The sequence below is a fragment of the Ixodes scapularis genome, unplaced genomic scaffold (assembly GCF_016920785.2).
Source record: "Ixodes scapularis isolate PalLabHiFi unplaced genomic scaffold, ASM1692078v2 PGA_scaffold5__190_contigs__length_132052651, whole genome shotgun sequence".
Taxonomy (NCBI): Eukaryota; Metazoa; Arthropoda; class Arachnida; order Ixodida; family Ixodidae; genus Ixodes; species Ixodes scapularis.
Window position 1 is genome coordinate 112,958,211 of NW_024609880.1, and position 65,463 is coordinate 113,023,673.

Genomic DNA, 65,463 nt, shown 5'->3' on the forward strand with positions numbered 1-65,463 from the left:
CTGACAATATCACCCCGCAACCAAGATCGGAGCCTGCTGCAGCAACGCCCTCGACATCAGAGACAGCGTTCGCCCGCTTGATTGGTCTGCCACCGTATACACGTCATTGATTGTAAAGCTGCAAAAGCACGGACATTCACCTTCAACTTCCTGGCGCAACGTTGCTTGGCGACAGCGGGGATGGCGCGAGCATCTTCGTAATCGCTTGTGCATTCATAGCAGGTTGCTTGGTTTGTGGACGATCACGACTGTGAATACAGAAGACGGCAATGCTTGGGTTAGCTGAAAAGTGCTGACAATATCACCCTGCAACCAAGATTGGAGCCTGCTGCAGCAACGCTCTCGACATCAGAGACAGCGTTTGCCCGCCTGATTAGCCTGCCACCGTATACACGTCATTGATTGTAAAGCTACAAAAGCACGGACATTCACCTTCAACGTCTTACTTGGTTCAACGTTGCGTAACGACAGCGGTGATGGCGCGAGCATCGTCGTAATCGACCTGTGTATTCATAGCAGGTTCCTTGGTTTGTGGACGATGACGACTGTGAATACAAAACACGACAATACTTGGGTTAGCTGAAAAGTGCTGACAATATCACCCCGCAACCAAGATCGGAGCCTGCTGCAGCAACGCTCTGGACATCAGAGACAGCGTTCGCCCACCTGATTCGCCTGCCACCGTATACAGGTCATTGATTGTAAAGGTACAAAAGCACGGACATTCACCTTCAACGTCGTACTTGGCGCAACGTTGCTTGGCGACAGCGGTGATGGCGCGAGCATCTTCGTAATCGACTTATACATTCATAGCAGGTTTCTTGGTTTGTGGACGATCACCACTGTGAATACAGAAGACGACAATACTTGTGTTAGCTGAAAAGTGCTGACAATATCACCCCGCACCCAATATCGGAGCCTGCTGCAACAATAATGGACCTTTTGTAGAAATACGCGGTGCGCATGCGCGGAGTATTTGATGCGCCTGGGTTCGAGAGTATCTAGTTCTAAACAATCTGCCATCTTGCTTTTCTCGCCTTTGCGCGCCTTGGAGACCATCAAGACTCAAGTTTTGATGTTGCGAACAAGGTGAACACGAGTCATCGTACTGACGACGCCCGTTCTAGATTACGACGTGCACCGCAATCATGCCGGTAAACTGTGTAGCCTTCGGCTGTCGGAACTATTTCTGCCAGGGTTGTGGAACTAGCTTTTTTCGCTTCCCGTGTGCTAAGCTTCAACCCGTTAAGCGGGCAGCCTGGATTCGTGCCGTCAGGAGAGTCGACAAGTCCTACCCCTCGATGAACTGGAAGCCGAGTCAGCCGTCCAGACTATGTAGCGCTCATTTTATTACAGGTAAGTTGACTTGTAATTTTTGCAAGCGATAGAACTTTGCGAAGTGCGGCGACGATCACAGCCGGCGTTAGACAAGGCAGATCCGGACTATGTCCTTACACTGTTTAGCTACATGCGTCCACGGCCGTCAGCCCTCGGTTGGTTTCAACGCTGGTCCTCCAGATCATCAACTCAAGGTGAGAACCTTTTGTTGGCAATCAGGTCAGCTGAAGACGAAAAAACAAGGACACGAAGGAAAGAACTGGATAAAGACAACGACGACTATCAACTGATTTTTGTTTTGTCCTCTTCCCGGCCTAGGCCCTTTTTTTCTTTCTTTTTCTTCGTCTAACGGCAGAATAAACACTTATAAAAACCTTTTAGCCTAGTATTCAACGGGGTGTGGCAGACCGCAATCTTCTCCTTTTTCTTCGATGGCCAAGGCCTCCAGCACTTCACGCGCGAAGGAGTTCTTGTTCCTATGAAGGACGGTTATGCCGGTGAGCTCGGCATCGCATCCGTAGGTCCGGCAATAAGCTGACCAATATCCTGCTTATGTGCTTCTCACCGAGGCTGCGTGCTTCCTTGCTCTATCATTTATACATCGGCCAGTTTGGCCGGCGTATAAATGCGAGCAGCGAAAGAAAACTAAGAGCAGCAAAAAGAAAACGAACCGGTAGCACACAAGAAGCCTAACGTGGACGTTGTTTTCTCTACAAATACTCTCCAACCCTGTGCGCCTCAGGTTCGTCCATCGCCCCATAGGTGACAGCACATATTCGCCAAAAGGTCCACTGGGGTTGTGGGGATATTTGTACAGCGTGTAGTTGGTCTGCCATTAAAGTTGCGACGAGTCACACGCTGTAGAGGAGCAATTTAGCCAGTGCAGTACAACCGCTAGCCTGGGGTCTCTAACGTGCACCACGCAGTAGTGATACACGACCGCACACCGGTACGATGCTCATCCAGATAGAAACGGGCAGGGGTGGTGCTCGAACCCAGGATCCCTTGGTTCTGCAGCGCGAGCTTTCGCTCCACGCGCGTCGAGCTGGGTGTGCGCTTTAACCCACTCGGCCACCGATCCCTTTTTTTTATTATTTATTGCCGGTTTCGACATGTACAATACAAAAGGATCACACTGTTACATTCACTTCATGAAGATCACTTATGCGCGGTCGTAAAATTTAAAATTCTTTCAAGGTCTCCAGTACGTCTAGAATTGACACCCAATCAGGCGCGCAAACCAAAGTGATATATACAGATTTTAGTCTGCAGATGGATCCTATGAAGACATGCGTACGGGTCGGGCATCAACGTCGGCATGCCTCACTGCCATTCAAGTTCCAGTGCCCCTGGCTGTAGCCACAGCCAGAAACGCTCTCGAAAAGGAGAAAGACCTGAACCTAAGAACCTGCCTTAGCGTGGATGAAATATGCTGCCTCCTTGAATTCTGCCTTCACAGCACCTACTTCAGCTTCCAAGGAGAGTTCTTCAGCCAGACCAGCGGAACCGCAATGGGAGCTTCTATTTCGGTTACTACGGCAAACCTGACGATGGAAGCAATCGAACAAAGGGCGCTGCACTCATTTCCGGCTAGCCCCAAAGTGTTCCTACGGTACGTCGATGATTGCTTTTGTATCCTAAAAGCATCAGAGGTGCACAACTTTTTAGCACACCGCAACTCCATCGAGCCGGCCATCCAGTTTACATTAGAGCTTGAAAAAAACGGCACCTTGCCGTTTCCAGTGGCGAATCCAAGGGGGGGGGGACGGTGGGGGCGATCGCCCCCCCCCCCCCCCCCCAAACGCCTCGCCAGGCAACCCCCCCCCCCCCCCGGGGTTCTTCGTCAGCTCGAAGGAAAAAGGTAAGCAATCGACGCGAGGGACAAAAGATTAAAACAGCGGTGGGTGGACGCGCCTCCTGGGCGCTTCCAAAGTGGGGTTTATCTCCGCCAAGGTCACGGTACGTCTTCCCGACAGGGACGGCGCCAGGAGTTTCGAAGTGGAGAGACAGTGGAGAGGCGCACCAAATATCAGGGTCCTCGACTGCAGGCACACTTCCAAGCAAAGCCAGCACGTCGAGCACGGGGGGAAAATACCTTCAACATATCTAGTCCCCTTTCTCTCTCTTTCTTTCTCTGTCTTTTCTCTCTCTTTGGAGGTTGTCTGCGAAAAATTTGTGCCCTGAAAGCTCCCAAACGCAGACGCCAAGCTGCCTTCCTCAAGGGTAGGATCCTATACACTGCGGATTACCCTTCCTCTCTAGCGGCCGCCTTTTCATCACTTTTCATTTGATGGTTTCTTCGTGGTTCTGGGTTTGTCTTCTGGCATGTCTTTTTTGGCTTGCGTTGAGATGCTGTTGCCCACGGGCTCACTAAAGGTATCTTATTGGCACGGTGTGCTCATTGCCAAGGGAAGTGCGGAGGGGACGTACCAGGAGGAGTCGTTCCGGAGGGGGGGGGGGGGGGATGCAGCTTGTACATCCAGGTGACATTGCTTTTCTTCTCAACTGAGAGAGGAAGCAAATGCTCTGGGTACAGTGTGGTCTGTGTCTGAGCTTCTCCTTAAGACGCTCCGGACTTCCCCACGACCTTAGTTTAAACATAAGCCCGCTTTCGTCCTCGCCTCCATCCCTCACTGAGGATCAGCGCCGCAGCGCGGAATACAGAAAGAAGCCGACGAGCGCCAGAAGGGGTGATGTTTCCTCTAATGGGCTTCATACTGCCTGCGGTACGACTTCTCGTGGCGGGAAGCTAATAAAAGAAAGATAAACGGTACGAGCACTCTAAAGGCTGGAGGCTGCTTACACGGGGTCCTCAAGCCGGCGCCGTAGGCATTTATTAGTATACAATGCCGTTTCAATTTAGGGTGGCGGGACATATTTTAGGTAAGGCGCCCGCTACCCCTTGTCTCCCCTTGGCGCCGTCTTTGCTGTTCGAGTTAAACGTGGCTTCTGTGGATTGACGGCAAAGCTTTCGCGCGGCTTTGCAGGAGCGAATATGTGTGTGTCGAACGGAACAGATGCGGGGCTTCCTGGTTTGCAACTGCGGCTTCGAATTCCCTACGTAGGGACTTGGGGAAAACGAGCCCTTTCAAAGATGCGACTATACATAAATTAAATAGACAGTGCCTGTGCCCGTTCGAGTGAACACCGATCCCCAAACATCCATGCTGCACTCGTGATCGGCCTTTAGCCCAGTTGAAATTCGCCGACCGGACAACTGCTGTGCCCCATCATATCTCTGCTCCTGTCCTCTCGACCCTGACGAATGAGCTAACAACCCAGAAACAAGTAACTGTTCCTTTCATACAGAAAATATACAGACGAAGTGCAATTGAATATAACTTGGAAGGATCCATTGCTGGTTTAAGGTCTAGTCTAAGTTTAAAAGTTATAGTTGCCGAACTGCAACATGCTTTCAAAAATATTCAACAATTATTCGCTTTCGTTCTCTCGAGTTGCATCCAGAACACGTGAAAAAACGAGTTTGGGTTGGCAATGCCGCATGTGCTGCGCTCTGGACATTCCAAATATACGGCGAACAACAGACGAACTTGCCTGGCAGCGTTCCTTTCGCTCGCTGCGTCAACAGTGTTTTGACGCCGCAAGCAGCGTCGAAGCCGCCGGGCCATTTTTGTCGCTTGTTTGCAACGTACTCGCTCCATTGAAGCAACCGGCGACAATGAAAAGTATGTCTTAAAACCAGGTTTTGCATTTTGGCGCTGAATATAAGGTTTTAACTACTATGCCAAGCTTAATCTCAAAAGAACAGCCGAGTTTTAGATTGAAACGTTTTTCGCATTGTCATTAGCTGCATGAGCTTCCTCCGTATAGTTGGCAAAGCTTGGCTCTCAGTACATGCTCTGCGGGTGTAACGAGAATATATAAATATTCAAGCAAAAGGAGCTTAAAAGTTGTAGCCCCGCCGGGGATATCTGAGCCATCAAGTTACACTATCTGCCATTGTCACAGCCGCTATAGCACCAAACATTCATCCCCAGTAGATAAACTTCTTTTTCTATTTCTAGTGCGCTGCCACGCGAATAGAGTAATCCCGTTTCCTATGAACTACAAAATTCCTTGCGTTATGGTGTTCAGAAAGGATAGTGCCACCACAATTTTCTAGATACTTACCTCTAGCGGGGTCATCCGAAAGATTTTAATTCAAAGACTTCATGCCCGACAGGTAAACCGATACAAAAGCTCTCAAGGTCTATATTATGTTATCAGAGTGTAGTAAAAACGATAACTCCACAAAAAATATAAACACTCCCCCCCCCCCCCCCCCCCCCGCCGTTTTACACTGAGCAACCGCCCCCCCTAAAATGGAGGTCTTGATCCGCCCCTGGCCGTTTCTGGACGTGCTTGTCAAGCGAGTAGGTGAAGACATGGAGTTCACTGTACACAGGAAGCCGACCCACACTGGACGTTACCTTCGGTTTGACTCATACCACCCTTCGAGTCACAAGGCGTCGGTGGTTGCGACCCTGTTGTCCAGAGCTCGGAACATCTGCTCCTCAAAGAAAGATAAAGAAAGTGAAGATTGATTGAAGTCCTTTAATGACAAGGATGGCTCGAGGCCGCAGTGGGGAAGAAGGGGAAGGGGGGGGGGGAAGGGTAGTGGAGGGGGTTTGGTCATTTCAACATGTCGGGCAGGGTACTAGGGCAGTCTACTCGCGCTACACCGCTCGGTATAAGCCACTGATTTTTCCATGATCTGCGACCGCCTTTTGGGCATCATCGTCTGTTTGTATAATAACAGTAAGGGCTGCAAGAGAGGTCACTTGTAGGTCGTCGATGCGGTCTCGGCCCCGTGCGAAGGCAGGACAGTACCTTATAAGATGCCACAAATCTGCGCGGCACTGTTGGAGACAGTGGCTGCATCTTGGTGGTGCGGCTGACACAGGTGGCGGCTGCCACTTACTGATTATGTGTGGTGTGTAGGCCGCGTTCGCGATGACTTTGTTTATAAAAACTTCTTGCTGCCTTGAAAGTCCTTTGATGACAGGCGTCTGGGGTGTGGCCTCCATGATACGCTGTTTGCTAGCGGTCTTAATGGAGGTGCGAATGAAGTGCATGTACGCTATATGCCTGTTCAAGGGTGTTTCGGTCGGATCCAGGTGATAAGGTGTCTGGAGTGTGGGATTGTCGGGGTGCGGGGTGGCGTAAGTGTGGTCCGTCCCGCGTGCCTGTACGGCTGCTGCATGCGCCGCAGCATTACCCCCGTCATTCGCTGTATGTCCTGGGGTCCAGAGTATGGTTACCTTAATTCCAAATTCTTGAAGCATCTGCAGTCTTTTTCTAATTTGATTCGCTGTGGCGTCTTCCGTGGTGGAGGAGGATAGTTCCTGCACCGCTGCGAAGGAGTCGGTTAAGATGCGATATTGCTGTCGGAGGGTCGCGTCTCTGTCAGTGAAGGCTGTGTTCTGTACATCCTCCAGTGCTCCCCAAATGGCGAGGAGTTCCGCATGGAGTGCGGTGCCCTGTGGGAGAGCACATGAGTGCTGTCCTTGTATGCGAAAGTCGGTGTCGCAGATCCAGGCCATGCTGACTCTGTCGTTTCTTGCCGTTGCGTCCGTATAGACGTTGACAATGTCTGCACTGCTAGCGTGCCGGCAGCTTCGGCTGCGCGTAGCCTCTGCGGCCAATCTGAGCATAGGGCGGTTGGTGAAGTTTTTTGATGCGGGGCAGTTTCCCAGGGTGATCCCACTGACGTCCGGCATTGTATCGCACCGTCGCCTTTGGTCCCATAGGGTTGTCAGCTTTCCCTGGTAGGAGTTGTCCAAGCGGGACTGCATTCGGATACAGGCTTCGGTAATGATGGTCTGGATCGGAGGTATTGGTGCCAACTGATGGAGGAGGGTCATCCTAGTGTGCTTGGGCAGCCCCGTTACTGTACGCAGGGTGGCTCTGTGTAATTTTTCTAGGTCGCGTAGGTCTTTCGGAGAGAGTTCGTATACCGGCGCCCCATAGAGGACTCTGCCTACTGCAACCGCACGCGCAAGGGTTGCGGTTGAGCTTTGTCGCGCCCCGCCATACTTGTTGGATATGCGGCGGACAGCGTGAAGGAGGGGTGTCCAGTTCTTACGTAATGTTTGAATCCACTTGTGTGTGCTATTACAGCTAGCGATCTGGGCGCCAAGGATGCGAATATGTCCATTTGTTGAGGTGATTGGTGCCGAGCCGAGCACAAGGGTGATTTGCTTCCGCGGGTTGGTGACGCACTTTCCGTCTATGCTGATGAGTTCGGTCTTCTCGGGCGATAGTTGCAGCCCCAGTTCATCTAGGGTTTTCTCTAGACTTAGGACTGCTGCTTGTAGTTCAGTTTGCATTTGTTGTTCATCTAGGTGGTCGCTAGCTTCAGTCCATATTGTAATGTCATCTGCATAAATAGTAAATCGTGCCGTGGTGTCTCGTTCCAAGGCATCCGCTACCCTTGCCATGGCGAGATTGAAAAGCATTGGCCCGAGTATAGAGCCCTGGGGCACGCCTCTGTCAAGGTAGAATGTGCATGGCGTCCACCCCGGTGCGGCTCCGTGAAGGCGTATGGGTCTACTGTGAAGAAAAGAACGAATCCAGTTGTAGGCTCGTTGGCTGGGATATCTCTGAGCCAGTTCATGAAGGATGACTTCCTGCCGAACGTTGTCAAAGGCCTTTCGCATGTCAATGGCCAGGACATAGTCAGGCATGAGTTTCCGGGATTTCCTGTTGATCACTCGCCGCAGAAGCCAGAGGCAGTCGTGCGTACCCATGTTGGGACGAAAGCCTGCCTGCGCCGGGTGAAGGCCCGGTTGGACGTATTCGAGGTAGTGTTGCATCCGGGCGAGTATCATTCGTTCGATAAGTTTGCATATGGTTGGCGTAAGTGATATGGGGCGTAGGTTCTCGGGCTTGGTGGGGTCCTTGTTGCCTTTAGGTATCGGATATATGAGCGAAAGCTTGAGTGTATCAGGCACAGAGCCCTGTTCCCAGGTGTCATTAATGATGTCAAGTAGCTTTTGTTGTGCTGAAAGAGGAAGATTTCGAAGGTCTTGCCAATTGACGTTGTCGTGTCCTGGGGCTGAGCGGGCCTTACTTTTCAATAGTGCCGCGGTAAGCTCCCCCAAGGTGAAGGGAGCGTCAAGCCCTGGGTCAAGGTTTGTTATTGTTCGCTCCGGAAGATCGGGTGCTGGGCTGTCGCGAGCGTGCGGGAAGAAGGTCCGTATTACCTTCGTTTCCACTTCCACTGGGTTGCCTTGCAGTAGAAGGCCTTTCAGTGGGGGCTGTCCTTTCTTCTTCCCGAGCATGCTGCGGAGAATGCCCCATAGGCGCTGAAGCCCAGGAATTCCTCCGAGCTTCGCGCAAGTGGAGTGCCACGTCTCCGTCTCAAGTAGCTGCTGGTGGGCTTGTATGGTTTTATACTGATTTTTAAGCTGCATGAGATCGCGGTGGCGCTTACCGCCATAGCGGTACCAGTGCGTGAGTTCATGTACTCTTTTCCAGAGGTTTGCAAGGTGTGCGTCCATGCACGTTGTTGTCTCGTCGCATTCAATCATCTCTGACGCCGCGGGCTTAGCGCTGTATATGATGCTGGCGAGCTGCTCGAAGGAATCGAAAGGCTGTTGCTGCGTAAGCTGGCGGTAAATGTTCCAGTCGATACGCGCGTGCGCGCTTCGCTTTCGCATCTTCTTGCGGTTAAGGGTAATGAGGATCGGATAGTGATCACTGCCCCAGGTGATGGACATTGTGTCCCATTTACGGACAAATCTTGGAGTCGCAAAGGTAAGGTCCGGTGTGGTGTCGCGCTGTCGGGAGTGCAGCCCCACTCTTGTGGCCGTGTCAGGTGCATTAACCAAATCGAGAGCGGACATTTCCATGGCGTCGTGAAGGGCATTGCCTCTGGGGTCTGCTTTGCGGTAGCCCCATGCGGGGTGTTGGGCGTTAAAATCACCCCCAATTATGATGGGGTGGGAACCCGCCCGTTGTTGTATGTCTCGTACCCACTGAAAGTCATCCTGTCGTGCTCTCCCTGTGTTTGGCCTGTAGTAGACGCAAACAGCAACAAATGGTTGCTGGCCAGGGGGTTGAATTTTGGCGGCGACCACTTCGCGGTAGTCGTTGCTGATATTGGGAAGGGGGAGATCAATCGAAGTACAGTCCCGTCTGGTCAGTAGGGCCGCTTGACCCTGAGCTCTTGGTTGTTGTGTGACAGGATCTAAGTGTAAAATCGTATTGTGTTGGATCGTATTGTATCCTTGAATATGGCATGGGCCTCGTGTTTCTTGTAAAAAAATCGCAATCGGTTGTAGGTGGGTTACACGTCCCCTGAGTGTTGTTCCGGTCTGGATGTAACTTCTGCAGTCCCATTGAAGGCAGGTAAGCGACTTGCTCATTTTCCCTCAGTGGGAAGCTTGCGTCGTTTCACGTCGTCCCTCTGTGTGATTTGTCGGAGTTCTGTCATTACTGCCTCTAGCTGTTCATGGAAGGTAGTGGTTAATGTCGTGAGTTCCTCTCGGAAACTGTTTTCAAGTTTGCGTGATTCTGTGTGTCTCTCTTGCCGGAGGATGCCTAGAATTTGGACGATGGACATTTCGTTCGTTGGCATGGGTACCTTGGGCACGGGCCGTCTTTTTGGAGTGCTGCTACGTGCTCTCGGTGTGCGAGTTCTGCTTCGAGGTTTTCTCTGCGTTGTACTCGAAGTGTTTTCCGTCACAACTTCCCCACTCACAGAAGATTGGGTTGACAACTGCGTCGCCAGCTGCTCCAGTTTGATACGTAGCTGTTGGTTTTCGAGGCGCAGTTCATCGATTTGTCTTTGATATTCATTTACCTGCGACTTTGGCTTATCCGAAGTAGTTTTGGACTTAGCTACTGTTGCCCATGTCACCGTCTTAGAATTCTCGTTACGTGTCGTAGCTTCTGGGGGTGCCTGAATAAGTCTGCTCGGACAGGCCGAGTTCAGCGAGATGTGGCCGGGCTTTTGGCAGGCGACGCAGAAAAGGTCCCCTATGCAATCGGGATCCGGGGGATGCTGGGGACGACCACAGTCTCGGCAAACCGAGTCCTCGGGACAGTGCTTGGCAATGTGGTCCAGCCCGTGACAGTTGAAGCACACTATGTGCTTGGGGCGGTAGTCGTACACCCTTACTAGTTCGTAATCGAAGACGATCTTATAGGGAGGCTTTTCAGTGTCGAAGGTGATGAGCAGCATATCGGTTTTCCCGAGTCTTTTGGCGTCAAGAATGGTAGCGGTCTCACATCGGAGGTGGTCCATAATGTAGTCCAGCGACTGATCTGGTCTAACCTTGATGACCCCCTTGCTTCCCTTAGGCTGTCGATCTGGCATTCGTTCTATCTGTACCGCATAGGTTTGTTCCTTGCCTTGCGCTTTGCCTGTGAGCGTCGTTAGCTTCGAGAGTTTATCAGCATGTTGCTCGTCTCGTACTGTCACCTTTACGCAGTTCGCAATGGGATCGTAACGATAGAGAGCTAGATTTGCTATTTGCCAGTTCCGCGCCGTAAGTTCTAGGGCCGTCGTAATGGCCTGCTTTGGTATATTATGTACATGCGTCTTATTCAGTGGCCTGATCGAGAGGATGTAACGGGGCCGACTTATCCGTTCGGTGCGGAGCTGCGAGGGCTCTATCTTCCTCTGCGGTTTTCGTCTGGTGTAGGGCATCCAGCCTTCTTCCTCGTTGACTGCTGTTTCTTCGTCACTCAAGGTTCGGTCTGTGTCCATTCGGTTGCTCTCGGGTAAGGACGCGTCTTTTGGGGCGTTCCCTACGCGGGAAGACGTAGACTGCGCGCAAGGCAGAGCCCTGGTTTGGTTGCATGGGGTGGTGGTATCACTTGTGAGGTGGAGTGATGCCTCTATTGTTCCATTTCCTAACATGGCCGAGTTCATAGGGTCACCGTCCGTGGGTCCGGGAGTTGAAAAGAGGTCAAGAGACTGGGAACGGGGCCCAGCTGACGCCATAGTGGCTGAGACTCTGGCAGACTGGGACGCCGCACCCCTCGCTAGGCCATAGAGTAGATTAGGCCTAGCGAAGGGCGGCGACTCTTTGCTCCGTGAGAGTCGTAATTCCCTTGAAAGTCGAGGACGTGGAGCTTGCACGCTTACCGACGAAGTTCGCCGGGGCGTTGAGGCCTTTGTCGCAAGGTTTGGGCGAATTTTGCGATATTTCAAAGTAAGAAATATACGGAGCGGTCAGGACGTGCGTCTCTTCCAGTTCACTTCCTCTTCTTCTTCAGAGAGAGAGAAAGTGAAGAAGAACAGGCTGTCATCGCCGACCTCAAAAAAAATGGCTACACCAACAGCTTCATCAGCCGTGTTGCCCGTCGTCTTGGTCGCAGTTTTGAGCACCCACAGAATAGTACGCAGTCCCGCCCTAACATCCGCGTCTGTGTACCTTACATAAAGGGAACTAGCGAAACTCTGGCTCGTACGCTGGCCAAAGAAGGTATTCAGGTGGCTCACAAACATGTTTCGACACTTGGGCGCCTAATGATTCGTCCGAAAGACCGTCCAGCGAGAGAAAAAGCACAAGGTGTTCTGTACAAAATTCCCTGTGCTGAGTGTTCCACTTCATACGTCGGCGAAACAAAAAACCTCAAGGAAAGAGTCCGCCAACATAAGAATGACGTACGAAACTTTGATCGAGAGCGTAGCGCTGTTGCGGAACACTGCGAGGACAATGAGCACCGCATCGACTTTGAAAATACCCGAATCCTGGATGTAGAAACCAACTGGCGGCAACGGCTCTTTATTGAGTCATGGCGCATACAGACCACACCAGGAAATATTAATCGATCCTCCGGCACCTTGCCCTCAGCATACGTCAGTGCACTACGACACTTAGAGAAGACACCAAAGAAACAGGCCCCTACCATAGAGGAAAACGAAGATGCTGATCCTCGTTTGTAAATAACCAACTTCGAAGAAAACGAAGGTACCGCACCTGGTTTGAAAACTAACCACCGTAAAAAACGAAGATACTGCCCTACATTCACCTCAAAAGAAAAGAAAGAAGCTGCTTCTCTTTTAAATAGCCCCCTTGAAGAAGGTGCCGAGCCGGCACCGAAACGTTGGGACCCTACGATTTTTTAGGGATTGGTTGGCGTTTGCCCTTTATTCATTTATAACATTTAACCCAACCAGGTAGACGTCTGCCGAAATTTTCACCTTCAAGTCTATACGCCTTGCTCTTAAGGCTGTTTAACAAATGCGGGAGTGTGTAGCTTAGGATTTGAGAGCCATAATTTGTTCGCTGCGTGACCATCGTCCATTTCTCTGGGTTACGGGCAGGATACGGAGGAGAAGTTTCCCAGCTATCATAGAAGAATGGATAGCTGGGCGCGTTGGTGGGTATTCATCGTAAGAAACAGCGCAAAATTCAGACGAGGACGAAGAAACACACGGGACGAGCGCAGCACTCCTCACGTGCGTTTCGTCGTCCTCGTCTGTTTTGCGCACTGTTTCCTACGCTCTTATCAGTTTCGGTTTGACTCAGGATCGGTCGGCCGCGTGCCTTTACGGGGAAAGAAGACTGGGTGCGAAAGGAGCGGCAAAGTCCGCAGCAGCGCGAATGGGTCCGCAACCGACGCGAAGCAGCTGTTGCCTCGACTTCCACTGCGTCCACCACCTCAGACTCCCTTGTGAAAGAAGAGCACATCGCCGCCGAGAACAGAACCAGCGATGTAAACGGCGCCGGCGGGCCAACGCCATGGACGACGATCGTGCCAGGGAGGCCAACGCAATTGCGAGGCCCGGCGACGACAGCACTCCACGCCGGCTGAAAAGTTCCCGGGTGCGACGGCGAGGTTCCAGAGGGAGTGGTGTTGGGAGAGCCCGTTTGGCATCACGTGCGCCGTGTGCGACCGACTCTAGTTTGCCGGAGGCGTATCCATTAACGGCGGCGTATCGGGCGAGGAGCTGCGGGAAACGGGCGCGTGCGCGTTGCAGCAGTGTATCGAGTCGTCGGACGTCTACAAAGAACCGGCGTGCAGAACGTGCCTAGATTCCCTGCTCAAAAGCGCGGTCGGCGCGGTGCCCCGGTTCGCGACCGTGAACGGCTAGAAGTACCCACCCGTATCGGAGCACCTACCGAGCTTGAACGTGGTGGAGGAAAGGCTAGTGGCTCCTGGACTCCCGTTCATGAGCCTTCGGCGGGTGACGTGGTTGAACAAAGACAACCGGGGACAGTACGGTTGTCACATAACCAATACCCAATTACACCTTAATCCTTTCATTTATAAATACTTCATTTCCAGCCTTCGCTGGTCTTCCTTCTTCACGATCAAGGAGGATAGAAGGGTAGAAGATGACATGACGTCAGCCGCGTGGCCTTCACAAGCCATGCTCTCTTGACACCTCGCCTCTTTCTCATTTTCCTCCTTGCCCTCCTCACTTATCAGGCCAACGTGACCACATCACGTGACCATAGCTAGCATTCGTCTAGCCTTCGATCTGATAAAACCTACCGGACGGAGTGCGCGCAAGCCTGCAAGGAAATCCCTCTACATTCAACCATCTATCCATCTCACACGTGACACCGATTGCCAGAGAGATCTACAGTCACGTTGGCCACAACATCGTTTAAACCTTTTTTGACTAGGTTCCACCAATATGGCAAACGTGTCCCCTCCAAGTACTTAATAAAAGTATAATCCAAGTTTCACGGCATCGGCGTAGCAGTCATGTGTATTCAACACACGACATAAAAAAATCACCGATCTTCTCGTGCCATTGCGAATGTTGCAAGAATTGCCGTGAAACAATACCTAAATGTTTGTAGGTATTGTTCCACGACAAGTGAACTTTAGAATGTCATACAGGCCGGTGCTTGCAAGAAGCCATATATGTTCTCATAAGCTACCTGTGAATAGAGTCAGTAAATGCTTATTACTGGCGCCTCTTCAGATTTCACCAAACAAAAGTACCGCTTCAAGAGTGTCCGTCGAACTTTGTCAGACTAATTCGGGCGGAGCAGTACAGGTCCTGAGCAGCTTCCTCCTAAAAATGAGTAGGAAGCGCACTTCTTTTACGGCGCGAAAGTGACTGACCTTAATCTCTCAATATCTGAATAAATTTCTCAACCTGAAATAAATACATTTTTTCACAGCGGAACTCAGTTTCGGTTAGGTCGCCAGAAATATAGGCACGTGTATTGTTCTTTAGATACGCGTTACACACAATGTGTCCCTCCAGAAAATTAATTTATATTTAATAAAAAATAGACTTTAAACGTTTGTGTTTTTTCCATGCCTTGTATTTCAAAACCGCGAATAATCGCTGATGTTGCTTTTGTAGTAACTGTGTTCATTAGTTTGCAATTTAGGTTGATTTTCGCGTCTATGAAATCAACCTCAAAGACTGGATGGCCCTTTTTAGCAACTATATTAACATAGAACAAGCGGGCATAATATACTGTTACGGTTGCTAATATACATGACAATGGCACGGGCACAGGAAAGTAAACCCAAAATAAAGCCCTAAATATAGGTGAGAATGTTCAGACTAAAGGCCGAAGCAAGAAAATTAATACATTGTGGCGGCAAAACCTCTTCATGTTTTTTTAAATAATAAGCCCAGAGTCTTTAAAACTCCGTTTGTTAAAATATGTTTTCCTTTCCAGGGGTGTATAAATGGTTAAAGGCATGTTTCTGGGCACGAATAGGGCCGGTTTCGGTCAGACACATGCTGAACTCGCGTGTTTGAACCTTGGAGTCACAGAAGGAAAACCATAAAGATAACTTAGTGTAGAAATGCTCTTGACAAGACAATTGACAGAAGTATGGAGGGGGCGGGGGGGGGGGGGGGGGGTTTCACACTACCAGGAAGGGCTCGAGGCACGGGGAGGGCGGGGAGAAGGGGGGGAGGTTGTTGATGCATAAAAAAAACACAAAGGTGGCTAATAAGTCTTCATGTGTACTAGTTCAAATAGGGAAAGCAGAAAGCCAAACGAAAGGAGTGGTGGGGTCAGGCGTATTGTGAAAATCATCTCGAAATAACACGTAAAAATTAAGAAAGGAACATAACATTCGCAGAAAAAGTAAAGCATAAAAATATACACAATAATGACCTATCATGTGAACTTGTTCAAGTGGGGTGCGATTGGGGTGCACAGTTGAAATCAAATCTTGGAATCTGGGAGGAGCACGCGTGCAAAGACACAAAATAAATTCTGGAATGTAGCATTTTTTTCCAAAACGAACTGGCTTGAAATATTTACTGAGGTCAGATTCACAATACCCCTTGTGATTCGGATCGGTGATCGAGAGAAAATCTGAGTAGCTCTATTATCAACTCAATCTCACATTTTAGGATTTAAGACAGGTAAAATAATTGTTTGTTTAATTATAATACACTTTTAGTATAAAACCATATATTTGAATTTCACCATGCAAATGAGGGGCATAAACATATTTGAGGTTTTCTAGCACCACAAGTTTACTGAGGTGCATGTTGAAATCTTAAAACATACAAAATATAGATATTGCTATCTTCCGCGCCTTTTTTGCGAATATGGTTTTTCGCTTGTTATCCAAACAATAAAAATATAAAATGAACTTTTGCTGATGCGTATTCAACACCCTTCGCGTTCGTTGCGGGGACGCAACGAACGCGTTGTCGTTGCGTCCCCGCAATTGTCGTTTTAAAGCCGTGTTGTTTTAACTGCTAATTGGTAAGTATTGCGGCCGGATGCGTGCAGTCCGGACAATTATATACATGGAAACCACATTAAAGTGACGATGGGCGATGCTACACTTTCCGCGTGAGCAACCGCGACGACTGCATAACACATAACACATCACAAAAAACCGTGGCAAAGACAGCGGTAACATAAAATGTGATGTGTTAGTGTGGTGGAGCTGTGTACATATGGGGAGACTGGATCGCGCGAAGCAGCCTTCTGTCGTACAAGATGCGCGTGAACGCTTTGTGGATGTCATACTTGTGAATGTCGTCTTTCACGCTTGCCGTGTAAACGCAACTTCCTGCGGTAGTAGCGTAGATCCCTCTGACTGTGAGCCGCAGTAGAGGGAGTGTGTAGGAAACGGGACATTTGGAACGCGACAACGCCGAGCAGGGACCTTGCACCTGCTCACACCAAAGAAGAACCAAACACTGAAACTATACGTCCTCAGCTGGTTGCGGCAAAGTGAGCGTCCGCTTTCTTTTCTCTGAAATAAGCCTGGCAGAACTTGCAATCCTTTACGAGAATCTCAAGTTCTTGCGGGCTTTTTTCAGGGATAAAAAGCGGACATTTATTGCAAAAGGGTTTCACTGCAGAAAGGGAAGATCGCCTCCACTTTTATTGGAGTTTTATTTACTACATAATGGCGCACTGCACCAGTATGTTATTTTTTTCTGAATAGAAATTTGTTCATCGTTCGCAGTCTTTTATTGAATGTCTACGTTACTAAAGACTGCAACACACTACCTGACCAGTTGGTTTCCATAGATAACACTAATTTATTTGCAGTAGTAATTGCCCTCTTCATCTCTAATGGCCGATTTATATCCCCCAGTTTTAGTATTGGGTTCATTATGTGTTCATGGTTGTTTGCTTGCTCCTCAATATGTATTTACATTATACATAATTCATAAAAATACTTATATAACTAAATTTCGTGGGTCGGAAAAAGCTCGTCAACCAGATTTCTAAGTTTTCTTTCCTCACACTTCTTCATTAATTTGATGGGAACTAAGGAGGAGAGTCGGTATTAATGCATAGTGTATATTTTATGACCACTCTCTTTTGGATTTTAGAAAAAGAACGCTGTCAGTGATCATAAGGAACATCCTTGTAGTCTCTGTGTCGTCGCAGCCAATCTGTTTCTGAAGAACGTAGCTTCTTCAAGGAGGCAGCTCACTGTATTTCAGAAGAATATGCGTAATAGTAGAGTATACGTTACAAAGTATAGCAGAGTATATGTTACACTGTGATTAAAGAGAGTAAAATATTTGGCCCATGAAAGAGTTCTCAAATAAAGCATAATGGAACACGTGGTTGTGCCTGCCGTTTTCTTTGCAATGGCATACAATTCCAAACCGTCAGGGCTTTGCCATCCAGAACGTTCCTCGAGGAGCCCACCGAAGGTTTTCTTGGCTCTCTGACTGATTCGCTTGAACTCTCACCGATTCTCCAAGACTCGGGCCGCGGTTTTCGCGATAATCACAAGGGCATGTTGCACTCTCAAGAAAAGAGGGTGTAAAAGGGTGTATTCTTACACCCTTTGTCTCATATAATACATCCCAGAACTTCAATTCGACGTACAGCACCCTACAGTCGAACAGACGGCCCGAACTTTTTTCGAGGGGCTTGATAGCCGCGTGGTACAACTTATTAAAGTAGCTAATGTACGTTTTACTGACTACAAAAAAAAAATAATCGGGGTTTTCTTGGCTCTACTGTAAAAACTCGGTGTTTTCTTAATTTGTTCTTTCACACGTACTTTAGATATGTAAAATGTTATATCGCACAGTTATCAAGCCCCTCGTAAAATGTGGGGCCGTCTGTTAGACTATACGGCTCAGAACGTCGAAATGAAGTTTTGAGGCGTGATATATGGGACAAAGTGTGTAACGATACACCCTTTTTCTTGAAAATGCATGTCTCAGCTTGTATACCGTATGGTTCAATGAGGACATTCAAAAATAGCTAAAAATGGGCTGTGTGAGGAAGAAAAAAAAAAAGAAGCTCTGTCCGGAAACAAACTGCCACACACGGCGCAAGTCAGGTATCCCAAAAATATGATAATTATTTCATTAATTAATTCAACTTCACTATATTTTGGAGCAAGTTCTTTTGGCATTCCCGGCCACAAGAGCCCCTCAATCTTGGAGGGGGCACACACGCCCGTACCTTTGACTGCATTGTAACGAACAGTTTCCCACAAGTATAACTTACTTTTTATGTTATAAAAATACAGACATAGCGTCAACTACAAACTTGCCGAGCGTCATGTAAAAACCCCAAGCTAGTCAAATTTAGGATTACTGGAAGCACGTGGGAAGTGCGGCGGTACTCTAAAGTTATCACCCGTTCAACAGGCGCAAGGCCGGCAATGTGAAAACACGAAAATTCTAACAAGAAGCAGTATGTGTTCCATAAGCCCTATGGGCATGCATTTAGTAAATGTCTATAACAGCGACATTTTAAAACTTCCCCAGATGAAAATAACGTTTAAGAGTATCAATCGAACTCTCCCAAATTGATTCAGGCAAAATAGTCGACGTACTGAACTTCACGGCGCCAAAAACCACTGGTCTTGCCTTAACACTGCCTATTATAGCGATTGTGTGAGCTTAATAATAACGAATACTTGACGGCAGAGTTCTATTTAATGGCTAAATATAACCATGTATATTGGTCTTCAAAGAAGGGATGGGTATTTATATTGTACAGAGAGAGGCACATATAACAGGAACGTGTCACCACTGCTGTCAAGCGCGCTGATCAATAGCGTTTTTAATGATAGTATATGATCATCTAGGTCAAAAACGTATTCTTTAAAAGTTGGTGTTGCTCTATGCCCTGTTTTTGAAGAATGCGACAAATCGGTATTGTTGTGGTCGTGGTAACTTTCTTTCGTAGTGTACCACTCAGGTCGATTTCTACGCTAATAAAATCATCCTCAAAAATGGTATAGAAATTTGAGACTAGTTTATTCTCAAACGAGCAGGCGTGATATACTTTCATGGTAGCCGATATACAAAAAACAATAGCTGGGAAACTTAAAAGAGAAATAAAAGTTATATATACTGCGGAGAATGTTCAGCCCAGAGGTTGAAACAAGAAAACCAATACTATGTGGCTGCTGAACCTCTTCAAGCTTGCTATCTAAATAAACCTAGAGTATCTACATCTTATTTTGTTAAACTATATTCCACGTGTTCAAAGCGGTTGAAAGCATGTTTTTGTTCTTGACAAGGACCGGCTGGGGTCAAATACACGCTGAACTCAGGGGCTAAAATCTGGGAAATAGCAAAGATAAAACATGAAAACCATTTGTGGAAGAAATGCTCTTGACAAGACAATTGACTAAGGTATTGATGGAATGTGATACAGAATACCAGCAGATGTTCGGGTGTAGCTCGAAAAGAAGTATATACAGTTTAGGACGGTTTTAATTCGATATTTTCAAAGGTGCAAGTTGCTAAGGGGCGTATATTAAAAAATCTAAACTGGAAAGAAAAAAAAAGAAATATATCGAGTCTCTGAACAACTGCGCGTTTGTTAAGGTCATCTGGACTTACCAGATGACCTCAACACAATCGACACAATTATAACATTATTGTCCTCGTCTGCTTGTTAATATAAATTTTATTTAGGATTCTAACTGAATATAAAAAAGGAACAGAAGATGACTCTTCTGTGTGATGATCATGCTGTGAAAAAGTAAAAAGTGCCATATAATATTCTTCAAGCCGTTTTTTTTTTATAGATCTTCTGATCGAATACTTTTTTTCCCAGAAACGCGCCGTCAAAACAATTTTATAATTCAACCCACAAATAAACCGATGGCAGTGATGGAATTTTTTTCAACTGTGAAATTTCACGGCGTTGGAAGAACCTTTGGGTACAGTTACAAGTGTCTCCTCCCATTCCAGGACTCTTCATCTAGTGAAGTGGAAAAACGGTTAGAAAGTGCGACGATCAAGCATACTTCAAATAACCAAACTTTTAAGGCGAATGTTTTATAGTTTTTTTTACAGAATGCAAAACTGTTTAAAAAAGCGGGAGAATATAATAAAATACGTTTACTCCGGCTTAACATAATATGTTATGCAAAGCTGGAGTCAATGCTTTTAATAAATTTTCAAAAGATGAATTGTTTGAAAGAGCGTTGGCAATCAACGTTACCAACTTACAACTTACGAGCCCGAGTCTTTCTGAACCAGAGTATGTCGCCAAACTAAAAATAAACACAAAGTTAATTTAATGTAACTACGTACTACATACTATACGCTTCTACTCATTTGAGTACATTTTCGAGGATAAAGGCTCAGGTTATATACGCCAAAATAATTTTGCAGTGCAAAATATTTAGGGAATAATGTCACGTAATGTTTGACATGCGACTGTTATTCCGATATTTCAATGTTCTGGAGATAGCACAGTTTAAGTAAAAAAAAAAACACCACAAGATTGCATCTCTATGCATTATATACTGGTGAGTGCGCAGGATTTAGATTTACTTGAATGCAACGCAAAAACACAGGCGGATTGATAAAAAATAAGAACGTAGCAAAAGTGCGCGTCACATTTGAGGGGATATAAGAAAGCAAAGGCTCTGAACACGGCATGACTCACAGAATGACCAGGCAATGTACCAGGGTTTGTCAGTCTCATAGCTTATATGAGAGAATTTAAAGAAGGAATATTAATTTAACAGCCACTGACATAATTCACCAGCGCAGGGTGTGGCGTGTCCGAGTTTCTTATTATGCTTCCTGAGCCAATGAGTCTGGAGCATTAGCCGCTGACATCGAAGAAGAACGGAACACAACGCTATATCCACAAACATTATTAGCCATGCTCTGTGTTTCATAAGCTTGTGCTGATTATAAACGCAATTGAGAATGGGCAGGTAATAATGGAAATGTGATGGGTCTCGTTTCAGCAATATATTGTCATGAAAATTTCGTTAATTCTAAGCACTTTGACTATGCTGTTAAAATGTCAAAAACGAAATGTGCAGATGATGAAAATAAAGGTTATAAAAGAATACCGATAACTTTAGTAATAACCGATGGAAAATTACAAATTTAAAAGACCACGCATCGAACATTCCGTGCGCCGAAAAGTCAGTGTGTCGATCTGTATTACGCTGACAAAGCATACCGATCCGAGCACCGAAATGTCTTTGCACCGCAACACACGTCACCGAAGCGTCCTCAGGCGCATGGCGGGGAATAGGGCAAGGCGATATTAACACTCGGGGCAAGCAAGACGGGGATTTTGACACTCAGGGGAAATGGCAAGGGGCATTTGGGACGGGGGAATTGACATCGGGGGAATCATGCTACAACCGACCCAACCTATTCATTCCTTCGACCACTCGACCGCTTCGCCTAAGCGTACAAGCCCACATGAGAACACATCTTTCCGGTTTTTTTTTTTTTTTCAAATAAATTCCGTTTTTTTTTTTTTTGCGAATATGATACAAGACATATTTTTCTATATTGTTCCCACGCGTTCTTTCGAGAGTGTTAAATTTGGTTAACAGCAAGCCTGACTCTACCAACTCTTTTCTTGGTCCACTCGCTTTGCCTATAGTTCGTACACGAAAACGTGACTGCTTTTCTAATGCAATCATCTCTGGTTCTTTTTTTTTTATGAACATCATGCTAGAATTGTTTTCTTCGTATTCTTACCGCGTGTTCTTTCGAGATTATTAAACTTGACTTTATAGCAAGCCTGACCCCACCTGTTCTCTCCTTCGACCACACGTTTTTCCGAATAATTAGTACAAGCCTACATGAGAAGACGTATTTCAGTTGTTGTTTTTTTTACTCTATTCCTATCTGGTATATTTTCTGCGAATATTATGCCAGGTATAAATTTGTTCTGTATTGTTCCCTCGCGCGGTTTCGAGATTCTTAAATTTGGCTTTACATCAAGGCTCACACTACAGATTCTTTCCTTGAACCACTCGCATTGCCCATTCGTACAAACCCTCATGAAACAACATCTTTGTTTTTATTATGTATTTCTCTCTTTTTTGTTTCTGCGAATATAATGCAAGATGCGTTCTTTTCAGATTCTTAAATTTGGTATTACAGGAAACCTAACCTTAGGTTTCCTGTAATACCTGATGTTAACCAAGTACCTGTCATTTTCTGATTTTTTGCCTATGGACCCAGTGGCAGTTGACGCGATTGGTATTGCTGGCATTATTAATAATATGAAGCTTTCATCCTGCGCCGGAATAGACGGAATTAACAGCAAGTTCTTAAAAAATTGTAATATGTATTGTTCAATAATTCTTTCAAAACTTTATATGCAGTCTCTTGACCATGGCGTAGTCCCTAGCGATTGGGTGGTTGGGAAGGTGGTTCCTTTACATAAATCTGGCGAAAAACAAAACCCATTCAATTATCGACCAATTTCTTTAACAAGTGTGCCATATAAAATATTTGAAAACGTCATTTACTCACAGTTGATAAATTATCTTGAAACTAATGACTTCCTCACAAGTTCACAACATGGCTTTAGAAAACATTTTTTCATGTGAGACGCAACTACTATCCTTCACGCATGATCTCCATAATTATCTTGATAATCATAATGAAACCGATTGTGTTTTTTTTTAGATTTCTCAAAAGCCTTTGACAAAGCTTCCCAAAAACTCCTTTTTCATAAACTACAATCACTTAACATTGACTCCTGTATATTAAATTGGATTCATGCCTTTTTAACTAACCACCTACAATTCGTTACAGCTAATAATACAAATTCGTATACTGTTCCAGTAACCTCGGGCGTCCCACAGGGATCAGTGCTTGGTCCGCTCTTCTTTCTTATTTACATTAATGATTTGGTGCAGAACTTGTCGTCTTCTATTTGCCTCTTTGCTGACGATTGCGTAATCTACCGGAAAATAACTGACATATTTGACTCTATATTCTTCTACAATCTGACCTTAATCGTATATCACTGCGGTGTCACCAGTGGCTAATGGAACTTAACACTAACAAGTGCAAATCGATGAGAGTGTCACGTGCTCAATCGGTGTGTCAGACTTATCATCTAAACAATAATCCCCTCGCTTCAGTGTCTGTTTACAAATATCTTGGTGTTCATATAACTTGTAACCGTTCTTGGAAGATTCATACTGAATACATAATTAACAGTGCTAACCGTATGTTAGGATACTTAAAAAGAATTTTTTTCCTCGCTCCGTCTTCATTAAAACTAACAAACCCCTAATCCGTCCAAAATTAGAATACGCTGCTGCTGTGTGGCACCCCGCTCACTCGTCACTAATTGCTCATGTTGAATCCATCCAAAACCGCTCAGCTCGTTTTATATTGACAAAGTATCATCGCACTGCCACTGTTACTACCATGAAAAATACTTTAGGTCTACCGTTACTAACTCACCGCCAAAAAATCTCTCGTTTGTGTCTTTTTCATAAAATATTTCATCAAAATGTTACCCTTCGTCATAAACTAATTGCTCCACCATTCTACATATCTGCTCGCATTGATCATAGCCATAAGGTTGGTATTCTAAATTTTAAAACTTCATTATTTCAATATCCTTTTATGCCACAAACATATATAGACTGGAACCACCTTCCCGCCTCAAATGCTAACATACTGATATTGTTATGTTTAAAAATGCTATTACTAATATGTGCACTTTATAGTTAATATTTTACAGCTCTCTCCCCTCTTCAATGTACTTACCTTGAGGGTATTTGAAATAAATAAATAAATAAATAAATAAATAAATAAATAAATAAATAAATAAATATAGTTTCCTTTTACCACTCGCTTTGCCTAATTCTAAAAGCGCACATGAGAAGACATCTTTTTGTTGTTTTCTAATGTATCCCTCTCTGTGAAGAAATGGGCGTCATGTGACGTAAATACCGATTCAGTTTGTTGTTTAATTTAGCAAGAAAATGGATTTCACTTGACTTATTCACCATTTCGTATTCCCGGTCAATTTAGCGGAGACAATAATAAATATTGGGGTTTTCTTCACTTCCTGAATCGACTGTTTAATGTCGTCTAAGCAAATTTAAATGATCGCTTCTTAAATGCTTATTCCACCCATTCTGTAAATTAAGGTTGATGGCATCTTGCAAACTATTTTACTTGTCACTCTCGCGGAAAAGACTAAAATAGCAACTGAGTGCACATAAGTTTTCTTATGACCAGTTAAATATCGTGAGGTATCTAATAATGGGAAGTTGGAAACCAACTTGCTTATCTGCCTAGTCTTCAACATCCGTTAATTTTGCACAAGATGGGCAGTTAAGCCAACGCTGGTCCTGAGTGCAGTTCTTTTCCTTCCGTTTTTTTTTTTGCGTGCTTTGTTGCAGTTACTGGAGTTGTCATGTTACGTTGTAGATGCCAAAAAAGATTCCTTTCGTTATTTATGTTTTCTTGTTAGGTGCACATTGTTTTTCGTGCGGTGGTGAGCTTGGCGTGTTTGAAGTGTGGATTTTTAACATTGCGTTCAATGGGTATGTCAAACTGAAAGCCTGTCGTGATGACCGTGTATTGGTTTTAGCGCATTTTATTTTAGACTTAATCCTTTGTGATGCCCGTATTGTGCGAAGTTCTGACCCCATTTCATGTGATGTACGGACGACCCAGTGGCACGGGACGTTGAGCGGCAAGCTAAGAGATAGCGACTGTCAGTTAAATAAATGAGGATTGTTTTTAATTTTTTTTTTAACTTTACAAGAGCCACGTGTTTTACTTCCGAATGCACTACCATAGATTTATTTTGCTGCAACACAAACGTAATAAGGTACAGTCTGCATCAGCTTTCAAGTACACTTTGCTGCTCGTTTTAACATGTTGATTTGTACTCAATCTTTCTTCAAATCACGCGTATAAAACAAATGCAGCTGCAAAACAAAACAGTATCTTGCCTATTTAAACGCAAGGTTCAACGGGGACCTCAGCTTGGCAAATGAAAACATTGTACATTCCTACATCGAACACCTAGGACTGCGCTAATGGTTGAAAGTATTCGTTTTAATGACCTGTTTCTGCCAACGGGGAGTTCCTTTGTCTTCACCTAAAACTGTGGCAAAACGTCGAATTTAATTTTTATTTTAAACCGTCAAGGCTTAGGACAATAAATGTTGAAATCAATAGGTAAAAACGTAACTCTACGAGAAAATTTAAACGGCAGCTTCACTTCTACTCCACAACACACTGAGCTTCAATTCTTCCTCTAGACTTAGCCCGGATGATTATGTGGGAAGCTTAGCACAACCAGCATGTGTGACCTTTGTTGTTAGTACTGGTCCAATGATATACTCCTGAGCCTAGGTGTGATATTGAAATAGTTTTAAGAAAAGGTAACGAGTAGCAAGAGGTTTGCACATTTAAGAAATAAAAGTAGGTTTCATTAGATTTATTAGCAAAACTGAGCCCACTAGTACATTTAAAATGAAAAATAGTAATTGCGAGAAAAACTTGGTTTGGCTCTCGTCGTTCATTAGAACGCAATACAAAAAGAAGTCCCATTCTCATAAGCACGAGTGCCACTCGTTTCGCGTAAAAGTATTTTTAGCGGGCGGAAAGGACGCCATATTGAACACTGTTCGACCACTTTGAAACAATTATAGCACTTCCATTACGCGGCTAGTTTGTAGTTTTCGTTAACCACCGTTTTCAAAGGCAAGAGCATATTTTGTCAAACTTTGGGAGCTTAAAAGCGCTGTGAACAAACGAGAGGCGGACGAAAATTTTAAACTCTGTCTGTAAAACTTGCGGTATTCGCAACTGTGAGGAGAATGTTCTGTAGGAACAATGGTACTATTTGGGCTTCAGTAACAGTGAGAACATTTTGGAGCAATTACAAAACCGTGTATAAAAAAAAAACAAGCGTGCCGGTCTGTACGGCGCTGCGCAACGCATAATCGAATATGACATCTCATCAGCAAAAGGTTCAGTTTGTCTCGTTTGCCAAGCATGAATCTGCCATTACTGTGCCGCGTCTGCTTCGACAGACTTATGGAATTTATCACATTCACAAAAAGTCCATAAACTGCTGGTATGGCGATTCTTGGAGTTTCGGCCCAACCACGCCCACTCTTTGGACGACCGGCTTCACTCACCAGAACCCCTAGACAGAGAACAGATTTCGCGGAGATCCTCGTGGATTTCGACTATGAGGCCAAGCTAGACATCTTCATCTAGATCTGAACCATCGGACCCTCTCCTTCGCTTAGTGCCGAGTAAAGAATCACGATATTTACACAAAGAGACGACCACAAGTGTTTGTTATTGAAAGCAGAGTGAAAGGGGGTTTCTGGATATCTAGCTTTGGTGGCCTGAGTTGTGTGTTGGCGTGTTTTTGCGTATCCAGAAAAAAATTGTAAGGGTGCAGGCGAGCTGGTGAATATTAACCATGTTGAATTAACCTGAGACTAGGCTAGAGAAGAAACATAAAAAAACGTAGAAGAGACAGAAAATAGACAGGACGACGTCTCAAACTCAGCTAACTGGTTTATTTAGTCCACTTCCTTATATAGTCTCAAACTAAAGGTCATCTCCACCAACAGAAAACACGAAAGGACGAAGTCTATACAGTTCAAGCGCCACAGTCTTCACCACACAATGCAAGAACGTTGACAACCTTTACATGTCGACGCGATAAGGCAACATCTATTGACCTTCAAACTTGAACAAAAGGACAGTTCATACTTCTAAATTATAACTCGCCCTCTCCACATAAAAAAGTCTCCTTACATTAAAAAGAAACACGCACACACTGAAACGGTAATTGGGCCAATACACGTAAGAAACCACACACTGCAAAAAAAACCGAGACTGCGGGTAAACGACACAACACTAAAAAGTCTTTAGAGACTTTTTAGTGTTGTGTCGTTTATCCGCAGTCTCGGGGTTTTTTCAACCATGTAAAAAGGCTCATCGGGAAAAGTCGGTATGTTGCGAGACAGGTGTTGTGTATGAGATACCATTGGAGTGTGGATTTAAGTATGTAGGATAGACGTCACGCTACATAAATGATAGATTAAATGAACATAAAAGAAATGTAAAGAACAATGCATAAAACTCGGAGATAGCTAAACATATTCATGAATGTAACAACTGCACGGCGCCCTGGTCGGAGACGGAAATAATACACAAAGAGAGGAACGATGTAAAGAGAGTAGTAAGGGAGACAGTGGGGATAAAGTCTCTTCACTACAGTTCGGGAACAATTCAAAAGGCTTTGTAAAAGAGTAATGTTATATGCCCTCCGGAGTACAGCTCGGCCGGAAATTGCTATATGCACTACGTTTGTCTCGTATAAAATGAATGATCACAACGAGCTTTCCAACCGGTGGCATAGCGTAGGGGATAGCGTGTCCGCTTCGTACGCAAGTGGACGCAAGTTCAAATCGCGGTGATCCTACCTTTTTTTTTTTTTTCTTTTTCTTTTTTTCTTGAACGTTGTTTTGACGAGGCATTTGACGATATTTATATTTCTTTTTTGCGATGAACACAAAAAAAAAACACAGAATGTTATCGGCGAAACTTCGCAGACTTCGCAGATCGGGGACAGCGGGGCTTGGGTTGCCGGCTGGACGCCGCGAAGCGGCGTGTACTGGTTAACTTTTCTAATTAGCAGCCGCATACTGTCGCCGCGAAGCGGCGTGAACGCAGGCGGGGGGCTGGGTTAACGAGCTCCCCAGTGATACACGCGCAGTTCGAAAAAGGGTGGCCCGAGCGGCATGAGCTCTCAGCGTAGTGCATATAGCAATTTCCGTCCAAAGTGCACTACGTAGTGCATATAGCATCGCTCTTTGTAAAAATGTAATCTTTTTTTAATTTTTTTATTTAGGTTGTTGGAAGTGCGACCTGCTCGTGATTTTTTTTTCTTTTTTTTTTTTTTTTGCAGTGTGTGGTTTCTTACGTGTGTTGGCCCAACTACCGTTTCAGTGTGTGCGTGTTTTTTTTTAATGTAAGGACACTTTTTTATGTGGAGAGGGCGAGTTATGATATAGAAGTATGAACTGTCCTGTTGTTCAAGTTTGAAGGTCAATAGATGTTGCCTTATCGCGTCGACATGTAAAGGTTGTCAACGTTCTTGCATTGTTTGGTGAAGACTGTGCCGCTTGAACTGTATACACGTTTGCAAGTCCGGTCTCAGGGCGCTGCCATCATCCTCAGTGGGGTGCGCTCTCAGGCGCGGCCATAATCCAATTACGACGCCTTAGCAAGGCTTCGCAATCGAATTATGACTGGTCCAAGCGCACCCCAGCCAGTTGTGTTTTCTGTTGGTGGAGATGACCTTGAGTTTGAGGCTATATAAGGAAATGGACTAAATAAACCAGTTAGCTGAGTTTGAGACGTCGTCCTGTCAATTTTCTGCCTCTTCTACGTTTTGATGTTTCTTCTCTACCCCAGTCTCAGGTTAATTCCAACATGGTTTACGTAGCTACTTTAGGAGTTTGTGAGGTCACCGTACCAGGTACTTTCATTCAAGATCATTGGTCTGCGCCCGCTGTCCTTGTTCTCCCAGTTTTATCTATGCTACAGTCCTGTAAGGTGACCCCAGTGTGGAGGGTCCAATGTCGTTCGTTTCTGTCAAACGAGAGTGGTGTGAGTGGGAAAGGGCCTTTTCCTTTCTTTCAGTTTGTTCAACCCTAGTATAAAGTGTTCTGTCCGCAATAAAAGTTTAGCAGTGTTTGAGATGTTCTCCTTCTCTTCCTAGGTGTCAACTTTCGTATTTCCTCAGTCTCGGGTTGCATCAGAATGTTCAGTATACACCAGTTCACTTACGCCCTTACGTTCTGTTCAAACTCGCGTTTTAGGTTTTAGGAAAAAGTCGAAACAAAAGAGTTCAGGTTAGAATGAGTTTTTAGCATGAACGATATATATGAAGTGAAACATGCGAATGAGACGCATAAAATGTGAGTCTTCTAGCAGCGCCAATTTGCTGAGGTGCTTTGTGAAATCTTGAAACACAAAATAAACATGTTGCTATCCGCGCCTGTTTGCGAATATGTATTTTTGCTAATAACCTGAGGCAATTAAAGGGTTAGTGCAAAGATGTTAGTATTGAAAGAATTGGCAATTTGTATTTTGTATATTGTTTATCCAAGCACAGGTGACCAAAAACGTGTCACCTTGCCCCGAAAAACTGCTATTCCGGTGCGTGATCGCAAAGAAGAGAACGAAATATTTGCCGATCTGCAACCGCTTGGGGTGGTTAACGGAACTGATGTGTGACGTACTCAGGGAGACACGCGGAAGTGAAATAAAAACCTGTCCCCCTCCGCGGCTACACTCGCCGTCGCCCCCGTAGCGAACCGTCTTTTGTGTCGATCGCTCGCCGCGACCTTCGACGATGCTAATCCTTTAAAAGTCATTAATCGCGGAGGAAGCGGCTGGGGTCTCTGAAGAGAGAACCCAAGGGGAAACCACGTGAGCACCCAGAGTACGTCACCCGAAAGGCAACATCGAGAGATGAGAGCCACTTTGCCCTTCGATGTGTTAAATTTGTTTTACATAAAAACTAGTGCTCGCAAGAAAATGCGGTTTTCTGTTCTTCGTTCCTAGAGTAACACGGATTAATTTCCGCAGTTAATTTGCCAAGGTCTGAAAATCGTTGCACCGCCCCTTTAAAAGAATATCAGCGAATGAACGTTTCCTGATGCTTTCTAAGCATTCTTCGTGCTCTATGCACGGGCAAAAAATTATGATATTTTTGAAGCCCTATTCTATTCATAAATGCTAACTGTGAAAAATGATACTCAGATGGGCGCAGTCAGGAACATTATTTAATTAAATATACGTGTAATGTGGCGTCTGCGAAGCCGCTTTTTTCACAGGAGCTACTGCGACAGCTGAATGGAAGTGTTCGCTTTCGTACAAATAATCGGTTAAGGGGTTATTAGACGATTATTGCATTGATAAAATATTCGGCAAATAATTGAATAGTTTTACACATCTTCCACACTTATATGCGATTGAAGTACCCAAATATAAGAGGAATTGTGTCCGCCACACTAATACTGTGTGTAGCCTATGAGCCTTTCTCATTCAATTAATGTTGAAGCTTCTACCCATTTCACGGGGCCTTAGATCATCTAGATAAGAACAAATCTGTTAAAGAAGGCTGGTAGCAAAGCACAAAAACAAGAACGTTATTATTAGAGCGTTATATGGTTTGCAGACATGTCACAGCTTCCAATTTACATGAGGTAAAATCATCATTGGCTACTTAATACAAATCTAACGTTTCACGATTCTAAAGCTAAAGTAATTATAAAAAAAATATGTTTATCTTTTTTTTTGTTTGTTTTGGCAATCAGACACTTTTGCCAGAATTCTGACGTGTCCAGAACTCTACGTGGCCCATGCTTTTGTCGCTTAACTGAAAGTAAAATGCCAGCGTAGTACAGGTAAAGGTAACAGCTCCATCCAGGAGATGTTCTTTTCCATGCTAGAGAAGAGAGAAATAATGCTTGCCATTTAGGGACAATGGCAGATAGGGAGGCTGATGAAATCCCCGAGTCTATCAAATAAGGATGCTTTGCTGATGACGGATCCGAGAATGCTACGATAAAATCAGATTTATACGTAAAGCTAGTATGTTTATTGTGAAATAAATGTACTATCTTTAATACAAAAGCAGAACAGTTAAGTTTAACTGTAGTAATAGACATTATTAAACGCAATAGGGTCGGATGGTATTATTATGTGAGACATTATTTGTTTGTGGGGTATAGCACGTTGAGTTAGAAAAAGGATAGGCGATAATTTGGGGCAACTTTGTTTTATTCGAAATAACACTTTTGACATCGTTGAATATAGAACGCAATGTAGAATACGCTATGTGGTTATTAAACAGTCGAAGTTAGCGTACCTTATGGTACGTCCTTGTCGTATCGCTTAGATTAGCACTATTAAGCTACAGCCTTATTTTATCTCTCTGCCACTCTTGCCTTTAGAATAGCCAACCGAGGCTGCCCGCCTTGATTATTCTCTCGGGTTTTCTCCTCGTTCACTTGTCTTCATGCCGTAAGCATTGTGTGGAACTTGGATACTATTGGTTGTTTAAGTTGTAATAATAGCCTATCTTAGGTCATACTTCTTGCTGATTTCATCTTGAGTAGAGAGGGCATGGCATCGACAAGATGCAACGCTCATCGTTTCTGCTGTTCCAGCTAGGGGCTGCCCTTTCTTGGCTCTCTGTGCTACGACATCATGCTTGGACCATAGGAACACACCTCTATTTAGGCCCTCTTCTTAACCAACAGAATGGCAGTCCTACAACATGTTCTGGACGGGCGGTTGACTTTGTTCTTTATACAAAAAAGGGAAAAACTAAAAAGGTAATATAAAGTAATGTTATTAGATTTTAAAGTAATTTGTAATTTTAATTACTTACTTTTAATTCGTGGTAATTTGTTATGATCTTAATTACATTTTAGCCTTTCAGGCAAAGTCATTAATATAGTATTTAATTACAAATAAAAGCATTTTGCCCAGCTCAACAAACCACTTTTTCTCTTACAAATAAAAAAGCCGCAAATATAAAATCATATCTAACAGATTTAAGCAACCGTTTTATGGCGAAATAAGCTACCTGATTGTATACCACATTCGTTGTTCAAGAGCACAATGATCTATTGTAGGTGACCGGTTAAGGGTTCAAGGAGAGCTGCTCTCACCTCTTTATAGAGCTTCCTCTGAACTCTTAACATGTCATCGACTATAAGTCGTTATCCTGGTGACGTCAAACTTTGATTCCCTATAAATATGATACGGCGCGCAACAACTTACCAGTGGTACGCTTGAATCACTTAGGCATGGCACGTCAACTTTCGACTGCTTGCTGCGTTATGATTGGGGCCATCATTCTCCTTCCTGAGGCGCACTCAAGGGTCTATCAGACCACCTACGATGCTCAAAGGGTAAGTGCTAACGTTTATTTCCTGATAGCATTGCCGACTTCATTGTGAACCGCCTTATCCGGACTCTAAAACTTACAGAATGTAAACTCACTATTTCACCTACCTGAAGTCGTCGCAGTGAGTCAATATACCGGAATCGATTGATCTTGGAGGTCATTTTTAGCATGAGCAAGCCTGTTTAATATTTGTCTATTTCTTACGAGAGTGTGTGTATGCTGGTATTTAATATTAATAATACAATATTATTAATAATAACATTTATTTGCAAACAATCTTATTCAAGGTGCCGTGCAAGGCTGTGCAGAAATGTGAAAACCCGTGCGCTTGCCAGCCCACCACACAAAATATAGAGTAAAACAGAAACAGAATTATGCAGGCACACACACCATATAAAAAAACAGAAACGTGCGGTGATTCAACAGGGACTAGCAAATGTTACTTGGAACCCAACATTGATGGGACCTCGTGCGGCAAATTGATAATTTGTGCGGAGTATATCAAATGATGGACGAACTTATACAAAACTCGCGATAACCTATAACTCAGGGCAGCCTTGCCGAAAAAAAAGAAACTGGAAGGTAAAGAGCCTATTTTTACTGAAGATTTTCATCGCCTCGGTTTGTGTATTGTTGAGTCACTATAATATTTTATGTTTTCTACATTGTAATTTTTTCACCATCGCTGTAGTGGGCACGAGATTTTTCAGCGGGGTCGCTAAAAAATGGTCGTATTAACCATGTCTCTCCACTAACCCGGACACTTGCTCAGCATGGTAAGAAGCTGATCTCAAGAACGCAAGGCATACTCTTTGAGCCCTGGTGTGCATTTTGGGGGTAATTCGCCTGTTAAACAAATATACAAAATGTTTTTGTGGTGTTCTTTTTTTTTTTTCAGTAGCGAACGCCGTTACAATTTTCATTAAGCAGTTTGGTTTTTATTAGGTTTATATTTTGTCGCCGCAGCTTGTAGAAGAAAAGAACTGCGGGGATTACGTTTTGAGAACGGAACTGCAGAAAAGGCACGGTAGCGGGCACGTGACTTTGAAAGATGAGTTCTGTGCTTGAGTTCTTACAACCAACCTACTCTTTTGAACTAGGCAGACGTGCATGTGCCTTTATCTGCTAGTGGATTCAGATAAGACCAGACCAGCAGCGTAGCCAGGGGGGGGGGGGGGGGCTGTCTTATGCCCCCCTCAAAATTTAGCCGGCCCCTATAATATACAGACGCACTTTAACTCCCCCCAACCCCCCTACGCACACCAAATAATTTTACTCCCATTCCCCAGAAAATATTCCTGGCTACACCACTGGATCAGACTAAGTAAGCGTGGCTGATTCTTAAATGACTAGATATGTGGATGTGCCAAGCTATGTTTATATGCCGTTGCCTAATTTATTGAATAAATAAGCCTACAAATGGTTTGCCTAGAAAAATAATATAGACACAAAATGTCTTTGATCATAAAAAAAAAAAGCGGAAACTCGCATGTACACCCTCATTCGGTGTTCTCATGTTCGGTAGTAAATAACTAGAGCATTAGATACCAGAAAACCATTATTCTTTAGAAACAACATATGGGAAAAAATAAGTAGCTAGGAATAGTATTTGTCATTAATTGTTTTACATGTGGTTTATAAAAAAATAGCTCTCTACATGGAATATTTAATGATTTTGTGGGAAATTTGCAGGCCTATAACTTATACGATTTGTTTTTGTCATAGCGCGCTACTTTGAAGGATTATTTTTCTTACGCACACCTATAAAATAATTTCAAGATGATGTGATTGTATAAAACAGTTACCGTTATATTATCATGCAAACAGACTATTAAAGAGATAAGATAATCCGCCAACCAAAAATTGAAATAGTAGCGACCCTACGTTTCGAAACCGTTCGTTTCTTCTTCAGGGGGATGAATGAAGGACAGCAGCTTCTTCTTCTTCTAGATGTTCAGCGACTTCTTTTTCTTTTTCATTGGTCTTAGTAGGCTGGTCGTGCCGTGCGCAGTCTGTTATAACATCTTGGAGGCCGGTAATATATAAAGTTGGAAGTGCCCCTAAGGACCTATTGATGTTGTTAGAGGTTGTTTGTATGTACCATGACTCTACGAGGTGTCTTCTACGTAGATTTGATGCCGTGTCTAGGATGCTTGCGTTTTCAAAGGCAATGCGGTGGTCGAGGGTCTCGCAATGTTCAGCGAGAGCACTGCGTTCTCTGTCGAAGTTTCGCACGTCGTTTTTATGTTGGCGGAGTCGATCGTGGAAGTTCTTCGATTCGCCGATATAGGAGGCGGGGCATTGGGAGCATGGAACCTTATAAATGACGCCCTGGGCCCTGTCCTTTGGTGGCCTGTCCTTTGGGCGGGGTAGGAAGTGCCCAAGAGTTGACACCGGTTTGTGTGCAACCATAATATGTTCCTTTGCGAATAGTCTGGATAGTAGTTCGCTCGTTCCTTTCACGTAAGGGATGCTGACGCGTGCTAGCGGTTTGGAAGCTGTTCTATTGAACAGCTTCCAAACAACCTCTAACAACATCAAATACAAACAACCTCTAACAACATCAATAGGTCCTTAGGGGCACTTCCAACTTTATACATTACCGGCCTCCAAGATGTTATAACAGACTGCGCACGGCACGACCAGCCTACTAAGACCAATGAAAAAGAAAAAGAAGTTGCTGAACATCTAGAAGAAGAAGAAGCTGCTGTCCTTCATTCATCCCCCTGAAGAAGAAACGAACGGTTTCGAAACGTAGGGTCGCTACTATTTCAATTTTTGGTTGGCGGATTATCTTATCTCTTTATTATTTACCCAACCAGAGAGAATTCTCTCAAACATGTTTACCTTCAAGTCTCTTCACGATGACTTTGGACAAAAGACTACCCAGCTAGCGAAACGGTACGTGAACATCTACCGCAGCATCTCTTCATTCAAGACACACTTGAATTTCACGAAGGCTTGCCGTGATGCTGAAGTTATTCCTCGAAGCTTACGGTTGAAACGGATTGTCCCAACACCAGAGGGTCATAAAGTTTTGACGCAAGCGGAGCATCGTCTGGTAAATGCTCGCATTCACGAATGCAACGCTATCCTTAAACAGAAACAGCTAGATTTGTTTTATGTACGTCAACAGCTTGAACATCGAATTCCGCACATGTTTCCATCAGTACAAGCTTTTGCCGAAAAATGCGCCGCAACCGCAACTCAGAAACACCAAATCACTCAGGAAAAAAATCTGTTGACTCTGAGAAGACAGAAGGAGACGAGGCGGTACAAGAATAACTCCTCTTTTGTCACCAACTTGTCCTCGAGCTCACTCTCCCAACGTGAAATTGATGTCCTCGCCAGGGGTCATAACTACAACCTCACCACCACACGGCCTCCTTTGGCGCATATGGCTGCTGCCATCGAGGACGGCATCATGCACATGGTTCCTAGCGTACGGGAAGGAATCCGTCTAAAGGCAATCAGCGCACTGTCGAAACTCCCACGACGTCAACCATACAACATCTCTAAGGAGGAACACACAGCGCTCCGCAAGCTCAGAGAAGACAGCACCATCGTCATCTTACCAGCGGACAAAGGCAACACGACTGTCGTTCTTGACAGAGTAGCGTACGAAGAAAAGACCCAAAAACTTCTTGATTGCTCCGCCTACAAGAAGCTCAAACGGAATCCGACGCTCGTCATACAGAGAAACTTAAACAGCATGCTGGCAACAATTTTTAAAAACTACCCGGAGTCAAAGAACCTTTACCTTCGAATTATTTGCAGAAATGGATTCGCTCCAGGATTTTACGGACTTCCCAAGATCCATAAGCCCGACGTTCCACTGAGACCCATCGTTGACTTCACAACTTCACCACTTCGAGCTTTGTCAGACTACTTACACAGAGTAATATCCCCTCTCGCCGGGAATACGCCGACTAACGTACGGAATTCCAGCGATTTTGTAGAACGCATATCGCAAATAAGGGTCGACAATGACGAGTGTCTGGTATCATTCGATGTTGTATCCCTTTTTACAAACGTCCCGATTCCTCTGGCTGTCACCGCAACAAGAGAAGCTCTCGAGAAGGATGAAGACTTAGACACAAGAACTTGCCTCAGCATCGATGAGATATGTCGCCTCCTAGAATTCTGCTTGAACAATACTTACTTCTCCTTCAAACAACAATTCTACCAACAAACTAGTGGCACGGCAATGGGCGCATCCATCTCCGTTGCCATGGCCAACCTGACAATGGAAGTAATCGAACAGAAGGCTCTACAATCTTTTGCATCCAGACCCCAGATATTCCTACGGTATATTGACGACTGCTTCTGCATCATACAAGGATCAGAAGTGGACAACTTCCTCGGCCACCTCAACTCTATAGAACCGGCTATACAATTCACCGTGGAACGCGAACACAACAACACTTTGCCCTTTCTCGATGTGCTGGTCCGAAGACAAGGTGATGCCCTAAAATTTACCGTGCACAGGAAACCAACTCACTCTGGACGTTACCTCCGGTTCGATTCCAACCACCCGGTTAGCCACAAGGCGTCTGTCGTCTCCACACTGTTTACGAGAGCTAAGGCTGTGTGCTCTTCTGAAAACGACAAAAGAAAAGAGGAACAAACAATCATCAGCGACCTAAAAAAGAATGGCTATACCGGTAATTTCATTCGCCATGTGGTTCGACGTCAGAACCATAATAGGATAAACCAACCTGCAAGAACAGCTTCCAAACCGCTAGCACGCGTCAGCATCCCTTACGTGAAAGGAACGAGCGAACTACTATCCAGACTATTCGCAAAGGAACATATTATGGTTGCACACAAACCGGTGTCAACTCTTGGGCACTTCCTACCCCGCCCAAAGGACAGGCCACCGAAGGACAGGGCCCAGGGCGTCATTTATAAGGTTCCATGCTCCCAATGCCCCGCCTCCTATATCGGCGAATCGAAGAACTTCCACGATCGACTCCGCCAACATAAAAACGACGTGCGAAACTTCGACAGAGAACGCAGTGCTCTCGCTGAACATTGCGAGACCCTCGACCACCGCATTGCCTTTGAAAACGCAAGCATCCTAGACACGGCATCAAATCTACGTAGAAGACACCTCGTAGAGTCATGGTACATACAAACAACCTCTAACAACATCAATAGGTCCTTAAGGGCACTTCCAACTTTATATATTACCGGCCTCCAAGATGTTATAACAGACTGCGCACGGCACGACCAGCCTACTAAGACCAATGAAAAAGAAAAAGAAGTCGCTGAACATCTAGAAGAAGAAGCTGCTGTCCTTCATTCATCCCCCTGAAGAAGAAACGAACGGTTTCGAAACGTAGGGTCGCTACTATTTCAATTTTTGGTTGGCGGATTATCTTATCTCTTTATTATTTACCCAACCAGAGAGAATTCTCTCAAACATGTTTACCTTCAAACAGATTATTAACACTGCAAAAAATATCTACAATAAAGAAAACCTTGTCTTTTTTTCTGAATTTGGTTATTTTTTTATATGGGCTTTCATGCTTGTAAAAAACATGTTCCAGTATGCCTGATGAAGAAGTTATAGACCTGCAACAGGCCGTTTACAGAGCCGCTTTTTTTAGGCATGGTAACCCTGGAGCGAGGGAAAAAAGAGGTACGGACAGACCCGAAGCTCCGAACGAGGGTTACAATGTCTAGCCTTAACCAGCTCGCCTGTCTACTTGCTTTGACTTTCCTTTTTCAGTCTGCACGGGGTAGTGGCCTGCACGAAACGCCATTTCGAGTTACAGTTTTATCAAGTTAATAGTGGTTTCAACTCAGAATGTGTTCTATGGTTGCCACTTAACCGTTTTCGGTAACGCAGTCGTGAAGTGGAAAACGAAGGACCGATGGAAAGCCGAACGCTGACGCACTGCTTGTTTCCTCACTGATTGAACACGAGCGCTAGCTGAACGTCTTGGTCGAGTTGATGGGAGTTACTCCAGCGTGTCTCCTAACGTGATCCGTTTTACCTTTCCAGGAGCTTGCGATACCAAAACGGTACTACCTGCAATATCGTTCCTACCGAGACGACCATGCGGTACCAGAGGCGGCTAAGTGTGTGTCGCTGCTTGTAGTGAGCAATGTATATGGTCAAAGAAACGCCATTCTTTATTACAAGCAGACTCTTCAGGGTCCACTGTAAGTACTTATTATGCATTACCAGCTGAATGTTTGCGAAATGTTTTCGTCCTTGATTTTGTACAGGCATCTTTAAGTGCAGTCCTTTATTTGGAAAACCGCCCTAAATATTCACTACAGTGATGTCTCGTTTATGGACAAATTTTACTGCCAAAAAGCGTTCATAACTTAAGTTCCTAATAACGAGTCCAAAATGGGTTTATTTACTCAATTCTTCCCCCAAAATGTCGTCCATATAGTGGCGGGTCCCCATTAACGAGTACCGTATCAACGATGCGTCACTGTATTATAGGAGTAAAGTATTCTTAACATAATCTTTAAAAAAAAACTGCATGAACAAGCTCTGAGCCACGGTATATGACCTTTATTCGTTTTATTATCATATTACACAACACTTAAATATATAAATTATAAATCTCATAATTAAGAACAGTTATTTTGATACTATAGTATAATATATATGCTTTTTATAATTTTAACGAGGCTTTATTTATTCTGGAGTGTACTTTTTTTCTTGTGTGTTTCTAGTGCGGACGCTAACGGAAAAGCGGGCCTTCTTTTTTGAACTTCAACTGAATATATGCAGTTGGGATTCAAAGTGAAATTCCAGCTGAGATTCGAAGTGCGAATATGCAGTTGAAATTCAAAGAGCAATTCCCGCGTTTCTCACCCGCGAATGAGTGCCCTTCTTAAATTTAGGTGTCAATGATTTGAAGCAGCGTTAATATACCTGCATCTTTATCACTTTCTGCTCAGATTGTGTCGATTTCACGAAATAGAGACGATCCCTTCTGGGCCCGCTTGCAATGCGAGCTAAATCCGGATTCTAAAAACGTAACGCTACATCTTCGGATGAGCGTTCAGCTTCCTTTATGCGTTCAGAGGTGGACAGGAGAGAAACACAAAGATCTCTAAGTGATCCTTGGGATTATTGAACCTTAAGCAAAATCGAGTTTGTGTTCGGCCCCCATACTGCATTTGGCATTCCGCAAATTCCAGTATCACAGAACTGATGTTAAAGCAGTAAAGTTAACCGCGAATTTTGAAGGTAAAGTTGTATCCCTTGCCTTCAACGGACTGGTTGCGGACGACGTTCCCACTCACGCGGCCTCATGATTGGTAGACCCGGTATTTCCCACCTGGATGATCCCAATTCCTGGCCCTCGCCTTTTAAAAATTAACCAATAGTGCAAACAGTAGTTTATGTCGTTAGACAAGTCCAAATGTAAACTAATCTCCTTCACTAGGAAAACATGTCTTATCATATCAATATCCCATCGTCTCTGACTAGATCGAGACCGCTTCAACATATAAATATCTTGGTGTAAACCTTACATCACACAACTCATGGAATAATCACATTGAAGCCAGTCATGCTGAACCATGAAGAACTCTAGGATTCACCTTCGCTCTGATCTTCCACTCGTCCACACAATGCAGCATGACGTGTTCGTCAAACCTAAATTAGAATATGCAGCTGACAGGGCACGACCTGTCCGTTGGTAGGATACCAACGGACAGGTCGTGCCCTGTCAACATCATCACTCTTCGAACGTAACCAATCGGCAGCCTTTTCAAATCGAGTCCTGTTGAGAAGGATAGTCAGCTGTCCTTTCTCGTCGCCAACTTTTGCAGTCTAATACTGGAACAGGATGACTTGGTCTCTTTTATTGATGCATGTTCCGCTGATGTCATTTCGGGAACTTAGATATGGCTCAGCTTAGACATAGCAAATTCAAAGGTGACATTTTCAGACCTATTTTAAGTCTAACAAAATGACCGGTCTTACTCCAGGGGAGGTGGGGTTATGATCGCCGTAAAAAAGTGGGGTTATGATCGCCGTCATTCCAGTTGATACAGCGCTTGAGATTCTGTGGGTCACAATCGGAATAGGCTTTCAAAGGTGCTTAATCGGAGTGTGTTACAGACCGCCGGACTCTGGGGCAAAGTTTATTGACCACTTAACCGAAATTGAAGACGATTTACAGTTAAAGTTCCCTAACACTCCTATTGTCCTTGCGGGTGATTTTAACTATCCTAGTATAGACTGGACAGCAAATGAAGTTTCTAGCTACTGTACAAACAAGAGCAAATGCCTAAAGATTCTTGAGATGGCGAGTAATTTCCAACTAGAGCAGATTCTCACAACCCCTACCCGTGGAGATGCTATGTTGGATGAAAGTTTTACAGCGCAGCCTGAGCACGCATCGGTTAATGTTTTTGACTTAATTTGTGATCACCGTGTCGTAAATTGTACTTCTCTTTATACGTTGCAAAGCGTGATATTTAAGGAAAACAAATGTTTGATTACAGGAGAGGAGATGAAGAATCTTTTATGTTAATCTATGTTTTCCAGCTCTTTCTTGGGTAGGCTTGATGAGCGTCCCGTAGATGAAAACTGGATCTTGTTTCGCAACAAACTGATAGAGTCTCAGGCTGCCTGCATTCCTGTTTTAAACACTATACCTTGTCTACGTTCCCTTGGTTTACATCTGAAATTAAACAAAGTATCCGAAGAAAAAAAAAGCGTTTATATAAGCGAGCGAAGGGCTTTGACTTGGACGACGATTGGATCTCCTATCATGCGTATGCCATATGTTGCAAGAAATTGATAAAACAGGCCAAGCAGGGCTTCTTTGACGTTTCAGACCCGAAAACATTGTGGAGGGTTGTAAACCCACACCCTGCAAGTGTGCTTCCGTGCTTGGGTTCTGGTGACACCTTACTTGGTGAATCTCAGTTGGCCGACCAGTGCAATGAGTTTTCAGCAGCGTTTTCAATGATGAGGATGTTCTTTTAGATTCGACTATATCAGAAATGTCAGTTGAAATCAATATGTAAGATATTGTAATTTCTACCTGTCGGGTTATATGTGCCACTGATCGATTGCCCACTAACTCTAGGCCTGGCTCTGATGAAATATTCACAAAGCTATTAGAGCTAGTCAAATCAATTTCTGGCCCTCTTCTGGGAAGATTGTTGCAACAATCCCTCTCCATGGGTGAATTACCGGACGATTATAAATATGCCCATGTTGTTCCTATGTTTAAGACGGGGGATAAAAATTCATTTGACAACTACAGACCCATCTCACTCACCTGTGTTTCATGTAAACTTCTAGAACACATTATACACCAACTCATGCTTACAAACAAACCGGAGCGCCCCTAGCGGACGCCACCGGCGCTGCGCATGCGCGGTGGACGGTGGGCATGAAGCTCGCCGTCGCCCATAAACAAACCATTGAATTGCGTTGTTGTCGACGTCGGTGTGAGTCACCGTGCTCTTTTTCGCGTTGGAATTGTTGATTTTATGTCCTCCTAACAATGTCTGACTACTTGAGCGGCTTCAGCAAAATTAACGAGGCTCGTTACACCGCAAAAATTCGCGTGAATAACGGGACGTGCGGCGATTAATTTCACGTGGACGCCGCAGAATAGGCGCTAAAGCCTGACCCCCACGATGAGATTCATTTCGATATTTTCAGTCGCGACGTCGCTCGGGCTGCAAACGCGTGAACCGTAGCTGAGATGGTGGACGTCGATACTGAAAACCGCAAGTAGAATGGGGCATTACTAGTCGGTAACGGCCACTGGTAACAATGATCAACATCTTCTTGTATCTACTGTTTACACTTAGCCTACTTACCCCAACCAACCTTCCAAAGTGTTTTGAGACCTGCACTTAGTTCTTACCTCAATTACCGGGTCAACGTTTGGTTTACGGGCCGCTGTCGTTTGAACGAGCTGACGACAAAAAGCAGACTATTTGAAAGAGCAGACGACAGTTGGAACGGATACGGAGTGGAGTGCGGGCAAGAAGCACCGCGTCCCGCGTCAACAAACCATTGGAATCTCACGTTGTCGGCCTCTGTGTGAGTCTGCATACCCTTTTTCGCGTTGGAATTGTCGATTCTACGTCCTCATAGCAATGTCTTACCACTTTAATCACCTGAGCGAAATTATCAAGGTTCGTTACGCCGCTAAACTTTGCGTAAATAATTTGACGTTCGGCAATTCATTCGCATGAACGCCGCAGATTGGACGTTAAAACCATGAAGATATTCTTCTAGCTATTTTCGGTCGCAACGTACGTCGGTTGTGCTACAAAAGTGTAGAAGGTATCAGCGATGATCGACGTCGATACTGTAAACCGGAAGCGAGAACAGACCAAGCGTAACAAATCTGTGATGGCCACTGGTACCAATGATCAACATCTTGTATCTACTGTTTGCACCGAGCCAACTTAAGTCTTTTGAGAACTGCATTTACTTCTTATTGCAATCACCGGGTCAAAGTTTGGTCTATGGGCCGCTTTTGTTTGAACGAGCAGACGACAAAAAGCAGACAAGTTCGAAAGAGCAGACGGCAGTTCGAACGATCAGGCGGCAGTGTGAATTTGAAGACGCACTGAACCCGCGGGTGGTCCGGACAACTTGGCGGTTTTCTCTCGTTCATGTTAGAACACAACAACTACATCTCGCTATCACAAAGTGAAAAGACGGTGAGTAAATGAATTAAAAACGATTTGACAAACGGACGCTAATCAGTTATGACTGGCAAACGCCACTCCTCCCCACTTTTCGTGACGTCAGGTGTGCCTCAGAAGTATGTACTGGGTCCTGTGCTTTTTCTTATTTACATCAATGATCGTCACGCTTGCATAAATTCTTGCGCTCGTTTATTCGCGGATGATTGCGCCATCTACCGTCCCGTTATGGACCCTCACGATAGTACAATTGTACAAGATGACTAAGGCACAGTTTGAAACTGGTGTGACACGTGGCTGATGAAAATAAATAAACACAAAACAAAAGCTATGACCTTCCCCTTGAAACGACATCTCACCCCTCACACGTACGTCATTAGTAGTGACGCCGTTGAAAATGTCTCATCTTTTAAATATCTGGGCGTTCATCTCTCGTCCGACGTAACGTGGAACCTTCACATTGAACACATTGCTAACAAGGCGTCGCAAACGCTTGGCTTTCTCAAACGAACATTGTTCCCAGCAAACTCAGATACAAAACTTCTTGCCTACACTGCCCTTGTCATATTTCAAGTTGAATATGCATCAATCATTTAACCCAATCATCAAACATATCTGGCAGATAAGATCGAATCTATTCAAAATAAAGCTGCTAGATTTATAGTTACGACTACTGCCGATTCACAAGTGTAAGCTGTTTAAAACTTCGACTTAACTTGTACCCTATTCATACAAGAAGGCACCTCGCACGCTTACAATTTATCCATAAACTTTATTACAGTCCCTCGGCTTTTGGGGACTCTTTCCTACTACCGGCTTATCATATATTGTCCCGCTTGGATCACCCTTTCAAAATGAACCCCTATTTGCACGAACCCACATGTTTAGAAACTCTCCACTCCTTTTCGCTATATCGGACTGGAACAGCCTCCCCAGAGAAATTGTCTCCATTAGTCACCATCAGTCCTTTGTCTCGGCACTAAACATGTTGAATTGAATTGAATTGAAGTTTATTTGACATATGCAATGTCGGGGAGGGAGGAGCAAAAGGTTAATCCTTAAATAGTCTTGTATCCCTGCAGTTGTTGTTGTAAGTGTCTTGTTTCTGATGTACATATTTTTATTGTACGCCATCTTTTTACATCTTATGTTTGAATACCAAAATTACGCCAAATGCTTTCTACCTTCAATTTATGCTTTGTGCGTTTACATTTTTTTATATTTCTCTTTTTGTTGCCACTTGATTCAGTTGTACCAATCTTTGTATCACGTTCCCCTTATGTAATGCCCGAAAGGGCCTTTAGGGTAAAAATTAAACAAAGAAGATGTATAATAAATAAAGCCTACCTTATCAATTATCTGGAGGCAGTACAAAAACCGGGCCGCTCGTTTCATCCTGTCTACATACGATTTTTTAGTCAGTGTATCCACCTTAAGAAACTTTCAGCCTTTCCACTCCGATGAAGATGGAAGAGCAGCGGAGCTGTAGCTTCTGTCCTCGGCGGTGACTTTCCAGGCCAGCGATCTGCTCTTTCGCAAGGGAATCAGAAGCGCCAGACGCAGTCGAACTTCAGGCGATAGCGGCCTCGCAACGGTTGCGAAACCATTCGCGCTGCTGAGCACATCGCCGCTCGTTTCGTTCCCGCTCTTCTCCCTCCGAAGAAATGCCGCGCTCTGTGAACGACGGCGGCAAGCCGACAACCGGCAAACACAACACTTAGGGAGGATCTAGTGAGGGTGGGCGCAACTAGAGCACTATATAGCTCCTTCGGAGCAGAGTAGCGCAATCTAGAACGCCGCCTCTCGGCGACTAGCGGCGAACGCCAGGAGGTTCCTATACTGCGGTCAGAAATGCATGGAGAACGTGAGAAAATCGTTGTTACTTCAGTGTTGTGGGAATGTACGGCATCGCAATCATTTTTGACATAATAATGGAACACTTTAGAATAAATTGCGCTAAGTTTTGTGCCCCGCAAGGACCTGACTTTTTTTTAAAAATTGCCTGAGCGGCATCATGCAGCAGACGACACGGCGACGTCACAGCATTCACGTGACCCGCTCCGGCCAACCCGAAAAGCCCATCTCCGCTGCGAGCAAAAATCGTCTGCTTCAAACGCCATTGCCTTGGAAATTGCCTTCTCAAAATTTGCACACGTATCCGATATTGTTAAAACTTTAATAAAGTGTTTAGTGCTTTACTAACTTCACGACAGACTAGTTTTGAAAAGTGTGAACTCGCCGTTCATTTTTTAATCAGCCGTGTTGTGTCGATCTTCATGTATTCTCCCATAGGGCGGGCCGCCTCCTGGAACCCTGAGTACCACGTGACTCGCGCCGAGCCGCTCTGTCGGCCATGTTGTCGGCAAAACACGGAGTTCAAAGGATTGCGCTACTCTGCTCCGTAGGAGCTATATAGTGCTCTAGGCGCAACTCAAAATCTGGAGAGCGTTTGCAATTTAACGGCGGCGCCTGAGGGAAAGGATTCGAGAAAGGATATGCGCCAATGTTGCCTGCACGAGAGCAGACGCCCGCTCTGTTGCAACTCTGTTGCCCCATGCGCCTTTCCTCCTCTCGCCTCCCATTGCAAGCAACGAAAGCCTTGGCGCAGCCTCTCTCGCTTCATTCTCGCTCTGAGAATTGCAAGCAAGGAGGTTATAAGTACGAGGAGAGGGCACGTTGCAATATTGGTGAAGCCTAGTCATAAAAAGTTTAAACGATTTTGTGCCCAGCGTGACCGCAGATCTTTCTGGCGATTGGTGCGCGTGACATGTCACGTGTGAGATGGATGGTTGATTGTAGAAGGGCTCCTTGCAGGCTTGCGCGCGCTCCGTCCGGTAGGTTTTATGAAATCGAAGGCTAGACTGCGGTGTATTCTAGTACCCTATAGCAAGACGAAGGCTAGCTACGGTCACGTGATGTGGTCACGTTGGCGTGGTGAGTGAGGAGAGTAAGGAGGAAAATGAGAAAGAGGCGAGGCGTCAAGGGAGCATGGCTGGTAGAGGCTACGCGGCTAACGTCATGCCCTCTCCTACCCTTCTATCCTCCTTAATTGCAAGCGTCGAGAGGAGAAAGCAGGGCTGCCAGACAAGCAGCAACGTCCAAGATGGCGGAATTTACCATTTTTAGCGTTAAAAAAATACTTAACCGATCGCAACAAAACTGGTGGCAATGAGAAAGTAATTATTTATACATTGTGTAAATTATTCAAGCACCTTAATGGGCTCTTATGACCTGAGTTGGAAAAGAAAACGACCTTTTGCCCCATAAACTCCCAGAAAAATTTAGCAATTAAATGGCGTCCATGTCCCGTGATCCCCGATCTAGCAGTTGCACCCACCCTCACTTGAGCCTCCCTAACAACACTCTGGTCAGCTACCGCCATCTAGGAGCGACGGCGGCAACCAGAGTGTTGTGTCGACGTTTCTTCTTCCTATAGTTTACAATCCCTATGCGTCTTCTCCCTATAGTTTACAATCATTGTCCGAATCTCAAGAACTCTTTTTTATCCACTCCTGACCGAACGTAGTCCCGCCTTAAAAACTGCTGCGCAATTAAACGTATATCCGGTTCTACAAACGCATATAATCAGTCATTCCTCCCTCAAGCCATCTGCGACTGGAACAGACTACCGTCTTACACCGTCACCATTGTAGACCCAGAAGGTTTTCTCTGAAGTTAGAGGGATCATTTTTTTCTTGTTATTAGTACCCTATTGGAAAAACCAGCATGAAAATCAAACTGGTCAAGCTGGTAATTAAGGTGGTCAAGCTGGTAATCAAGGTGGTCAAACTGGTCAATGTGGTAATTAAACTGGTTTAGCTGGCAATCAAGCTGGTTTAAGCTGGGCAAGCTGGAATTTAAGCTGGTCAGTCTGGTCTAAGTAAAAACCAGCATGGTCTCACTCGAATCTGGTTTTAGATTCAATCTGGTGTAGCTGGGAGCCAGTCTGGTCTTAACTGGTCAAACTGGTTTTCCATGGAGCCAATGTGGTCAAGCTGGGAGACGAGCTGGTCATGCTGGGAGACAAGCTGGTGAATCTGGTCGAAATAATAATCGTGGTGGTCAAGCTGGTCATGCTGGGAGCGCGCACGCCAAGGTCGGCTAGAGATAGCCGAACTGGCATTGCTGGGAGCGCGCGCGACAAGGTCGGCTGCTGGAACGAGGCCACGTCCTGTTCTTTGTCCTCTCGTTTTTGGTAGACCACCGGGCGCGTCAGGCGCGCTGCAAGCTACCTTTGTGTGCGAGAAAAGAGAGAGAGAGAGAGAGAGTGGTAGAAACGGAGAATCGAAGACGCGTTTGGATAGCTTGGGCAGAGGGCAGATCGAAGGGACGGCTGTGTGCGCGTTGTTTGGAGACTAGTTGAACGACGGTGCAAGCGAAGCGGGTTTTGAGAAGACAGCGAGCGGCAGTCCGTTCAGTGCGGGAAGATGTCAGACGTCCCGACTGCGGCGTCGCTTCGTGTCTTCGAACGTGTGTGTGCCCAAGAATGACGGCGGTGCCGAGGAGTATCGCCAATGCCATCCAAGCCACACGGATTTCCTCGCCTCTGCCGACCACGCAAGTTGCCGCTTCGCCCCCATCGCTGGCGGGACCCAGGTTCGCTTCTCTCGTCCGTGTAGTATTTTCGTCTGCTATTGCCTGTTTTTGGCCTGTGTCTAGTATTTTTTTCGTGTTGAGAGATAAGCAATCTGGTTTTATTAACATTGTAGACAATTTGCACCGAGAATCTGTGCGTCGGTTAGTACTGTGTCAGCGCCGAGGATGTGTAGCATTTGAGTTCATGTGAGGCTGCCGCAAGTACGAAAATAATAAATTGGATGCCGAGTTGGCTTTTCTGACGAGCTTGGCTTTTTTATTCTGTGTATTAATTTAAACAGGTTAAACTGGTTGGGAAGTTCACCAGCATGACCAGTTTAACAGCATGACCAGCATGCCAAACTGGGCATGCTGGGGCAATAACCCAGCTTGAAGCTGGGACCAGATCAACCATCATGACCAGTATGACCAGATCAACCAGCATGACCAGCATGCCAAGCTGGGCATGCTGGGGCAATAACCCAGCTTGAAGCTGGGACCAGCTTAAGCTGGTTTTTTCAATAGGGTAGTTCTTTCCATTTCATATCTAACGGAGTTTATTCTGAATGCATTAAATCAATCTGTGTTTTTGTGTGCATTTGCATAAATGTGTATCCCCCCCCCCCCCCCCCCCCCGCTTCCCTTTACGTAATGCTCTAACCGGGCCCTCAAGGCAAATTAAATTTAAAAAAAAATATATCTTTAGGATTTCTAGGGTGCCTGAATACAACACGTGCTGAAAAATGGATTATAGTTTTAAATATTTTGCTGTGTTGGGTAATATTAAAAGGTATTTAAATGGTGTTGTTAATGTTAGGAGGGCTGTTTAAGTAGGTTAAGAGGGCTATGGTATTCTGCGGATTTTCACTTTGATTCGGTAGGGTGCTCGTCAATAGTTGATTGCGGTCTAGTGTCCTGGCTCATTCAATTGCGCCGTCAATTACCGTTGGCGGAAAATTTCCGCTCACTTTTCATTGAAGTAACCCTCGTCAGAGCATAACTGTCGATCTTGTGCGCCTGACCGTACGGTATACTAGTTTCACAGTGGCGAGCGTGGCAGCTGTTATAATGTGAATATTTTAACGATCTGTAAACTTCCTATATAGAGCTCTTTTTTTAACTTATCTTTTTTTAACATGACATCAAGAAAGGTTTTACCACTAAAAAATACGTGTGTGTAAATATAGCGGTTTGGTGTGTCAAATACACTTAACAAGCTGGTCCTCAGTGTGCTTCCATATCAGAAATAAGTCGTCAATGTATCGTCTGTAAAATGAGGGTCGCAGAGGCCTGCTCAAAAGAAATGTTGTTGTTGTTTTTCTACTCTGTTCATAAAAATATTTGCATAGTCAGAAACCATATTACTGCCAACTGCTATTTTATTGACCTGCAGAGCCAAATTTTTTGTTATATTCAAAGATATTGAGTTCCAGCACTAGGCGGGCAAGAAATGCTGAAGTGCTGCAGAAGGGAAAGACATGGCGCCTAACGCTCTCGTACGCATAATTTAGTAAGGCGGTTCTGTTGTCGTGGCGTATATTTGTGTGGAGAGGTGAAACCTCGAATTTATCTTCTCCCTAAAGAACGACCCTGGAATAGTCGCCTTGAAATCTTTAAGAAAAAGTGGTTAGAATTTTTTGCAAAATAATAAAATTTAGGTGGAACTTCACTAGTAAGGCTGTCTATGGAGCTGGAGAAAAGCTCTGCCAGTGTCCCCTGTCACGTATACATTTGGATGGCCAGAATTTCTCGCTTTGTGTTTTTTTTTCGATTTTGTATAAAATGTTTATTTTAGCATATTTTGGTTTAAAGGAAAACAAATTGCAGTTGTTATTTTACCTATCTTCATAAAGTCAGTTACAGTGTTCAAAACTGTGGTGGAATGGGCTTAAGTTGGATCATTTTCTGGTAGCTTATAAAAAAAATGTTTCCCACAATTGGCAATGGACTTCTAGGTAATTGTTGCAGTTCACTATCGAAATGGCCAGTTTATTGTCGGCTGTCTTAATAGTTATGTTTATCTCTCGTAAACTGCTAAGAGATTTACATCTCGCTTGCAAAAGGTTTAGTTATAGGTGAGTCGCCGGTGTTTCTGGTATTTCGCTAATATATCTCTTTGGCCGTATTTTATGTAGAAATAAAAAAAAATCATAGCAAAGCGCGCTAAAAATTCAACTTCTCGCGGTATTTTTTTTTTTTTTTTTACTGATTGAGAAATTGTTAGATGCTTGAAGTTTTCGTAAAAGTACTCCCATAGACTAAGGTTTCGGCAAAGTTGATTAAAAAAGTTCGACTATAAAAGCCGCGCAAGTGTATTTAAATATGCATTATACGAATACCTAGCTGGGTACCACGACCTTGTTGAGACGAAGGATAGTTTTATACAAATTTATATTAATACTGCTAAATCCTAGACATCTACGTGTCAGTTTAAGCGGTATGAATCTTCGAGCTAAAATACTACTACCGGCTTGTTGCTTTCCAGTGTATGTTAAATAATGACTGCATGTTTCATTAGTTATTGCATTATATTTGAACTATACAACAAATTAATGTGTTTTTGCAGTAAAACCAAGCAAGTCAAGATAAGGACTCACAAAGCACGTGGCAGCCGCAGCGCCATGGACAATATGATGACGATCACCGATGATAGTACAGGAAGGCGTGCGTAAAATTTTATTTGCTTGGCATTATATTGAAAACATTTATATGTCGCCATCGGAAAATTGTGTTGCCTTTTGCTGAAATTTAATGCTTACAAAAGCGAGCTGCCACACAAAAGAGTGTTGTCTTGCCAAGTGATAAAACAACACCCGCTATCCGATGGCAAATTATGTATCCCGTGATATGAGTTTAATTTTCCAAACTATTATTTTTATTTTTATTTATAAATAAACATTAAAACTTAGTACAAATTTTTATTATTGTTTTATTATTAAAAGTAATATTATATTTAACCTGTTCAATATGCTAGGTCCATAAACTACTTATGTCTTTATTTTTGGTCGCAACCTTTCATGGAATAGTAACATGTTTTATACGTGTCAACGGCTGAGAACTGTCTCTTGTTTACTCTACAATATTAGAAGTCTTGTACAATTGTCAATTATAAAGAACATTATCCAGAATTAGACTGTAGTATACTTAGGTGTGGTATTACTCCTTTTTAGCTGTCTAACCTTCTGGCATTCACGAGTTGATTGCGTTTTAAAAGGTATATTGAAAGGTGTCACATATAATACAGATTTATTGGGTAATAACTTCTTTGCTTCTCTTGGATTGCCGGCTTTTTAATATTTGTTTCCTTCAAACTGTTTTTGGAGGCACTTCATAGATATTGTGTTCAAAGTAGTGTCAAGTGAACCTCGTAAATTTATATGTACTGAGCGTTTCCAAACTCCAAGACTTAAAACACACTGGGGCGAAAGTGTGCGTTCCTTTTATGTGCCAAATATTTTTAACGACATCCCAGACCCAATGTTTTCCCTAGACTCAAACAAAAAATTAAAGAAATGTCTGAGAATTATATTTTCTGGCGTGCTGAGGCAGGGATTAGATGTATTTCTTTCTTTCTTATTTTGGCATTCTTCCATTTCACATTTCTGTGCTTTCGTAAGTTTCTCCTCTCCCCCAAATATTTTTTTTTCTTTTTACGAGTTAGTAATGAAGAAACGGGGTCAGAAAATGTCCTTTCGTGACGTCTTTACCTCCGAAACCAATCCATTTTTGTTTATCTTTTGATTGCTTCGGTGTCTTTCCGTGTGTGAATTGTGTTTTCTGTATTTCTTTTTATAAATGTTTTATATACTACGAATATACCATGAGACTACAAATTTTCACCTGTGTGAAGTCTTTTTTTAGCACTTGAGGGTTTAAATGTTGGCTTGCGTCAAGCCTTCTTTTTCTTCGAATCTTCGCGCGAATTTTATTTTGTGTGAATTTTTTTATGCACGTTACATTCCAAATTTTGACCTGTTTTCGTTTTATTCTTGGGTCCCAGTAATCAACTTCGAGATACCGGCATTTGTAATTAAAGATTATTACTTAAATTATATTTTAATTTCAAGGTTATTATAAGGATATTAATTATTATACCAGGAAAGTTGATTCACCTCCTATTGAACGCGACTTTTTCTCACGAGAACAAGGAACAATCTTGCAAAAGCAATGTTGGCTCCGTTGTGCGGAAATGTTTGACTATCATATAAACTGCATTGAAAACAAAAAATTAGAGATGACACCCTATGATTGTCCTTGTCTGAAAATACCCCTATTCAGCCTTGGATATGAGCTCCAAACAATACTTTTTTTTTAAGCTGGGGAGAATTATTGCACATTCGCAAATAGAATATTTAAGCTTCATGAACATTCTAGACCAAAGCTAAAGTTCAATACTGTTTTCTTAAATGCAGAGCTCTACGATCAAACGCTTCAATACACCGACTACGGCACTTGTCGTGTGCTTGTTGAGCAGTTTTCTTTGAGCAGACGTAAGTAGTGCTCAATATCCCCCCCCCCCCCCCATACTTTTCACTTTTCCCTGATATTTAGTGGACCCTATTTTCGCAAGGTAATTGCATGTATGCCTGTGATTACTGAACCAACGGCTTCTTTGTGCTTTATGTTTTTGATTTATAATCTTGTATGCAATCTCTGACTGACACAGAGTTTTTTTAAGCAACAAATTGCGCCTTCAATAACATATATTATTCCTTATAAATAATGTTCTTGAAAAAAAAATAATCTTTCAGTGAACACTAAGGAAGTTCAGATTTGTTAACTTGTATATACAATTTTTTATCAAGCCAAAGCCACTAAAAAAGTATAAATATACAGGTTTGATCGTGCTGACCAAGGCCATAAAGCACCAGTATTAGCCCCGCACATACAACACTCCGTGTGTTGTTCGTGCTATATTTTTCATCCTCTAATTCTCTGTCTTTTTACGTTATATTTATTTCATTTTGCTTTATTGCCCTAATATTTTTTTTTATTTTTTGTTTGTTTTCATTTTATACTTATTTATTTTATTTTTTTTTATTTTACTATTTATGTATTTATTATTATTAATTTTCTTACATATCTTGAACGCAAACCTGCCAACATCGACGGCACTTCTGCATTCAAATAAACAAAAATATCGATCTATACCAGCTGACGTCTACGTTCCTAGGCCTGTTTTGCCGACAACTGGAAACTATTCTTGCATTGTTAGGATGCATTTTTGTTTGTCTCACAAAATACACTTAAGAGGTGTGTGCACTGATTACAACACCATCCGTTTTTGTTGTTTTTTTCTGTAGAGAAGGAGAGAATGTGCCATGCGACTTGATTATGGTCTTATAGATTCTACAGCCTATCAACATCATGCATGGCGGCACGACATCCTGAAGTCTGCACTAAGTCGTTACACCTATTTTTTGTAGAACTGGGACTCCAGTTCAAGAGCGCATATATATGCCCATCTAACACTCTAACGCCATCTCACTATAGTGAGGCTCGGCCTGTGTGGGCTGGCCTGTTAGATGGGATTATGGTGACGAGTTTTAAACGATATCAACGGCTCTATAACTAGGGCATGTGAGGTTTTCAGTCCCAATGCATGTTTTGTGCACAAAAAGGCTCTGATTATTCAAACGTTCAAACACCAACCAAGCCCTTATATGAAGACCAAGCCATTCTAGGGACCCTACGTTTCGAGGTCAATTCGGCCTCTTCTTCCTGGGGCGACTGCGGCTATGGCCGTTGAAAAGCAGTTTCCTTTTCTTTTTCTTCTATGGTGTATATATGGTCTTCTTCTTCTACGGCTGTACCTTTTCAATAAAGTGACGAATCCTGTTCACATATGCGGATGGCATAGCTCCGAGAGACCGATTGATGTTCTGTGGTGTTGTTTGAATTTGCCAGGATTCGAGAAACAGTCTCTTTCGAGGATTTGTCTCAACATCAATGATGCATGCGTTGTCAAAGTCACCGTAGAAGAAAAAGAAAAGGAAACTGCTCCTCAACGGTCATAGCCGCAGTCGCCCCTGAAGAAGAGGTCGAATTGGCCTCGAAACGTAGGGTTCCTTTAGTAGGGATTGGTCCTTAGAGGAGGGCTTGGTTGGTGTTTGAACTTTTTAATAAATAATTACTCCCAACCAGACAGATCTCTGTCAAATGGTTACTTTAAAAAGAAAAAGCTCTACTACCTCAGTAATTATAGCATCCGACTGCCACCGCACCGACCTAGGTTTGAGTCCCACTGCGGGTTCGAACTTTATAAACTCTATATATAACCTTGACGTCTGTAACGCTCCCAGTGTGTAACACGTTTATGACACTCACTATGACGTTCGTTTATGACAATTTTCTGATAGAAAACATTGCATAAATCCGACTCTCTATTAAAACAAACATTACAGCTACATACTATTTTCGCGTTGATAGTGTTCGGCGTCGATTCAAAATTTAAACGCGATTAATTACCACACTTTAATTGTTTAATCGATGTTGTGAATTTCCACGCATGATAACTTTTAGAGCGCAGCTCTTAGGGGCCTGTTTCCGGCTTGAGCGGTGTCGCCGTCGCCGTCGGCGTCAGCGTAACCGCGCGCGTTGCATTATGGGACTAATTCACGCGGGCGTGACCGTGCGTTGCATTATGGGAAAATTTCCCCTTTAAATGTAGCGGAAACATTTTCGCTAAAAATCTCGACTAAATTTGGCGGATAAATGTTCGCGCTAAATTTAGCAGAGAAATGTTCTGTTAAATTTAGCGGCAAAAATACCTCGCTACATTTAAGGAAACTTTTCCGCTAAATGGGAGGGGAGCAGGAGAAGAGGAGGGGAGGGGGAGGAGGGGGAGGGGCATACCCTCTTTTTCGTACCCTCCTCTCCTCCTCCATAAGAGCTGCACTCCAATTCGACATTACACAGAATTGTAAAAGTCTTTTTTATGTCAAAATTAGGATTATTTTTAGCCGTTGCTAAATATGTGATAAACGGCACAATATGCAATTTTGATTATAAATTAGCCTCAATGTGCAGTTAAAATAGTTCAAAGGCACTCACACTCATAGGGCATTACTTCTGCTGCAAGAAGCAAAGTGGTTCGTTGATATCTTCCTAAAAGAGCGACCTCCTGTGATTGTTCACAGTAGTCTCTATTGCGCTAAACGGACACTCGAACGCCGTTCAAATTGGGGGGGGGGGGGGGGGGGGGGGGGGGGGATACGTATAATTTTCTACACCCTTCTTTTCAGGAGTTACGAATCTTGCCCCTACACTTTACTTTAGGCTAAAATTTGACCTAAAGTTTGCCCGTCATACAGGTGCACTCGCTCACGTCTGCGTGGTGAATCTGTGTATTACAAATAAAAACGCGAAAGTCAAGTATACACTGACAAAATTGTGAACTGGACCTTCACGCTATTTACTTGTAATACGCATATCCAACTGGCCTATCTTAATATTGTAGTGAATGCGTGTAACTGATAATTTATTTTGGTTCGTCAAAAGTTTGCCGATTAACCGGTTAAAACATTATTAGCGATTAGAGCATCAATCGATTAATCGGTAGATTAATTTATCAATTTCCCAGCCTTAACTGTAATACGTAACAAGTTTACAAAAAATGTGGCTAATCAAACACTGTTCGTATTAAAAAACCTTGTAATCACGAGGTCTCAGTGATTCTCGATTAAAGATATTTTAAAGCATTCATTTCCAACGAAGAATTAATAAGGCCAGGGTTATATAATGTTTAATACATCGGCCTCAAGTTGCTTTTATTCAGCATAGAGGAAGAGAGAAATGTTCTGCTAGACTGTTTAGCCCTAATTGAATGACCTCCGGCCAAATAGTCACGTGACCGAGCCTTTTTTTCTTCGAAATATTTTGATTTTAGCAACCAGTAGTTCCGAGCATCGCCCGCCTTCGGCGAAAATACAGAGATTCAATAAACCCATCAATTACTATTTTGCTGTCTAGAAGAAGCGCGCATACCCTTTGCATTTTATTCCCGCTTGAAAGCGGTTTTTCTTTTCTTTTCTTTTTTTATCCTGCTTAGTTTTATACTGAAGGCAGTTTCCGGTCATTTTGTAATTTAAATTATCGGCGTCGTCTTCTTTTATCTCAAGAATACTTCGGTATATTTCAGAATGTGATTCTGGTTGTCCGTCTTCTTTCGTCCGCGTTTGATTGTTCCAAAGATCAGCTCCAACCATTATCCACGCCATTTGGTTTTTTTTGAATATCCGCTTCACTTGGAGCCTGTTTAACTAGTCTTCTACTTCTGAACTGGAGGGTATGCAGCCGTGTTCTAAGCTACGAAATGCTGCTAAAAAAATGGGCTTGAATACGATCTGAATGGCAATTCGGTTATTCGACAATCTAGAAATGCTGAAATCGGTCGATCGCCCGGTTGAACATCGAAGGCCGGAAAATAAAAAGCGTCAAGGTCCAGCTGATGAATATCGATCTGGAGGTACGTCTCCGGCTCGTCTGCTGCGATGACGACAGGACTACCGTGGAACACTTGAAGCACGAAATAGAACTCTGTGTCAATTTTAAGCTTCTTGCCAGACACCAACTTCCGCTAAATTTAACCGGTGGCAGATGAAAATTCGTCAGACACGACGTGGGCTTTTGGAGTGCGTACGTCTTGATGAACTATATACCGCATCATCTGTTAAATAAATTACTTCTACCATGGTGCATAGTGTTATCAAGTACGTTCTAGATTACTTTGAAGCCTTAAAAATATTCGTTCATTGCATGTTTGTATTGTTACAGTATTTCGAAATCTTGGATAAATCCTAAAAAAATCGCAGTAACCACGTTGAAAACCGTAATTCTGGGACGATGCGATTAGTATTGTCGAATACCGAGCTAGGGGATTTAATCATTAAATGAACTCGTATTAACTGCTCTTAACGACGTTGCTTTTGAACTGCCATATTGCCGTATACCGTTTAGTATTTGTTATTAGAATGTCAGTAAAATTGCTTTAATCAATATGCCACATTTTGAATGGAAGGAAGCGTATATTCCAGTTGACAACGTTGAAACCTGCCCGGTGATGTTCGTCGTCCTTCAGAATCGTGCGAGGAACGTCATTCTCGGTATGGACTGCTTGTGCGAATACAGCGCCGTTATTGACCTGGGATCGAACAGGTTGGTGCTACAAAAACCTGCCTTACCGCTGGAGGAACCCAGAAAGAGGTCACCCGCGGTCCGAGTCCTAGTCGACCATGTTCACCTACCACCATAATCGTCCGTCGGGAGCGATGAAGCTTCTTACGTCAAAGTCTTGCTTGAGGGCAGCGTCCAGTTTATTCTAGGAAGAGGAATCGGCGTCGCAAGAGGAGTAACGAAGCTTCAGGAGGGAGTGCCATGGTCCTCGTTACAAACTTTCGACAAGAGCCGCAACACCTTGCGGAAGGTACCGCCATAAGCCAGATTGAGGAACTCCTGGACACAGCAGCGATAACTGCACTTTCGGAAGGCCCGTCTTCATCTCAGCAGCCAAGAACGCCGTCCTCACAACTTGTCATTGACCCGAAGCCTCCTGCTACTGAACGGCGACAGCTACTTGAGCTTCTCGGCAAATCCAGCGAGTGCTTCACCACTTCCTCAAGTTCGACAAACGACGGTAGCGAAGCACCGCATTGTCACCGACGACGACGCCTTACCTGTTCACCAGTCGCCGTACCAAGTCTCTTTGAAAGAGGGACAATTTATTCAACAGCAAGTTCAGGAAATGCTCGTAAACGACATCATCCAACCCTCAAGCAGTCCTTGGGCCTCTCCAGTTGTGCTCATAAAGCAGAAGGACGGAACTCTAAGGTTCTGTGTGAACTACCGTCGACTGAACGCAGATACCAAAAAAGACGTGTATCCGCTTCCTCGCATCGATGACTTATTGGACCGGCTGCGCCACTCCCGATATTTTTTTTCGATGGACCTGAAGAGTGGCTACTGGCAGATTGAATTCGACAAACGCGACCGCGAGAAAACTACCTTTTTCACGCCTGTATACGAGTTCAAACTTATGCCTTTCGGACTTTGTACAGCACCGGCCACTTTCCAGCGTGTCATGGACATCGTGCCAGCAGGTATAAAATGGCAGAGCTGTCTCGTCTACCTTGATGACGCCGTTTAATTTCACGGGATTTCGACGAACGCATGAGACACCTTTGGGCCGTGCTTCATGCCATAAAATCCACGGAAATGGCACTCAAGCCATCGAAGTGTCGTTTCGCATACGGCGGAATCAAGTTCCTGAGTCACGTTGTGTGCAACTAAGGTGTTCGCCCTGACCCCGAGAGCACGCGCGCCGTGGCAGAATGTTCGCCGCCGTGCGACAAGAAGGCCGTGCGAAAATTTCTCGGATTTGGTGCCTAGTATAGGCGGTTTATTCGAGATTTCACAAAGCTGTCCGCGCCGCTGACACATCTCATGAAAGACGCCGCAATGTTTGAGTGGACAAAAGTGGAGCAACGGTCTTCCGACGAGCTAAGCGAAGACTCCAGACGCCTCCAATCCTCTAACATTTCTACCAATTAGCGCAAACCGGAATTCACACGGATGCAACTAATACGGGACTCGGAGCGGTGCTGGTCCAACCGCGGGAGGGCACAGAGCGAGTAATCACCTACCAGTCTGACATTTTCAAAGGCCGAGAGCAATTACTTGACAACCGAGAAGGAATGCATTGCCGTCGTCTGGGCGATAACCAAGTTCCGCCCGCACCTGTACCAGAGCCCGTTGCGAGTGGTCACAGACCACCATTGGCTCTGTTGGTTCGCCAAGATTAAAAACCCGTCAGAACGCCTTGCCCGCTGGAGTCTCCGATTGCATGAATTCGACGTGACTGTCGTCTGTAAATACGGCCACAAGCACAGTGACGCCGACTGTCTCTCAAGAGCCCCTGTCAACTCCCGCTAGCACTGCCGACGATGACGACGTGGTTTCATCGGTGCCGTCAACATGAGTGACTTGGCAGCACTCCAGCGGGTCGACCCTTAACTCCTGGAGCTGACCGAGCACTTGGAGGGCCGAGGAGGCACAGTCCCCAGAATCTTCTCCAGAATCCTACGAATTTTTGTGCTGGCACAACGGTGTACTCAACAAAGAGAACTACGGCACCAGCAACTTAGCGCGGCTATTGGTTAATCCCAGTGGCATTCCCGAGGAACTTTTCCTAGCCTGCCATGACGATCCTACAGCTGGAGACCTTGGATACAGCAGAAAATTTGCCAGGATTTGCGAGGAGTACTACTGGCCCAAGCTCCCCAAGACTGTCTATTTCTACGTCCGATCGTGCCACGAGTGCCAACGGCTCAAGAAACGGCCGACCAAGCCGGCGGGACACCTGCAGCCAACTGTGCCTGCGACCACACCGTTCCATCACATTGGAGTGGATTTGCTTAGACCATTTGCTCCGTGCGAGGTAGCCGGTGGATAATCGTGGCAACCGAATACCTCACAGGATACGCCGAGACGAAAGCCCTTCCGGCGGGAACTACCGTGGATGTCGCCAATTTCTTCGTTGAGTGCATCGTCTTTTGGCACGGTGCGCCCGGGGCCCTGATCACTGACCGAGGATCATCGTTCATGGCACAGCTGACCCGAAAAATCCGTCGACTCAATCACACCAGCCACCGTCGTACCACTGTGTACCACCCGCACACCAACGGGCTAACGGAGCGAATCAACAAGACAATCACCGACGTGATCTCCATGTACGCTGACGTAGAGCAAAAGACGTCGTACAAGGTGTTGTCCTGCATCAGGTTCGCTTACTACACGGCGGTTGAAGACACTACTGGAGTTACACCTTGCCAGCTGGCACATGGTCCGAAGGTAACGACCATGCTCGACACAATTCTACCTCACAACCCAGAAAACGACAAAACCAACGACGCCCAGTTGATTACCCAACGAGCAGAGGAGGCTCGGCGGCTTGTTAGACTCCGTCTTCAGGACCAACAGCCTGTAGACACTCGCCGGTAGAAACGTCGTCGCCGCGACGTCCACTTCAAACCCGGAGACAAGGTATGGGTGTGGATACCGATTCGCCGCCGCGGTCTCAACAAGAAACTCCTGAAACGATACTTCGGACCCTACAAGCTACTCCGTCGACCCGGAGATCTAAACTACGAGGAGATTCTTGACGGAACAAGAGCATCGTCACGCTACCTATCACGACCTGAAGTGGTCCAGGTCGTGCGCCTCAAGCCGTACTACGCTCGGTGAGACTGTGTACTGGGATCCCGTGCTACGCTTAATACGATTGTGTTTTACCCAGCCTCCATGTATTCCCATTATTTTGTATGTTTTGCTTTGTTTTGTTTCCTTGAACGTTTTATCGGGAGAATAATCTTTTTAAAGGGGGGGGGGGGGGGGGGCGTAATGCCACGCGCGTCTTCGAGCAAGCGCGCCCGTGGTGGAATGTTTTGCATGCTTGGCTCCCACGCAAAGCGCCGACGTTCAATGTCTGGGAACGGACGCACCTTTTTCTTATTTCTGTAAGTGTCGCCTTCTGGTAGATTCGAGAACCCTGTTGCGTGTGCGAGGTCTGAATGTTCTATGGGCCGAACATTCTATGCCGATTGTTTAAGAAGCACACGCGTGTACATAAGGGGCTCCGCAAGGCAAGCCGGTGTCAGTCTCGGTCTTGCGCTCGATCGTGCTACTCCACCGACCTTCGACGCCTGCCGTTGCTACTCCTTAATATTTTTCTTTTCGGCACAAGTGTGCCAAATTAAACTTTTAGTTTCTGTTCATCCGTCCCCTCATCATTTTTCATTTTTGACAATATTGCCCTTTTTGATGTTGATGTATACTGTTCTTTAAGTTGTGTTAGTGTGCAATAAACATTATAAGCATGAATTTATCTGATTACAGATATTAAACTAAATTTACGTGTATAAAAACTACTTGTCACTTTCAATTTTTTTTTCAGAATGTAGCCTCTGGTTGAGCCCCGAGAGAAGAAGGGGAAGAATTCCAGCTGCATGCTCGCAGGCCTACACTGATATCTGCGGAGATCGAAGACATCACATTGAGGATGGCCGTTGTCCTTAATCCTTAATGAAAATAAAAGCAAAACATTGTTGTTCAATATTTCCGAAAAACGGGTAATTAATGTATTCAACAATTTAGTGCGTGTTGTATAATTGACGCGCAGATATCTTATTGCATCGACAAGAAAAACATTGTCCTGAGTAGGTCTTACAATTATGTGACTTACTCGCTGAATGATTTTGGACATAAATTTATGTTCAAAGTTGGCGCTATGCTAAATGGATAATGTGGAAACTACACGCCCTACCTTCTTTGCAGCTTTTGTTACAATACGCGGTCTACACATCAGATAAAAATTAATACAAATGTAAAATAACTGACTCGCTCGGTGCTGTCGTCCTGAAGCTTCCGTAAAACGGGTGTTGCTTAAGAGGTGCAGCTGCTATGTCAAGTCTGATCAAATATGTGGAAGCCCTCACCGCTTAGAAGACCTTCAAAGAAATGGTTAAAATTGACATGAAGGGAAAGCTTTAAAGATTAGGAGAAATTAAACATAAAAAAGAATTAGGCGTGAATTCCTTTTAACATCAGAATATAAGTGAGTAAACTAACCCTTGCAAAAATTTTATATTTTTTGTTAAAAACTTTTGAAAAGCTCATTTAAATATAAAAAGTCAAAACATTTTACCATTCTTTGTCTACTCTGTGGACGTCCTAATAAGTGTAGACTTTTTTTAAACAATTTGCTTGTTTCATCTATGTTGGTTTGGTAGATTTTCACACTTCAAAACCTTAAATACGACTTTCCAGAAGAAAAAAAAAGATTGTTTTATCTACAAATTTTCAATCAAAAATGTTTAGAAGTTTTAAAACCGTTTACCGCTTGGCGTCAAATCGTACGCTGCAGCTGGATGTAAAAATCTTTTCAGGCATATTGTTGTACCTCTTCCCGCTGCGCTTGCTAACTGACATATACTCTATATGTAAGTAAACTAAGCACCATTCTCACACGCACAGAGATAACAAACCCTGCGAAGCACGCACAGCACCGCAATATATATTTTTATTGGACACGAGAATCGCAGCATACAATTCAATGTTAGTATAAAACAAAACGAATACCTCAAGCTCTCGTGGTCCTGCTTAAACCTTTTATGTATTGGATCGCGTCAAACAAATGATCCAATCGAGTGTAGTGTCGGCATTCACAAGCTGACCTTGAGTGCCAATATCAATAAGTTTCAAGATACTAACTTGATTTGGCAGTCAACGTGTTGAAATTCAATCTCCATTTTTCATGTGCTAGATAAGCCCAGCATAATTATTTTTTAAAGCGGTATGTACAATAAACGTACATATATCTGCACATAATATTTATGACTTCTCTTCGTTATAGAGTTTTATCTACACAAATAAAGTCAGGAAAAATAAGTCTATACAGAAATCTAGTGATCGCCATAACCCAATAAAGTACAGACCGGTTTCATTAAATAGCACTCGCTGTAAACTTTTTGGAAAACATAATTTTCAAACATGTAATAGGTTATCTTAAGGTTCATATTATTTTGATCACATATCAATATGTTTCTTTGGAAATCCCTATAAACAGCTAACAGGGGTGGTGCAATCATTAGACAGTTCGATAAATAATAGGCGACAAACCGATGTAATTTTCTTAGACTTTTCAGTCTTATGATCACGTCTCACTTGCCAAACTACTGCTCAACCTCTCTTCCATTACTGAAAACGGTCAAATATTATATTAGTTCACTGCCCACTTATCTAATCAATACAATGTGTACAAATTAATAGTGAGACATCCGCACATCTTTCAGTCACCTCAGGCATACCCCAAGAATCGCGGCCTCGGCCACTTCAATTTCTTTTTTTTTTCTTTACATTTTAAGAGAAACCCAGGTTCAAATTATTTTTTTTTTCAAGATGATAGTGTTATTTACACGGAGATAACAACCCAAGTGGATTAAATAAACCTTAACAGTGTCCAAGGAAATATGTATATAAGAATGGACAAACACGTGTATTACCGTGTCCACAAAAAACAAGCCAATGAAGTAACACAAGTACAAAACGTTAAAAGACTAAAATATTGTTACATAATTCATCGGAAGCAACACAAACTGCTCTCCTTTGATCGGAAAACCGTGGTTCTTTATTTGACAATGACATGGAGGAAGTGCTGACATGGGGCAGTCTCAATCTACCATTTTCTCAGGCCTCAAGTGTCTCCCGCGTAATCTCGTCTGTTTTTGTTCAATATGTTACTGTCAGTGAAGATAGGAGCACACCCACAATATCGGCAGTGCAGACCGAGATGCCCTGACATGACCGCATCTGCGTTGTTCCGCCAAACGTTCATTCAAGCAGCCGGTTGTCTGCCCTATATGCTGACGCCCGCATGACAATGGGCGTAGTACACGACCTCTTCCGCACGATGCACATACAAACTGTAGACCAATATTTGTAGATTGGCGTTACCTTTAGCAGAAAACTGACTTGGCATCGGCATATTGACAGCACTGTGAACAAGGCGAAAAATAATATTTTTACTCTTTAAGGCACACTTAGATTTTCAGACACGGAAACATAAAGTATAGCATATAAACACTAATTAGACCTATGCTGGAGTACGCTAGTACCATTTGGTTTTCCGACATGGCAGATGAATTAAACGAATCGGAAGGCGTCCAAAATACGTTCGTAAAATTCATTCTTAAAAGCCCGAAACAATTTAATTCGTAAAAATGATTGTTTGCGCTTCAAGGCTCATCTAATGCTCTCCTCAAATTTTCCCAATCAATGTCGCATTGAATAAGTAGGCGATTTGTTTTGTAGAGCTTCGTGCTTGCAAAATTACACTGGGCATTTATGGCACAAAGTTTCAAACAAGCGAGTTGTTGACTTGATATGTACTACACTACTATAGCAGCTATCTTAATGGTTACGTGTGAAATTGCATAAAACAGTTTGGGCTGGCGTCAAGCAAAGTTTCACAGAACGTTTCGAGCGTGTTACTTTGGTTAGGGATGTGGGAAACGTGCTCCTGCTTCTTTTTCCTAATTCGGGCCCGTGAGGGGTGTCATTCTGCCACACATCCTTCCTTGGCAGTTATGCTGCCGGCCCACGCTTCGATTTTTCGTGGTGTAGAGATTCCACGCTTTTCTTCTGGGATGATATTCCTGCTGTGTTTTACCCAGACTAATGAACTTTACAAGAAAACGGAATTATCAAAGCTTCTATCAATGGTGTGGGCAGTATGATTTGGTTTTTTCAGGGTGTATACAAGCTCTGCCTTGAACTCTATCCAGCTGGAAACGTCCTCCTTGGGCAGGAGTTTTTTTCAACAATCAAGGTTGTTAACAAACCAGGCGCTCACGGTGGCCAGGTCAATCATAAAAAAAAATATTTTCATATACCACTTTCTTTACTTTAGTGGCAGCCTTGAGGCCGCTGCCATCTGATCGATAAGGTCCACACTGCCCATAAACTTGTTATAGGTTCCTACACAGGCTGGGGATGGCACTTGGACATATATATTTCTTTTGTCGTACCTATTTAGTTTCTTCACAGGTTTAACGCAGACGTACGGGCTCAGAAAGGTCACGAAGCGAGTACCAAGTCACTTGATGGCATAAAACTCAACACCGTTTTTTTGAGGCTACTCTCAAGTCGAAAGACCACATGCCACCTCTTTCATGTCCTTTTCGCCCTTCAAGACGCAACCAGGAAGACGGTTTTGACGTACTGCCTCCAGTGCCCAAATCTCGCTTTCGTTCGGCTTGGAGACGAGTGGCGCACTGGTGAACCAATCACTGCAGTAAGGTGCGTAGCTGCATCCGTGGGCACAACTCCCGAACTCACGCCGCTTACCGGACTCGTTAACTCATGAACTAACCAAACTCATTAACTCATGAACTAACCAACTCATGACCCTCATCGAACTCGTAAACTCACTTAACTCATGACCCTCATCGAACTCATAAACTCACTTAACTCATTTACTCACTCAACGCACGCCCCTCACCGACCTCATGAACTTAATAAACTCCTAAACTTAATGAACTAATAAACTTACCGAACTTGAGCTTACAAAATTTATAAACTCATCAGTGTTGCGGAGCTGCCACTCTTGAGTTGGAATGATTCCGGAATCATTCCGCACTTTCGCGACCCCGGAATGGAATGGGAATTGAATGGCGGCATCGCAGGGGGGAATGAAATAGGAATGGAATTAAATTCTTTTTGCGCGGAATGGAATGGAAATGGAATATGCTCCGTTTCTCATGCGACCTGTGTTGATTTTCATCTAGGGCCTACGGGCTGAGAGTGTAATTCACTAGCGCATGCTTAGTGGTTCTTGAAGCATCATTATTGAAAAGGAGGTGACTGACAGCTTTACTGACTCACTGCTTATGCCCCTTCGAGGATTAAAATGGCGCGCCCTCCGTGAAGCAACCAAAACTGAATAATTGTAGACGGACAAGGTGTCGTTCCTGGTGTTGTGAGACACGGCAAAGTGGCTGTTGGATAATCATGCGCGAATAGCGTGCAGCTTTTAACTGAGGTGTCAAACCGAACCCGAACCAAAAAAGAGAGCAAAGCTGTTATATTTAACTGAACTGGAACAAAACTGTAAACAAAATAAATAATTTTATAATTAACCTGAACCGGAACAGAACCGTAATCTTATGTTGCGGTTTCCAGTACACTGGCAACGGTTCGGCGTAATAAAATGTGAGCTGCGCCTTCTTGAGGGTGGCGAGGCGAGGTCAATTAAATATTCGCGACGGTGGCATCAGCGGCTAAGTTTTGACTAAAGTAACGGCAGCGACGACATGGAGACTGCTCAGTAATATAGTGAAACAAATAAGTACATTTCGCGTCTATGTGCAGCACAAATCGGCGTCGACCAGTCGGAGTGGAGGCGTACACTTCTGTACTTTGTTTCACCTTACGATGGACAGCAAAGGACGCTACGAGCCATTAGAGCCAATTCATAGCTCGGAGGGTGCCACGTCTCCTTCCGGTTAAACGGACCGACGCGGTGAGCGCGAAGTCACGAGACAAGCTACGAACTATGGATTGCCTCGTGTAGCTCGTAGCTTCCGTTACAGTAGATCAGAAGGCGAAACGAAGTGTATCTAACTATGCCGAGAGGCAGATATTTTTTGTGTGCGTGCACGTGTGTGTGTGCTCATTTTATTTTCTTGCCTCTAAGCTTCTAAGCAGCATTTCTTAAGAAAAAAGAAAGCAAACATAA

The 65,463-nt window shown here is 44.2% G+C and overlaps 1 protein-coding gene across 1 annotated transcript; it reads left to right on the plus strand.

Moving 5' to 3' along the window:
• Positions 1-31,839: 31,839 nt before the first annotated feature.
• Positions 31,840-60,245, plus strand: LOC115310199. The gene is made up of 5 exons (XM_040214623.1): positions 31,840-31,944; positions 37,951-38,111; positions 49,741-49,838; positions 51,587-51,664; positions 60,124-60,245. The coding sequence occupies exons 1-5, from the start codon at positions 31,840-31,842 to the stop codon at positions 60,243-60,245; spliced, it is 564 nt and encodes a 187-aa protein (XP_040070557.1).
• Positions 60,246-65,463: the final 5,218 nt, after the last annotated feature.

What these genes read in the sequence shown, in the direction of transcription:
- LOC115310199 (XM_040214623.1), top strand. Translation starts at nt 31,840, where the DNA reads ATGGCACGTCAACTTTCGACTGCTTGCTGCGTTATGATTGGGGCCATC. An exon ending in CCACCTACGATGCTCAAAGG is followed by an intron (nt 31,945 to 37,950) that starts GTAAGTGCTAAC and finishes TTACCTTTCCAG; the next exon opens with GAGCTTGCGATACCAAAACG. An exon ending in GCAGTTTTCTTTGAGCAGAC is followed by an intron (nt 51,665 to 60,123) that starts GTAAGTAGTGCT and finishes TTTTTTTTTCAG; the next exon opens with AATGTAGCCTCTGGTTGAGC.